This window comes from Lygodium microphyllum, chromosome 12, assembly GCF_053477565.2.
Source record: "Lygodium microphyllum isolate KBCC chromosome 12, Lygodium_microphyllum_v1.1.10, whole genome shotgun sequence".
In the NCBI taxonomy this organism is placed as follows: Eukaryota; Viridiplantae; Streptophyta; class Polypodiopsida; order Schizaeales; family Lygodiaceae; genus Lygodium; species Lygodium microphyllum.
Genome location: NC_141146.1, coordinates 94,324,705 through 94,396,793, shown reverse-complemented (window position 1 = coordinate 94,396,793; position 72,089 = coordinate 94,324,705). Strand labels below are relative to the sequence as shown.

The 72,089-nt window shown below is 39.5% G+C and overlaps 1 protein-coding gene across 4 annotated transcripts; it reads right to left on the bottom strand.

Annotated features, from left to right (window-relative positions):
* Positions 1 to 24,996: 24,996 nt before the first annotated feature.
* On the bottom strand, positions 24,997 to 55,387 carry LOC148028050 (uncharacterized). Of its 4 annotated transcripts, XR_015692678.1 has the most exons (13): positions 54,751 to 55,387; positions 53,911 to 54,465; positions 53,154 to 53,838; positions 49,795 to 51,968; positions 49,531 to 49,648; positions 49,327 to 49,400; positions 33,071 to 33,306; positions 31,755 to 31,841; positions 29,755 to 29,854; positions 28,563 to 29,623; positions 27,678 to 27,742; positions 26,834 to 27,592; positions 24,997 to 26,743 (listed from the first exon to the last, which is right to left on the bottom strand). XR_015692678.1 is itself a non-coding variant. In XM_087689746.1 (11 exons), exons 1-11 carry the CDS (start codon positions 54,799 to 54,801, stop codon positions 27,709 to 27,711), a joined length of 5,175 nt encoding a protein of 1,724 aa, XP_087545872.1. In that variant the 5' UTR covers positions 54,802 to 55,387; the 3' UTR covers positions 26,806 to 27,708. The 4 variants fall into 4 exon arrangements, 1 of the variants encoding a protein (XP_087545872.1); XR_015692677.1 differs by having other exon boundaries at positions 25,350 to 26,743; positions 26,834 to 27,742; XR_015692679.1 differs by having other exon boundaries at positions 25,352 to 26,743; positions 26,834 to 27,742; positions 53,911 to 54,500; positions 54,751 to 55,386.
* Between the last annotated feature and the right edge of the window lie 16,702 nt (positions 55,388 to 72,089).

The following is a 72,089-nucleotide window of genomic DNA, read 5'->3' as shown; positions in this document are numbered from 1 at the left end:
GACAAAAGATGCCATAGAGGGCATGATTCCTGATAGTTGCAGAAAGTTAGTGGATGAGGCTTCCAGGTCAAAGGTCTATGAAGAGACTATTGAGGTAGCAAGTATGGACATAAGGACAATCAAGGGTATATTTGATAGCCTAGATGGTGATATTGGAGGAGTTGCTAAGGCAGATGCTGATCCGAAGATAGTTGGTGTGGTGGAAAAATCTCTAGGCGATTGCATCTTGTTGGAGCTATTTTCTAAGGTAGGGAGGAGGCATCCTCATGGTTGTTGTAACAACCCCGTGCTTGCAAATTGTTAACTAGGGTAACAACATTGTCATTGATATAATAACACCATGTTAGAGAATTTGGGAATCTCCCAAGTCCCACTTTCAAATAAGGGGTAAAGATTTGGCCATGTGGCTAAATCTTAACCCATGGTTCAAAGTGGGGAAAGGCAACCTATATAGTAATTAGGGTAGACTCCACTTTCAAGTAAGGGGACAAGAATTGATCATGTGGCCAAATATTAACTATATTGTGAATTTTTAAACTATATGAGAATTCCCTAATTCCCTAATATAGTGTTTAATGCACATGGGCTTTTTTTGTATCCATCCATCACCTTCTGTTTTACAACCAAGACATTAAACCCTATTTTCCTTGTGCATTCTTTTTTCGAATAGACATTTGGTTTTAGAATATAGTACCAAAGTTATGTTGGGTTCTATAAAAGAGGGCTATTATCTAATACTAGGATGGAAAATTGTTATAACCACACTTGGCATTGTGTGGTTCTCACACTAGCCACCCACCATGAGGGTCACCACCAAGCTACCATAGTCAATGTTGACATTTTTAAAAGCCCAGATATCACCACCTATCATCACCCATAACATAGTATCACACTTGGCACTTGTGACACTCACCCTAACCACCCATGAGAGTCACCACCAAGCAATGGGAGGGAACTCCACTACTATGATGGAGCTCCCTTGCTTACTGGTGATCCATGGGGGGCTCATAGCACACAAAGGTTACCACCAAGAGATAATGGGCCATATCAACAAGATGGTTACCTCCTCAACATAGCTCCCTAAGATACTATAGTCAACATTGACATTTTTAAAAGCCCAAAGATAGTTACCTCCTCAACAAGATGGTTACCTCCTCAACATAGCTCCCTAAGATACTATAGTCAACATTGACATTTTTAAAAGCCCAAAGATAAACACCTATTGCCACCTGTAACATTGAGGGACCACATAATCACAATGTAATCATACAATCTAGTGCCTACACGAAGAATGAGGCTTTTTGGTTCTCTAATTATCTTGTCTTGTGTGATAGTTCTTGTAGTGCATATTACAATATCATAATCAACATTGACATTTATAAAAGCCCAAAGATCACCATGTATCACCACCCACAACATTGCATCACCACATAGTCATCACCACAAGCTACAAGAAGTTGAGGCCATGAGAAAAAGGAACAAAATTAACCATGCTCAAATCATAGATCATATGTTTTAGCTAGATAAGGAAAAGGTAAAGATGTCAGCTCATCAGACTCAAGCATAGATGAAGGTAGCCTTCACAGGATTACAATACAATTGGAACAAGTTTGAATACTACAGTCCATTGAATGGAGGAATGGGGCCCTACTCAATTGCTTCAAGTTCGACTCTAATATTTCTTCATAGTTCTTTAAATGCATAGATAGGCATATTGGTTGATGCTTGAGGTTTGTAGCCCACTCAAATCTTAGATGCATTGTCAAAATCCCATTTTAGAGGTCGTTTTACTATGGGTCCCTTTTCCACCAAAACAACTTCAACCCCTCCACAAGTGGTGGGGGCATACCAATATGTATCTTCATTCTCAATCATGCTAATGGCTTGAATTCGTTTTTTTCTATAGAAATATGCTTCTCTTTTATTAGAGTTCATCAACTATTGTATCAACATTAGCTTCCATGTTCATTCATTATTACTTAAGAATTGTTAACCGTCAGACGAATAAGGTGGAAGATCTGGAAAAGCTAAAGCAAAAGACAAAGGCCAAGGCAAAGTGAAATGGAAGATGAAGGCGCGCCAAGAAAAATCTAGAAACACGAGAAGCACAGAAAAGTCCTAAATAAGGGAAAATGCGCACAAGGAAAAGCACAAGTCAATACTTTTGTAAAAGAGCACAAGCGCATCGTGATTTAATTTAAGGAGCGTCGGGCTCTCACCTGTGCAATTTGTAAATATAAATGGGTGGTGGAAAGGAAGCTAGGAAGATAGAATGACAATGGGAAAAAGGGCCTAGGCCACGGTCGGCAATGTAAAAAAGGAGATAAGGGGATGATCGCCCAAAAGGGATTTAGGGTTTTGTATATAAAGTTGAAAAGTGAATGAGAAGCTCATTTTTGTGTGTGGCCAAAAGTGGGTTTCCTCTTCTTCTTCTTGCTTGCTTGAGCTTGTGCTTGAGAGAGGGAGTGTGAGAGTGTGAGGGAGTGAGTGTGTGAGGGTGAGGGACCGGGGAGGAGAAGCTCTCCATCTTCTCCTCTCTTCTTTTCTTCTCTTCTCTTCTCTTGTCTTGCTCGCGGCTATGGAGCTTGAGGATGGAGCTCGCTTGAAGCTTGCACTTGGATCGTGGAGCTACCGGAGTGCGCGGGAGAGAAGGTAACTCGATCGGCATGGAGGTAAGCTCACTACACTCGTGGATATGGATGGCGTGTCGGCTATGTGTAAGAGGTAGCCATTAGTGCTCAGCTTGGAACACTTGAAACAATAACCAGTCCGTGGGTCTTGGCAGTTGAGCAAAAGCTCCCAAATTTTGGTTCCATTGCCGGGACCAACGGATTCAAGCCTTGAGCACTTGCGCGCTTCAAATCGAGCATCGGAGTAGGGTTTTCCCCGAACCGGTGCTTGAGGTAGATAGGTAGAAAGCGAGGGAGTTTGAAGAGGTATTTGATCTCCTTAGAAAGTAGGTTTACTTGGGAAAGTATGATGGAGTAGTGTAGGTATTTTCCTTATGATTTTTTCTTGCATTTAGGAAGGATAGGAGCAAAACATTGGAGCAAACAATAGGGTTTTCTGTTACTGTATAACAGCCTGAAACAGGGAAAAGAAGGGCTAAAAATGAAATTTTGGGTTAAATGTTAGTAAGGGAGGCAAAACTAAGGTGAGTACATGCTTGGGCAGGGTGATAAGGGGCCAGGAGTGGCAAGAAAGGCCACACTATGCATTGCAGGGTTTCACGAGAGCAGAAGAGAGGGAGAAAGCTTCGTCGCATAGATCCACTTTGATCTGGCCATTCAAGAGTTATTTACCCAACCTAGGTAATTCTACACCTTTCCCTATATGAGTAGGTTAGATCTGGAGCTGCTCGACCAGGGGAAAGGCCTCCAATGCTCGGTGCGGCAAATTTCGTGAAGTTCAACGAAAAAACACGCCGCGCTCGGCGTGTTCAAGTGACGGCGATTCTGGGCCGAGTCCCAAAATCGGCACTCGGACCGCTCGGCCATTCGGCCCTCGGCCCACTACCACTCGGACCACTTGACTCGGCCCACTCAACTCAGACACCCACTGCTCGGCCCGTCCGAATTGATCATTCGGACCAACTTCGAAATTTGGCCTCAACCCACTCAGTCCGCGGACAACCAAACTCGGACTGGCCGAATTTGACATTCGGACCAGTTACATTTAGCCCTTTCTACTCGGCTCTCAGACGGTCCGAATCGGACACTCGGCTCCTGCAATTTGGACCTGTTGGGCCGAATTTAGATTTTTTTCAAATTTTAACCTATAGACCCTGAAACTGACCGAGAGACCATATAGAGCCGAAACCATATCATAGATTGATCACTGGGCTGAAACTTAGAGCAAGTAGTTCAAAATTTGGCTATAAACGGTCCTCCAAATTGAGCATCTCCCCCGAGTAGGTTGGAGAGAAAACGTGCGACGTGACAGGTCCTCCAAAACAGACCCTAGTGTAGTAATGGCTCTACACGAGCATGGATTCTCACTTGCAAAAGAGCAATCAAAAGCCCGTACCCAAACAGAGACAAACAGAGACCCTAGAACCTCAATGGTCCCATCTAGCCAACAAGGGCAAAAAGGCCACACTACAAAAACACATATGTGTTGCATTCGGACTGCATCTAGTCAAAGCGAAAAGCAACAACATCAAGCTACAATAGTGAGAACGACTAGATATGACAGTCCTGACGATAGATGCTCCTTGAATAGCACTGCACTGATGATCCAAGACACCAGTGGAGAATCCACATTTGGTCGTGCAGTTGGGGACTCAAGGGCATTTGTTAGAAGGCTTAAATTTACAAGCCAAGACACGGAAGATGAAGACATAATACCACCTCCTTATCTTAGGGTCAAACTCACCGCGAAAAGAGAGCATACTATCGATGCTCTGATTGATGAAGGAGTAGATTTTAATATCTTGACTTATGAATCATGGACCCTACTAGGCCAACCAGAGCTCACATAGACTAATGCAACTCTTAGCCCTTGCAGGGGACACCCACAAGCACTCATAGGGAAGTGCAAAATCCTTGCAACAATTGAAACTAAAATCTTGCCTATCATATTTCATGTTCCTTCAAATAGTGCTAATTGCGAGAAGGGAACCCTCCTTGGAAGACCCTTCAAAAGGGCGACCAAGTGTGAGGCCAACTATGTAGCATAGAGGATACACTTGACACTACCGCGTGTAAGGATAGTCACGACCTTTAGCAAGGGTGACCTCATCGAACCTCGAGGGAAAGGCAAGGAAGGTGCTGATATAACAGTCAAGCCTACTAACGAGAATAAGGACTTGTTGGGAGAGTTGATACAAGCACAGGTCGAACAACAAGAACCAGTGAGTGAGGCCATGCCTGAAACAAGAAGGTCAAGAGACAATGCCAAGGACGGGCTTTGGACTTACAAATATCATAGAAGACCCCAAAAGAAGCCCAAGCCTTATAGACGAAGGCATCAATGGAGAGCCAATACAACACCGAGATGGATATCCAAAGCATTGCTACGTGCTCAAGGGTATTATGCAGGTAACCGATGGATTTGGGTACCAAAACCCCTTGGAAACCACCTCTATCAGAGCTGAAGGCCAAATTGCATCAAAAGCAACGAAGCACAAGAGAAAATCTAAGAGAAACTCCAGGTCTCGAGGCAAGAAACCAAACATGAGTGAAAGAGCCTCAGCTTAGCATGCTTAATAAGTAGATGTCATATGTAACCATTGAGCATGCACAAAGACCACTAGTGCTCAAGGAGCTTTTGACTTCCCAAGAGGATAATGAGCATCAAAGGCACAACGGTACTCGTGAGAATGCTGATTGCTCAACAAAGAAAATGGCACAATCATCTAATAGCCTCGAGCAAATCATTCAGCAAGTGCCACGTCCACCTAAGAGTCCTAGATCTCCTACACCCTCTTTTTCCAAACAAACACAGGAAGGGCAATAACAGTCGTCAAGGGTGGCTGCTCAATCCCAATCTCTATCTCCATCTAAGCTTCCAAATGTCCAAGAGGTGGGACATGGCACCATCTGTAGCTCTCGGCCCAAGGATATGCTTGTGCAACCTAATGTGACTAGATCATCTCATGCTTGATCTACACAAGTGAATGATCAAAGGGAAACAAAAGACACGACCACTTCGGATCGCCCTATGGACTTGACACTACAATCTACTAGTAGTAGCTAGTCCACTAAAATAGCTGCTACTACTTCCAATCAGGGATCACAGCAGTCATAGTCCTTGGCCGTGACAATGCTCCTTGCGGAACGTGTCCTTAGTAGTTCACCTATGGAGGAGGTGTCACAACCAACTTCCTTCACAACTCTAGCACTTCCAAAGCGCCTAAAGCCTAGGCCGGAGGAGTTAAATAGAAGGGAATTGGATGAAGAGCTAGAATCTCCAAAAAGAGAGGCAGTTGTACCCTCACAACCTAGGAGGGCTATTCAGCAAGCTGCGGCTATGTCCCATGAGGACACACTAGAGAAAGAGAATCCTGAGGCCCAACTAAGCACATCAATGGTTGACCTAGTTTAGGGTCCTAAGTTGTTAAGTTATGCACCTTCTCTGACCAAGAAAAAGAGGAGAAAACAGTGAAAACAACAGCAGTTACAGGTGGTTGTGGACCCCAAGAACATTGAGACCAAGAGCGTTGGAGAGTTGACGAATAAAGCATCGAGCCCATCCACCAATGAACCCATTGATGTCTCTCCTAATAGCGGTGAAACCTTAGACACAACCGTGTGCTCTAAAAAATCAAAGCAGCTGTTACCATCAATGGTTGCTTTCAACACTCAATCCACCGACAACAAAACTCGCATTGACTAATCAAGAGTGGATACAACACTGTCACAACAGGGTGACAAATTTATACTAGTCACATCCAAGGAGAACCATGATGCAATAACAAAGCCTTAGGAGAAACATGGAAACCCTGAGAGCATAAGAAATCCTAGCGTTGACCAATCTTGCTCATTTAGGCCTGAGGCTCCAGCTATACTAAAGCCTAGGCAAACTCCTAGAACCTTGCATGAGATAGCAACCGAGCAAGCCCTCGTTGAACATAGAAGTGTCGTAGAATGCTTAACTGGGTTGGATGCTAAGCTCAAGGTGTTCACACGTGTCTACGTCCTTGCGGACATGGGCGCATTCCCTAAGGAGCAGCTTGGAGAATACTTGCCATTTTTCCTATCCTGGGAAGAGCAAGAACATCTTAACGAGCACTATGATAGGCTCCTGCATGAATGCATGCGAGTCACCTCTGACGAGGAAGCCGACGAACTACGCTTAACTGTAACATTCAATGATGTGCTCTACCAACCAAATCTCTTAGAGATAGAGCAACTAAAGCGACATTCGGAGGGTCAAAGTCAATTTGAGAAACGTTGGTTTGAAAACCGTGTTGCAATGGCCGAACTAGGAGCCCAAATCATGACAGTTTCAGAAGAGTGATTGGCCAAATGGTGGTCTCAAAGAGACCTAACCTATGTGGCACCAACTTCCTTTCGAGTACTAACTGCCATTCGGGGTGCGGACTTAGCTGAAACTAGCCAAGAGAACTCTTTGTCAAATAAGGTTCTCACTGAGGAGGAGTTACATGTTGCCAGTAGACTCGGACAAGGTTCGATGCTACTCGATGTTGCAAAATATCTATCGGTCTTGAGTAAGCTGCCACGAGTACTAGATGCGTGTGCCACACTTCAGTACAATCCCGAGTTCTACAATTGGCTTTTATCCTCGTGAAGTGACATGGATTCGTAAATATTTATATAAATAAATAATGATTTTTGTGTGACCCTGTATAGACAATATCAACACATACGAGCAATGATAGTCAAGCGCAGGGAAAAGAGTTGGGTTTGACAGGCTAAGCTCCTCAGGTCCTCCTCTCATCACACAGTTAGAAGTCGTGTGACCATTTCCACCTCCAAGTGAAGGGCATGCAACCCTCATTACCGCCATAGGAAGCCTTGACCAACAACTCTGATGGTGTAGATGGGGTACCGTCCCTTTCTATACACCTTTCCCCCTTTTCGGTCTATCCTTCCGAGGATGAGCCCTGCCCCACTCCATGACAACCAGTCCACACAACTTAGCATAAGCCAAGATCTGCTATGGCTGGAGGCAAAACGAACATCATCATGGGGGCCATCCCTCTACAACAAACACTGCATGCCTTACCTCTCCTCTCCTCATCATATGCACTTGATAATCCACTATATAATCCCTTCCATGCAAATAGTTTTATCTGCCTCAAGGCCTAATCCTTGGTTCGCATTCTGCAAGTCCCCCTATGGTAGCTGACATGGAGCACCTAGTGCAGTTGGCTTGCAAGGACGCTATCCGCCGTCGAAGGGAGCATGTAGCAAAAGCGCCTCCGCCTGAACGCTACGTATCTACCCTTAAAGGGTATGCAAAGAAACGAGGCCCCAAGTGACACCGGCCCGGACATAGGCCAAAATATCCCCAGGCCAGGGGAATAGAAGCTCAAGGGAGCACACAGGGCGTGGCAACACTGGTTTTGTGGGCCCCCACCATACGCTCGGGAACCAGGTGCTTGAAAGAGGAGAGGGTAGCTCAAGATAAGCAAGAATTTGATGCATTGTTCAAAAGCATTCTGGAAACCGTTGCGGCCAGGGACTACACCATCCGGGTCCCAACCGACATTTTCCCCATCTAGTCTCATAGGAGCCCCTCACCAGCACAGCCTCAGCCGCCCGACCACCCAGACTCGCCCCGCCTCGTACAAATAGAGTAGCCCCATGTTGTATAAAAGACTTATCAAATGCTGCATGGCCATGACTTTATGTCTTTAAATGGTTAAGTGTTGACATGTTCCCCCATTGTACAAACTTTTCATATTTGCGTTTAATATATTTCACGTCTTTAGCAAAAGAAAAAGCTAATCAAGCACAGGTGATAAGTATCTAAGCCAACACCATGGAATTCACATAAGTGATGTCTCCTTGCATTGCACTGGTTTATTATAGTTACGGCATATACCGTGCATGTACTCTCATGAAGTGACAAGTGGATGCAGGACGATACAGGTCTTTGTGGAAAAGTGTTCAATGCCCAAGTCACCGCAAGAACATCGATCCCACAAAGAGCCGCGACAAAGCCACGATGCCGAAAGCGAAAATCACCCTTGCCGATCGCCTACATCGCATGGCCCAAAGCATAGTCATGGGCTACTCTCTCTTTCTGGGTCAAGCTCTATAGTTGGCTCATGGCAATTGTTGTCTCAATTGTACTGACATCGCGTGTCGCAAAGAGGTTTGCAATATCTCAAGTGTATCTCCCCATCTCAACAACTGCTTCTCTAAAAAAGAGGCTAGGGCACAATCATCACTGTAATATCCATTTCCTGAGCCTTCGAAGCTTGACATTTCCCAACCCATTGAAAGGCTGATAGCCTCAACATATTGCAATGGTTGTACTCATGCAAGTCTTTTAAAATAAATGAGAAAAGAGAAGAGAAAGAAAGAAAGAAAGAAAAAAGCACAAGAAAAGGAAACAAAAAGGAAAACAGAAAAGGAAAAAAGAAAAGAAAAGAACGAAAAGATAAGAAGCACCCACGATCACAGCACAGCACCTAGGGGTCCTCAAATTAGGTACATCCAGTGACCTTGGTTGACTGGCTCCGCCGTCCCTAGTCCACTAGCACTTTAGCATCACCCACAATTGTTTAGGGCACATCAAGGGCAGGACATACCTAGGGAGCTTGTCTCGCCTATGGTTAGACCTGTCACCCTGACCCATTCGCACGATTCCCTCTTGCACTCTGCCTTAATACCATTGCAATCAATTGTGATAAGCACTGCATGAATGGCCATGAAAAGTACACCGTCCTCACATCAAGCAAGTTCAATAGCTCCCAACTATCGAACGTGCGGTGTCCTTGTGTTCAATTATGCTACGTCGTGCAATCACAACGCAAAGGATGTCTCATACACCTTCACATGTACTTCTTCTCAACATGGACAACTTTGATTCATCCACACATTGTTACAAGAAACCAACCCGCGATCTTCTAACTACGTAATATCTAAGTATGCACGAGCACTCACGTAATATCTGCACCGAAATATATACACAGTCTGGGTTCTCAAGTGCAGAACAATACTCTCAGCTTGCTTTGCTTAGAGTTCGACCTGTCTCCCAAACTAATTGAACTATGTCTTGTGCACGATAGAGAAGACTAGCACTACCCCTAGGGAGAGACCACTTATGAGAGGTTTTTAAATTTTAGGTATTGAAGACTCCAACGAAAGTGTTGTTCGCTCTTTATAGACACCCAACTCTGAATTCTTATCCTTTATCATCCTACAAGCCCGCAAAGAATTGTCATGTGCAGAATCCCCAACAAACCAACACTTGTGCTTGCCATCAGTTCAATCCCCAACAAAGAACAGCCCTACCACCAACTCCAATCACCCTTCCACCAGCCACCTAGGCCACCAACGTGCCCCCAAGGACCTTCCTCCACACCACCACCAACACTCCTCCATGGCAACCACAGGCGTCCTTGCCACCCACGTCTTCAGTGCATGCTAAAGCCTGCTACCTACGACGGTGAGTGCCATGGGACTAGCACTCGTCTAGGAGGGGGGTAATGTTAATCGTCAACACGGGAGAGGAGGTAACTTGATCGGCATGGAGGTAAGCTCACTACACCCGTGGATATGGATGGCGCATCGGCTATGTGAGAGGTAGCCATTAGTGCTCGACTTGGAACGCTTGAAACAATAAGCTCTCCGTGGGTCTTGGCGATTGAGCGAAAGCTCCCACAAGAATTTCAAACAAGATAGCTCAATTTAGAAAAGATTACCACATAAGAATTCAGGCACATCAATGTCATGCAAACTCAACAAATACTTTTTTGTGCATATCAAATAACAATGAGATCAAACTAAACCCTTACTGCACTACCCTAACCAAAACAAGAAGTTTCCAAACGTTTGACAATAAGACAACTTTAAACAAACATATTATTGTATGTAATTTCAAATCCAATCAAGTAAAGTCAATGTGATTTCTATCAAGTTAGTAAAAATAGAATGTTCTTTCCACTAAGAAAATTCTTCTAACTTGAATATATATACAAGCATATACTAAGACAAATTGTCAATAGCTCCATGGAAATCCAACAAGAATATATAGTCCATCCCTTTTAATGATGGAGAAATGTTGCATCTCTCCATTATGGCCCAGAGCACATTGTTTAAAGTTTTCCCCTTATAAAATTTCCACACTAAATATAAGCCTAACATGCATCACTTTTAATAACATGGAACTCTATACAAATTGGGAAGAAGTTTCAACTCCAAGTTTTGAAAAGTTAAGAAGACATGTTTCTGACAAGCTCATGCTATAATTAGCATTTAAGGAGCATTTTCAATACTATGAAGAGAGAATAACCATGTGTATATAGGAACTAAAGACCTAGTTGGGATTGGCAACTAGTACCTTGGCTAATTTTGACCAAGGAAGAGATCTCACACTAATGACGACTAAGCCTCATATAACGAAGCTTGAGTCCTTGTGCTCCTTGCTCCTTGTGCTCCTACTATGCACAGAGTTGTCATACTAGTTTAGAGGGAAACAACATTAGGATGTGGATTCAAAGCTATGAGAATTGTTCAAGAGGATGAGATAGAGAGGAAGCATGCGAGATAGTTTTTGGTGGGTACCATGATACCCTTACTCTTCATTATCTTGACTTGTACAATGTGTACTTATATTTGAGTGCTCGCCCAAGCTTTACACCAATAGTTATCCATGATTGTGATGATGATCCAATGTAAGCCTTTGGTCCCACATAATTTGTCAAAGGTGATTTAGTGACTACATCAATTGTAATATATACTCTTACTAGATTAGTATCACTCATATATAGCTTGTGGGATCTACCTAGACATAGATATGAACAAATGGATTTTGAGTCCACATTATAGCTTATCAATGAATGCAACACTTCATGTTGGTATATCCAAATGTAATATTGATTTTAGTTCCATGGCTTTAGCATGGATAGACTATTATGCTTTCAATATTCCCTTAATGAATTGTTTCTCACATTGAGCCACTAAAAGATTGGCATGATCCTTAGACAATACCTTATCCATTTGGATACCAAAAAGACATGGGTAACAATATTACATGAGTTATGACAAAGATGTCCTTTTATTAAAAGCATCTCCTCCACATTATAGATGATGTTTTACGATCCCCTAAGATATATAAATTCCCATGTTTCTCATGGAATGTATTATTGGGTGGTTGCTCAATTCTTTGCACCAACAAAAGATTTAGACTAGCAGATATAAATCAATACTACTTGAGGATTGCATGTGCTAGATTTTTCAACTAGAGCCATAGATAGAGTATTGCATCTACTATTATTTCACCTATTATGAGACCTGGGTGCATTTTCATTATCACTTCATACACCAGTTTGGGCCACTATTGTGAGTCATGGACTAAACCAACTAGCAATGTCTACCCCTTTCTCCTTCGTAGTATGTGGCACCTTAATAAAGAGACTCTCTTCAAGAGTAAAGCACCATTACATCAAGGCCCTATCCGAAGGTGGCTCATAAATTTCTCCATGATGAGTACCAAGCTTCCCTAAGTGAGTGGTTCAATTTGCACCTAGTAGTATTGACAAGGCCCAATAATACCCTAATCTACATCCTCAAGGGATATTGATTAGTTGAGTAGTCCAACTTGGTTGGTCTAAACATCCTCAATCTTGACCCATGCATCGGTGACATATGTGTACAAAAATGCATAAGATTATTACTTGAGCTAGAGCCATGCCCCCTAAATTCTCCTCCACATGGAATGAGATTGAGGTTGTACAAGAGCAACAGACAATGAATTTCTTAAAATGATATGTATCTTCATGGTATCCCTAGGCCCAACCCATGTAGTTTTTACTTAGCCTCTTATCATTTCAATATCTTTTCTAGTTTTGATAGTTAGTGTCATACATAATTTTGGCCTTCTACATATGTTACTACACATCACCATCCTCTCTCTCTCTCTCTCTCTCTCTCTCTCTCTCTCTCTCTCTCTCTCTCTCTCTCTCTCTCTCTCTCTCTCTCTCTCTCTCTCTCTCTCTCTCTCTCTCTCTCTCTCTCTCTCTCTCTCTCTCTCTCTCTCTCTCTCTCTCTCTCTCTCTCTCTCTCTCTCTCTCTCGTGTGTGCGTGCGTGCGTGCGTGCGTGCGTGTGTGTGTGTGTGTGAAATTCAATATGATTTTCTTCCCCCCAACCATGAGATGCCCTCAACGATACCCCAACTACCATTTTACCAAGGAGATGGCAAGTGTTTAGATATGAAACCATACATATCCTTACATGTGTTCATGACACAACTCTCTCCCACACTCCATGCATTGGTAGCTACCATGTAGTTTCCTCACACCCAATGCCTTACAAGATACAAACCCATACATATCCTTGCAAGAGTTCATGACACAACTCGCTTTTACACTCCATACCTTCCCTACTATGTATTTCCCTCAAGCCCGACCTCCTCTCATCTCCCCATTGCAACCGAGAATGTTCCACTAAATTGTTGGTATAATGAGGAATGTCAAGGAACCCGTGCTTGCCTCTAACATGGAAATAATGGGGGAATCATCCACATGGGCAAGAAAGAATGTATGATGTTTCATTGCCCTAGAGTGGTTGTAGCACTACAGATAAATGCATTACATGTCTTTAGCCAAAGATATAGACCCCACAATGAACCTTGATAAGACCAAGGTTATGGTGTTTGATGCCTTCACCTAGTGGATCACACGATTAATACCTATATTTATGTATGGTGGGGACACAATCATTAGGGGAGTTTTGAGGTCTCGAAGATGCCTTTTAGGACATAGAAAGAGACCGCTCTAGACCAATAGGAGAAAAGCATTTGTAACGGAACTCCTATTTTAAAAAATGTAAAATTTTATTTTACAAAAAGATATATATATATATATATAATAATATTACGAACTTGTATTATCAACATCTATTTTTAGTCTCTTATATTCGCGATTATGACATTCGTTGTATTAATGATATACAGTCCCGACCACTTTTATTTAATGATATGTCTGGTTTAATGATAATGATAGGTTTACTCTAAATTCAAATTGGTAAAAGCTTGGCACATATTTTTTTCCCTTCTTTCTTTTGTCCATCTCGTGTTTTTTCCTCCTTTGTGGTAGCCTAGTCTTCTCTCTCTCTCTCTCTCTCTCTCTCTCTCTCTCTCTCTCTCTCTCTCTCTCTCTCTCTCTCTCTCTCTCTCTCTCTCTTTGCCATGGATACAAAAATTCGACCTTCAACAAGGCGTCCAAGCTCCAAAATCACATCCATATCACTATTTGACTCATTCCAAAAAGATGGAAGATGGATTCCTACAATCATTCGCAAAGGCAGTTGGATCACCATGCAATAGCCAAAACGTGGGAAAAGGTGAAGATATGAGAGCTCGTTCATCTCTGCTTGGAAGAGTAGAATCTGATATTTCAAGCTTGGACTAAATAAGAATAGCATAAAAGAGGTTCTTGTGCAATATGTGTTTATGTATAGAGAGCTATATTTGGAACTTGGAAGTTCAAATCTTCCAATGCATAAACCAAATTCTAAGGATTTGATTCTGAAGGTCTTTCTTTTATTGGACTTGGTTTAAGGTTTTCCATTATATCATTTGTTCATTTGTCTTGTAGATGTCTATCCCTCTAATCTTGAGGAATGGCAACCAGTCAAATCTATTGTTGATGTGCTTGATGTGATGCATGGCTGGATTGGAGAAGAGATGTACAAAGGTAGAAAGAAGACAGAGCTTGCAGAAAATGGAATATTCTTCTATGACCATTCTTATATTGTCGCCATGCAGCGTAGCCAATGGGGATCAATTTTCCACCTTCCTTCACCTCGCCTGATTTTTCAAGCTTTGAGTGGCCTTTGTCAAGTCCAACTACTAGTGAGAGCTATAGATGTAAAATATTTTCTGAGATACAGAGAGCATTACAACCTAGTATCTCAAGTAGGTTAAGAAATTTTACTTTCTTCATGCCTATTAATATATTTGTTTACTTCTTTTCTAATGCTGAGATAAGAAGATCAAAGGACATGCTTTCAGTGAAAAGACTAACATATGATCATGTTATACAATTTGTTGATGAGGGATGGGACACTAGGATAGAATGAAAATTTATATGTAAGATAGATCAAGACTCTATAACTTGTAAATATATGATTGCTACTCAAATTTTCATCCTTAGTTTTTATTATAGTAGATGGCATTATGTTGGTGGTAGTCTGGTTGCTTTAGACCAAAATCTTGATAATTTTAACAAAGATTTTATAGTGGATCTTGATGTTTCGTACAATGAGGACATTATTGCAATCCTAAAGGTTAGATCATCATGTACGCTAACATCAAGTGAGGATGGGTTTACAGAACGAAGATATTGAACTACCATACTCATTTGTGTTCCAACTTAATAACAAACGAGTAAGTTTTTATATCATATTATATCCACTTAGGTGTATATCTTATTTCACTTCCTAATTAATAAACATTTGTAACATATATTTTTTTACAAATATCACAAGGAGAGAGAAGAATATAGAATGCAAGGATATTGAAGAAAATATCTATTTACTATCAATATAAAATACATATACAAATTTTGTGGCAAATTTTTGTCAGCCATCTCCATGACTTATACACAAGGGCTTACAATCAATGAGGCAAAGCTACTTTTTTTGAGAACTTTTCTTAGGAGAAAGGACATCCTTTTTAGGAGTTCTTTTGCCTATCTTTGATGCTTTGGTTGCCTTGGGTGTTAAAGGCATAGATTCACCTACTACTGTAGTTACATGTACCTCCTCTCCAATGTCCAACTCCCCCACTATTGTCCATTCTTGTCGGTTGTATACAATTGACCATTATGTACTTCATAAGCTTTACTCTTATATACCAAACATGCTCACTTATATAGCAATCCCTTGTAAACTATCATATATTTGTAAGAAAAGATTTTTAGTTCATTGTTATTTTTTCACAATGGACTATTTTGCAATAAAGCTCTATCTTAAAGTTTAGTATGTTTCACATTACCTCATCATTGAGATAAATAAACTGAACCAATCTTCTAGCATTTACAATTACTCTCCAACCACAAGAGTAACTATCATCCTGATGAGGACACTGCAATCAACAATATAAAGTAAAACTATGAAACTTGTTTATGGTAGTTTTTAGAATAAATTTTTATATTATATTCCAACCATATTAATCAAGAACTTATTGCAACTTGTCTATATTGCATTGTTGCGAGTAGGTCAGAATGCATGGGAGGCTTTTTCTCTAGCACTTCAATCAATCTTTTTGTAGCTCTATACCAAAAAGGCAATAAAATTTAGAGTAATTACAAAAGAAATATCAAAATATTTAGAGTATCTACAAAAAAAATATATCAAAATAATCAAGGATACCCTAGATTACACAACTTACAACTTTGCATTTCCATGACTTCCTTTTATAGAATTGATGAGGAAACATTGCCTCTCCATATTTCAATCATCTAGCAAAACAAGATCTCATAAAATCTAACAAAATATCAAATTACTTAGTTTTCATTGTATGGAATTAAAAAAAGCTCCAAAGATTCAAAGTCAATTGAATTGAACCAATGGTCAAATGCACTTGAATCAAGCTCACTCCTCATATAGTATGAGATAGATGGATCAAAAACCTCAATCTTTTGTTGTATATCAAAGGGGGGCTCATGCATTACACACCTAGCAAAGGAATGGAGATAGTAATCATCAACATGAAAGTCTATTGCTAGGTACCTCATCCCAGCAAGAAGAATTGAGTCATTTGCTTCTCTCACTTTATTCTTGAGAATTTGAACACAATCAGAGTCCAAAAATACCATATCAGATCTTTTGTTAATACCACTAGGTAAAAAGAAATAAACATTGAAGCCCTTAGGGTCAACCCTTTCAAGAAGGGTAGATAACTCGTCTTCAAAATATGGGGGTTGTTATGCTTCCTTTTCTTCTTCCTTTTTTCTTTTATACTCCCTCCATTTATATGTCTACTCTTCTATAGCCTTTTCCTATTTCTCACGTTGTCTTGTGTCATTTTCATGCGTAACATCTTCAAACTTCAGACATGGATCATTTTTCTTCTTTCTATATGGAGGCACATTTAAAATATTGAAAGTCTTCATATGAGAAAGAGGGACTGGCTCAAGGACCTTTGAAAATCTATATCTCAATCTCCTAATAATTTCATGTCTTTATCTATAAGTGTAAGCCTATGTGCATGAGCAACACAGATATAAGAATCTTGGGAAACCTCAATCAAAAATTCTTTTGTAGCCTCCTGAATACAGTTGAGAGCTACCCTAGTCTATGTAAAACTATCAAAACTATGCTTGTCACAAATTTCTCTAATAAGCCTCTAAAAAGACAACTTTGGAATTGCATTATTCAGAGCCTTCACTGCACTTCTAATCTCCTTTAGGCACTTATCATGCTATGAGAACCTTCTTCTTGGCTTTGATTTCCTTATAAGTTTGGAAGGCTTCGAGGATTGATGGATCTTTGAAGCAAGATCTCTAGGATCAACTTTCTGCTTCCTTGCAATGGCCTTAGTTCTAGCCATCTGAAACATTCAAAAAAACAAATAATGCAACCAAATTAGGAAAGATCCCCAAATCTCTCATATCACACAATCACTAAGTAGTAGCAAGCAAACACTAATCACATAGCCTAAATCCAATTTCAATAAAACAATGCACAAGACGTATGAAATGTGAGGAGGTCTTTTGGACCAAAGAAAATAACACCCTCTCGCGTTTCATATGTCACAAGAGAAACAATGCATGCCTAAGTCATATGAAACGCAAGGAGGACTCACATGGACAAGCGAACCTAACACCCAGCGCATTTCATACGTCACAAGAGAAACAATGCAAACCTAAGTCGTATAAAACGCAAGGAGGCCTCACATGGACAAGATAAAACAACACAGTCTCGTGTTTAATACATATTCAATGAAAGAGAAACTTGTCCTCCAAGCGACGTATGAAACGCAAAATAGCTCTTGTCGAGCCATGGCTAATCGTGTTTCATACGTTCGACATTTTTGGGGATGCTTTGGTAGGAATTGTCAAGCAATTCAGAGCTAACTCATATTTTGGCAAGAAACTTACATTCTTGAGGATTTGGTACATATGTTGGGCGATGAAGCCTTCTTTAGTAGCCTTGTGCTGGTCTGGTTGAGTATAGAGAGAGCTTTGTCTTCGAAAAAACTCTTTTGCTGTTCAAAAATCGGGTTTATAAGGATGTTAGTTTACAAGTGTGGCTGTTATAATGTGTAGTTAATTTCACATGTGCGACTGCAAACCGTTTTTGCATGGGAAATTGTGCCACGTGTTACTTACTTTTTCTGCATGATAGCGCTTTTATGGCTTCGATTTTTAAGTTTCTACCATTTTCTTTTTCATTTTAAGCACACCTCCTCCGAATTAATGCAATGTACTTTTTGAACAAACATGCAGTAACAGTTGGCATATATATATATATATATATATATATATATATATATATATATATATATATATATATATATATATATATATATATATATATATATATATATATATATATATATATAGAGAGAGAGAGAGAGAGTCTTCAACTAGCTATTTATCTTGTAAGCATCACAAGCCAAATCCAAGCATATTCTTACAAAAAACCATTTATTCTTAGAGCAAGGCCTGAAAATATTAGGTATCACACTTTTTCTTAATATTTTTCACTGCAATCCTAAATTTCGAGGCATTGAAGATATTAGTTGGCTTAAGAGGAGAAAGATACATCAAGAACTTAGAAATTCTATAAGGGTTTTACTTTGTTTTTCTATCAATATTAGTCTCATAAACATGTTAAACGATGGCATTTTTATGTTCTTGATACATTATTTTGCTCAAATTTGTCAGATGTATAAAACACCAATTCGTCAATTTTTTTGTCAAAGTGACATGTAAAACACAATTTTGTGAACTGTGAGGCGCTTTGAATCATTGTTTTCGCATTTCATGAGTCATGAATTTTAAACAAAGTTTAATCGATGAGACTTGGAATTTCATGATTTATCTGTTGCATAAAGTGTGAATTCATTTCATTCATCTTGTATTTCTAATTATCTTACATAACAAACACGTTAAATTTGTCAAAATACAAAAGTAGTGCCTTATAGGTTTTGACTTAAAAAAATTAGCAATCTTTCTTTAATCTACTGGATATTAGAAAATGTGGATTTGTATATTATGCCCCTAGTCTTAATTTTTTGTTTTCTAGATTTGGTTTTGTGAGTAATCAAGATGACTAAAAGGAAGTTGTCTTTAGAGGGAATGGAGAAGGAGGATCTGGAGGATACTTGTGATAAAAAGTTGTTTGATTTTCTTCATGCAATTGGAAATTCATCTAGATTTATTTACATCAGAGATATGTTTAATGTTCCCTTTGATTTGCAAGAGCTTTTGAAGAATCTTGAAGATAAACTGAAGGATTTTAGGGACTTTTATGATAGATATGTGGTGGAAGGCCCAGAGATTGAGGGATTTGTCCATTATAGCGATGTAATGGAAGCTTCCAATACTGCTAGAATAACTTTGCAAATAAGGTTTAGCCTTATCAATGAAGAATTCAAGAAGTGACAAGCGAATTTTCATTTTCATCAGAATCAGAATCAATGTCTTTTTGTATAGAAGGATGTTGGATTTCTTGTATATCTTCAATATATGGATAGTTGTTCTTCACATACATTACAAGAGAAGAAGATGGAGGATATTGCATACAAAGACAAAGAAGATGAAGAGAAAATGTTTCAAGAGAATATTGAGAACCAGTTAGTGTAGGGATTTAATGTTGCTTTGTTTAAAAGTGAGAATATTATAAAAGTGGAAGAAAATGAGATAGAGTTGAGTGCAAAGATTGAAACAAGTCCTCTTGAATGTGTCCCAACATTTCCCAATTATCTCTTCAACAAAAAGAGATATGTATTGCTAAATGATATTCAACACCTTTTTTATCTTAGAGAAGATTACTGCTTAGCTATACTTGCTACATGGGGTCAAAATGATAAGAATTTTATAAATTATTAAGAGGAATTTCTAGCAACTCTTGATGTTGAGAGAGAGAATTTTCAAGACAGCTTTGTAGACTTGCATTTTTGTATTAATGAGATTGTGGAATATGAAAAAGGGGGGATACCTACAAAGGAAGAGTACTTACAAATTCAATAGAGACTTGGTATTGATAACATGGGGTATGAAGAGAAACTGAAGTCTCCATTAGAGGAGAAACCAAAAAGTCCAATAAATCTATATGATGATAGTCTTCTTGAAGACTATAAAAACCCTAAGGTATGCAAGATAATTCTAAGATATCCATTGTGATTTATATTAGAGTATGTTATGCATTATAGACAAATATTATTGGATATTTATCTACTGACATATTATACTATTGTGGTTTATTGCCCAGATAGAAATTGAAGATGCAAACAACTTTCTTGGAAGAGCCAAGGGCTTAAGGCCATTGAAGCTTGGCAAAAGTCAAGGCCTTGGTCATTATATTGGAAGCTTAAATAATCAAACAGTTGCACTTTATCATAGCAGGTTGTCAAGCTCTCCAAGTTTACCAATAATGGCTTTGAAAGCTATCTCCAAGGTTATTGGATCCCAAGCTTTCAATAGAGGTTCAAACAATATAATTTTGGTGGAGAAGAAAGAATATGTAAGAGTTTTTGGCTTCATGCCTGGATACAGTGGATCTAGGGTAGGATACTTTGGAGTTCTTGCCTCTTATTTGCTCTCCCATGTAGAAGATGCCAAGAATTTGAAACTCCTTCCAAGCTATAGAAAACAAGAGTTCTTGAAATGTAAAGGTCTCATCAAGTGGGATGAAACAAATATTCCTTTAGAGGACTGTGAATTCCCTGAAACTAAAGACTCTTCTACAATAGAGTCAGACTAAAAGATGTTAAGAGTTTCTTAAAACCCATCTTTTTCCATCTCTTTGTCTAGTGTATAACCATTTTGAAAATCTTTGCGTTGCACAAGAGTTTAAATATCCCTCTTTTCTTCTTTGGGTAACAGTGGATATAGTCCTTGCCAAAGATGATATATTACATGATGCGGTTGTATCTTTGAGCTTGAATTTGTGCCAAATTTGTCTATAGAACCACTGAAAGACCTCTAATAAACTATTTGCTTTGTATCTTCCACCTCCATATCTGGTGTGTCTAAAGTATTTTTTTTCTTGCTTGATAATGTGATTTTTCCATATCTTGGGTTGACCAAATAGATAAAGATCCATATTTCTTGATAAAATATAGAGCATGGTTGTATAAAATATGTTGCATAGTTAACAAATAAAGAAAGTTAATTAAAAAAACCTTATATGAGTCTGACAATAAAGAGACATACATATGCAAATTTCTTACCATATAGTGTGTGAAGTGTTGATTACCCCAAGGTTCTGTCATTGCCTTTTTAAAAAGGTTCAATTGGTTTTTGAAGTCTTTGAGATCATCATCATTCCACTTAGTTTTATCACAATAAAAGAATACTTTGTCTAGTGTTTCCCAAACATTGGATTTTCTATTCCAAGCTTGTCCATTATCAACATGATCCTTAACTATATTATGTAGGGACTTCCACTGATTGCATCTAATAGTTGAGCCACAATTCCTAGAGTTTATCTTACCAAGTCTTCCATGAAAGTATAGGAACCTTTTAGCCTTCACTCCACCAATAGATAGCTTTTTGGAGACACAATTGCCATCCTTAGACTTTTGAAGATCCAGTTCAATAACAATATTACCACCATGCAAACCAATTGCAAATAAGACTTTTTCAATCTTTATTATAGCATTTGTTGTAGATGATAATGGCTTCAACTTCCATACAAATCCTATATAAAGATAAACAAGCTTTTCAATTATCCTGCAAAGCATATGAAGTGTATAGATATTGGCATTCGCTAAAGGAATATCTAGGACTGGCTTAAACTATGGATCATTGTTGTGCCTAGAGGGTGCTCTATTCCAATTGCTTGAGTTCAACTCTATGGCTGGGGACATGCAATATAGGCACGGAGATCTAGAGTACTGTCCTTGCTTCACATTTGACTACAAAAGCTGAAAAAGTTGTATACAAGCATCTCAACTAATATCAATATTATCTAATGTCTTCTATACTAACTTAGTATCCAAAGAGAGTTCATTTATAAATGACTCCAAGTATTATTTCTTTGCCTTTTTAAATTTCTTCTTCTCCAAAATATCTTTTGAAACTATTGAAGGAAGAAAATGATATTAAAACTGAGATGCTTTCAAAGAATCTCTTTCACTTGTATACGGTTGAAAAAGAGATCTAAACAAAATCAACATCACAAATCAATACAATTAATTATAAACAAAATCATATTTTATCATTTTAAAGAGAAAAAAAATGTACCTTGCTGCTTGGATTCTTTTACTACAACCACATTCTCCTCATCTAAGACTCTCAATATTTTAAGAGCCCTTTGTTGATTTCGGTCCTAAAATAGTTTGCCTTTGTTGATAAGATTTGATGTGTTTCTCCAATAAATGAATCCTTTGCTGATAGCCTTCTAGCTTCTACAATAACTTGTTATGTTTTGATAAAATATAGTTCTCCAATTTGAGAACATCCTTTTCTGCAACCAAGTTAAGTGCATAGCCTAGAAACCCATTATAACCATTACCAATGAACCTCAACAATGAAGAGCTATTATGAAAAGGCGGAGTGCTATTTTTGCTAGGATCCTTGGGATATAGCCTGCCATCTAACCAAAGATCAAGGTTCTTCTTTCCTTCAAACCTGAGTATATGTTTCGTAGACTATGTAATAGTAATGGTTTTTGTTCTCTTCCTTATTGTTTCATACTCACTATCCAACTCAATATGAAGATGATAGAGAGGCCTTTTACTAGAGCTACAAAGATCATTGGATGACTGATCCATAGCTAAGGATGTGATTAGAAGATTGGATTAAAAAAGTATGTGAATTAGAAACAAGAAGGAAAACAAAGAAAAAACTAGTAAGGATGGAAAAGAAAGAAAAGAGTGAGAATGGAGGGAAGTAATCAAATGTCGAACAAAATTTAAATTGAATATTAGTTTTCACTTTAATGAGGATAAGTAAGATCTTCATTATGACAATCTTTGTCATCTTTATGGCGACCTAGATTTCTAGGTTTTATGTGACCACAAAAATATCACAACAATGACTTATTAACAATTTTTGATATATTTACTTACCAAAATATAAACGTTTTAAAAAAATCTAAATATTTCCTAAAATATTAACTATCTAGGATCACTTACAATGCATTTTTGAGACCTCAAAACTCCCCTAAAGGGAGCAAGCTTGGAGATATGTCTATCTGGGTATTACTTTTACAGGGCCGAGACAAAATAGTAGGACACTATGCGGCATTAAGAGCAATGCAAAACTAGTGCACGCACAAAGTACTACGAACTCCAAAAAAAGCCTTGACCCATTTTTGACACATTAGTTACATCAACACACTTAGATGGAGCCACTTTGCATTATAGAGGTGAAAGGTGATCCATATGTAGCCCATGTAGCTACAACCATTTATTTGTTGTATGAGCATATTAAGATTTAGTGTCACCTTGCAATGCTAGCTACCTAGATGACTCAAGCTAGACTAGAGCATCTCTATCTTAGAAGGATCCAAAGCCTATGCATAAAAATTGGTGTATAAGAAAGGGATTAGCCATGGTAAGTGGTCTTTTCATTTTTGCTTTGACTATCTCAAGTAGCATTGACTTACTCTTAATCTCTCTTAATCATGAGGGAGAACATCATCACTGGGGGCCTCAATTTGCTCCTATCCATCATAATAATAATGATTGCCGATTGTGGATCTTCTCCTATGGTGGAGCTCCTATTTGTAGTAGAGGCATTAGTCCTAATGAGAGATATATTGATGATTTTAAGGTTGATTAAAATCTAACTCTTGGCATGTCCCATTTGGGCGATAAAATGATGGGTATTACTCCAAATAGGTAGGGATATATAAAGAGACACATCAAGAAACTCAATAAAAGATTCAATGATCCATGGTGCTTCAAAATAGTAGGGATGTGCAAAGAGACGTTACTAAGCAAGTTAAAGAACCATACTTAAACAAAAGCAAGTGATAAAACATATCATATGTCACCATTACATTTCTTCCTCGAATTTTCTCACCTTTCAAAAGGACTAAGAAAGCTCACATCTCTCACTTACCTTAATTTTCTCCACAATTGTTAGGAGCCTCTCCCATCTTGAAGAATATGTGCTAACAAGCAATGCTAATAAAAATGCAACTTTAGAGGAAAATGGTAGAAGTGAATTGTAAGCATGAAAATGTACTATTCCATGATTTCATGGGGAAAAGGCATGCAACACAAACTAGCAACTTGAATGCAAGAAATCTGCAATACACCTAGGATCATTCACAACCAATAAGTATCAAAACAATAATGCAACCTAAAACGAAAATAGGTCCAAAGCAAGGTGAAGATATATAATAGTTCTTTTCTCAAAGGAAGGGGGTTGAGCAAGGACAAATTAAAAAGTGACTCCACATCTAATAATTAACACAAAGCCTACTGTCAAGCGAAAGGAAATTTGTTGTTTACGTTCAAGAGTGGCAAACACTAAAAGGGTCCTCAAATTTAGGGCAACCTAGTAATGACATTGGAATTTGGAGTACTTAGATTGTTGGACAAAAGATATAAGAACAATGCACCAATGTGACCATTCCATTTTTCTCAATGCCCTTCAAAGAGCTACTATCTCAATTTCTATGAAATACACATGATTAATATTTGATCATCCTTCCAAAACGAGCATGTCAAAATGTGCATTCCTGGACTTCAATGGAGAGAATTGGAACGTCTAACACATTGGTTGCAAATTCTTTGAGAGCCTCAAAAAATCCATTACCTACAAAGAAACCCCCTTTGTCAAGATTTATTGTGAAGAAGCTATCGATCAAAGCCAATTTAGTCTACCAAAGGCATCCTACAGTGTAGCAAAGTGTGACTAAATACATTATTCACATGATCCCGCATATATCTCACACAAAATCAAACAAATACTTTACACAAGCATGGTCAAATAGGACCCAATATTTGCAAGTGCATAAGGAAACTTCATCAAAAGTGCAAAAAATGTTATAATGTGGCCAAATAGGACCCAATATTTGCAAGTGCATAAGTAAACTTCATCGAAAGCGTGAAAAATGTTATTATGTTGTCAAATAGGACCCAATGTTTGCAAGTGCATAAGTAAACTTCATTGAAAGCGCGAAAAATGTTATTATGTGGCCAAAAGACCGAGATGTGTTTGTTCATTGCCTTTCTACTTTCAAACTATTGTACAAATTCTATATTATTTAAAAAACCCTGTTCTCTACCATGGACTCCCACTACCTGAGCATGAATTTACTGCAACAGAATTTCGTATGGGAATTTTGACTGTTACCAGTCTGAAATACCTGAACTATCTTGAAAAAGACACTTCGTATATATGAACCCTGGAGATATGAGAAATATACTAGCATGCCTTGTCTTTCCTAACTGGTGTGGATGATAACCATCAATGGAGCAGCCACCTCTCCAAGGATCACACCGGCAAAACCATGGAAATAATTTCCCATAATAACAATCCTTGAACATGGGCGACATGACCACGGATCTCTCTCTCTCTCTCTCTCTCTCTCTCTCTCTCTCTCTCTCTCTCTCTGCTGTGTCACAAAAGCCATTGCAAATACGCATAAGCAATTCTTATTAATCTGCAAATGGAGCTAACAATAAAAGTAGTCGAATAATTCAAGCTTTTTCTGTTGCATCCAGTTCACACAAATCTTGCAAACTAAAGATGACAATTTCAGCTTACCAACACCAATCAGCTCAAATCCAGTGTAACTCCCAACCACCAGGTTGTGGCTCTATAAACAATTGAGCAAATATTAGATGGTTTGATATAAGCCTCAATTCTAAGCAAAACCAAATCAATTCAGCAATAAAAATGTGGCCCTATGCAAGGGCATTATACTCCAGTTCCACACACCAACTACAGATGTCTTGCCAAACAAGAGCTTGTGACAACAAAACTCACAGGAATGATTTCTAGTAGCACTGAAACAAGGTAATTTTCAATAAAAACCCTTCAAAAGTGTACAAGCAGCCCTATATAAATGCATGCCAATCAATATTAAATCGATTACATAACTATGCTCACTTGACAAGGTTGCTTGCTGGGCAATCCATGCTAATTGATGTGCATCTAAAGACCTTGCTGGCTAGCAAGCTGTAGATATCACCATCTTGAATCTTCCATACTTTTCATTGCTAATGTCTGTTATCCAACTTCTTGGTCACTCTTTAATCCAAATGCAATGATTGACAGTTCACAAGAAATGTAGAGTTGATTCATCCTGCATATGAAGGCTCCTTCAGCCTCACAGAATGTCCAGCATGATTATCATCAATGAGCAGATCCCTCTGACACTGGATTGCTTATCAAACTGTTCTACGAACACAATACATGATTTTCCATCAAGAAGCAATTTACCTCTTAACACAAAACACGGATTCCCTGACACCCACCAAAACACTCGGATCTCCCATCTAATCAGGCTGAAAACATTCATGTGATTTATCATTAATACAGAATGACCTCCACACCTAAAACAGTTGGATTCCCTATCTAATCGATCTAAAATATATCTATGATTTTACTGTGAATGAGCAATTACCTCTGACGCCTAAAACAGTTGATTTTCCCATATCTAAACAGTTCTGAAGACGCGTCAAAATCATTTGGATGTTCCCGGCTTCAGAAAGACAATGCTCAATTTGATCATGATAATGGATCGTAGCTGCAGAGAGATTATCATGCTAAAAGACTTAAAATAATTTCTAAATTTCCCTGCTTCAGAAAGACAGCCATGCTAAACCTTGTGATAATAAAAGAACAGAGTGTCATTGCCAAGGGAGACATTCATTGCATGTACAACTTCTGATGTAACTTGATTGAACAACTGCCAGATATAAGACTAGGAACCCATTGGTCCACTCCTTCACATTAGAGTTAACCTAAACCTGAAAAAAAGCATTCAAAAGCATCATTTAGTTGCCACATGGTGAATGCTGAAATTTCTCATCACACGATAACATCATGTTCAGTCTCACCCTAAAAGTAATACTCCATTGTGATTCATATATTCCAAAGTACATTGAAGCACAGAAAACTGCCACATTTCATTTTAAGACCTCCCAAGGTTGCATGTACTCCAGAGTAGGATGTAATCTGAGAATGAAAGCACAAGAACTGCTAGGGCACCAAAAAGCAAACATTTTACATTTGAAAAAGCCTCTCGGCAACATATACAGAACTCATATTTATAAGAGAATGAATGAATGGGTATCCCCCCTAAACTGGCTTGAACTGCAGAGCCCCGCTCAAATATCCACATAAGTAGACACAACTGTAAACACAATGGTTCATTGGTGTGGATTGTGATTGATTCAACATGGCTGTCTTTCTCGCCTCACTAAAACCCTTCGTGGACCAAAACTGAGAAGCCCTGTGCATTGCCCAAACATTCACACTTCAAAAAAACTCTACCCAGAGGCTTCAGTTTGTTGTTTGGATGCTAAGATGATCTTCAGGCTTATGCATGTAGAAAAATCATGAAGTCAACCAATGATTGGTTCCCTTTCGGAGAACTTTGGGCTGATCTTTCCAATCCATGTTATGAACAAAATATCACTTTGACGTGAGGTCTTCCATGCCAACAAATGCTGCCAGTCTGTTTGCGTTGTTCCAGATGGCCTTTTGTCAAGAACAGTATCACAAACACCTTTGTACGTCACTTGCATTGGAATCTTGCACAGGAAAGCATGATGCCTGCAATGGCTTCTGTGCACCCCAGTTCTGGTTTAACATATCTGATCTTACAAAAGAGTGGCCCACATCAAAAATCTGCTTTCGAACTCTTCCACTTGAAATCTGAAAGGGCACATTCTAAAATACCTTCTTCATAGGTATGGTAGCTTGTGAAACCCTAAACCGAGACTTCTGTAGCTTGCAAATCTTGGCTGCATACAAATTGCAGGTTCAACATAATCAGAACACATCAGCAATAATCACTAGATTCAATACAGTCAAATCTCTCTAACTAATGTGATCAATAGATTAATTTTGTTAGTATGCTACAGCATAACTTTCACGCCATTAGTTACCAACACGCCCTTGAATACTTCTGGCCCAGCTCCAATAAAACAGCTATTCAACATCAGCATCAAGCCATGCCCAATCCAGATAGAACCAAACTTTCCCTTCAGATACTTGACATCACAGATATATACATCCACTAAAACAACTTAATACATGTACGCATATGATCATCCAAACAACAATTTACTTCTCGATGACAATATAGTGCTCCAGGAAAGTGCAAGGAAAACAGTGATCAATAAAGTACTAGTTGTGTCCCAAGCACGTGCATAATACCTGGACAACCAGAATATATCTGCAACAACTTAGTCCTGATCTTTTAGGCTCAGTGCAAAGTCAATACTAAATGCTGATATTTTGCCTCAGCTTAAAGTGTATATGTTTAATAGAAATAACTTCTAAGTACAGCCGATTTGCTTCAGATTTTGCATATGCACATCCTGCTTTTTCAGAAAATGGAGAACAATAGGGAAGACTATGACAACTACAATTAGAAACCTTAGGCTGCCAAAACACATATCAAGTCATTGAGAGTACTAGAATAATAGAAATTCCTAGACAAAAGAGAAACACTGCAGTAAAAAACCTTTCAGTCTTTCTTGTCAGAACTATGAGTTTGTGCAGCTTAAGTGAATCACAAGAAAAATGACCTATTAAAGGCTTTCTGAAGACAACACTTACTTTTCTGGTGATGGAAGAGGGGAAATATGACTCTCCATGCCAAAACTGATTGTAGAATCAGTGAGGTTAGTCAACAAACTTGGGGCAACTTTGTCACCCGTAAAGAGCAGCTGATCTACAGGTATAACATTTACATCTTCAGCAGTTTCCAGACAGTCTCGTGTTCTATCTGACAATAAAACTGGTTTAAGCCCTTCAACTCTCAAGCCAGGAGATATTGGATCAGAGTGAACTTCCTGACATGGAGATACATCTTTAAGGTATTTATTGTCTGTCTCACAGTATCCTGAGCATACAACTCCTTGAGTTAATTGTGACCTCAAGTCAGCATTTATAGGATCTGACAATGAAGAGGCTACTGCAACTTGTGGATGGTTTTCCTCAGTTTCTGAAGACCAAATTGATTGAGGTACTTGAGAACTCAAATCATCATTTATTTGAGAATTCAAATTAGCATTTCTAGGATCGTGAGGTAAAGAAGCCACTGCCTCTGATGGACAGTTTTCAACAGCTCCTGAAGACAAGATTGGTTGAGTTATTTGAGAACTCAAATCAGCATTTATAGGATCTTGAGATGTGGAGGCCACTGCTTCTGGGATACAGTTTTTCTGAGCTTCTGAACACCAAACTGGTTGAGCTATTTCATCTCTGAGTACAGCAGAGCTAGGAAGAGTACTCAATGGTTCTGGAACTTCTACTTTAACAGTTCCTGCAGCCATGGAGTGAACCACATGATCCTGTTCTTCTGAGCCACGCCTTACTTTTTCTGTGTTTGCAAAAAGAACATTTTCAGGATTCCGTATGCTGAGGCCTTCTGTCTCTTTTCGATCAGTGCCACCAGCACCCACATCATTTGACTCTGTCCTTGGTACAGCCCTAGAAAACTCTAACCAGGGTTTATGCAGCAACTGGGTTCCTGGGAACATCATCATACTTATGTCTCTGTATTCCAACTTTTGTGAAGAATCCAAAGGCTTGAAACCAAAAGCATGTGTCCAAGTTTCCAAAAGTTCAGGTATTGCAGGTAGAACAAAAGTTGCTATCTCCAGGGAAAACAATAGCTGCAAGACAAAATTTTCAAAATCGAAACATATTAAAGGGTGGTCCCCAACATCTTCCTTTAAAGAAACGACAGAGGCAGTACATACACGCAACCCTAGGATCTGTGTGTGTCCCAAATGAGTCAACAGACCTTTTCGATAACACCAACTAGTAATCTGCACATGCCTTGGCGACGATACTGCTCACGTGTTCCTATAAGTGGCATTTCAGCTAGTCGAGCACCATGGACTCTACACATAAACCAGATCAGAATCAACCTCACTTGCCTTCCTACACCAAACAACAACATTAACAAACATTGAATGTCCAAGCTCGTCCAAAAATGGCAACTAACCCTCTAACTCTAATTGATAGCCATAGTAAACTTCAATTGTGAGATTCAACAAGGCAAATAGAGCCTTTAGTCTTGCTTTTTTGTCTTTAACATAGCTATATTATTTAGAGTCCAAGCAGGTTAATAGAAAGCCATATGATAGAAGCAAGGAGCCCCTCATACCAGATACAGAAAAAGCATAGCCACTGGATTATTTAAGCATCCCTTCTTTGCTCAAACTCAAAACTCCATCCATTTTTCATGGAGTTACTTGGGGAAAGGCCATGCAGATTACTAAACTCTTTGCAGTTAGGGGATTGAAATTCCTCATAATCTAAAAGTTATGGATGTAAACACCAGCAGCGAAATGAAGGAAACTCTAAAAAGTGTAAATAATGAAGCGAGGGTAACCCTAGACCTTATCGATGTAATTATTTGCAATAGCACCAACAATCAAAACTGCACATAGCAGGCTTAAAAAAAGAGAAATAATCTTGGAAGTATGATAAATAAAACAAGAAGAATCAAGATAAAATGTCCAAAGGGCACTGTGAAGGAGAGGACTCTTATAATAAAACTAGGACACAAATATAGCAGACACACAGAGAACTCTAGCACTGAGACCTGTTCAAGAACAAGCACAATCACCAAACCATAAATTTAGCACCAAAAACAGAACCCTGAGGTTATGCTTGTGAAAAGTACACCATGCAAGCATAAAACAAGAAGCAAAAAAACTCTCAACATGTAATATGGGTGACTTCTAAAAACCAGATAAACCATAATAATGACACTATAGCTGAAAATGAACTAAATGCACAGAAGATACTCATGACTCGCTGTGGTACTTGCACGCAATCTTGATCACAGATGACAATGACTGCCAAAATGCCAAAAAGCTGATAGATTACCAGCATAGAGGTAACACATGAATGCACAACATCGAATAAAGGGTAACAGCACAACCTAAACTACAGGTGTGGCAGAAGGACAAAGAACTGGAAAATTGACCAAAAATGTAAAAGGTACGAACAAAGAAAGAAAGCTAACAGGTTGAAATGGGAACCACTAAAAACTAACAAGGACCTTGAAAGTTTGCAGGGGCAAAAAACGGATATAACAATAATCAAACACAAACTAATATAGAAAGGCAAAATCCTTGCCACTGGGAAAGTCCTACACACCCTCAGAGACATGAAACATTCACATCCTTCTCAACTCCAAAATGTGGCTCCCATCAGACTAAGTCTCCCCACATAAAATTCTGGACAGTTGACAAGCACAATATATTGTATACTTCACACTAACAAAGTACTTCTAACACAAGGACAACTTGCTTTAAGACATGCAGAGAATATCTTTTAAAACTTTAAAGTACTAAATCAACATGAAATTGGTAATGGTTAAAAAGTCTTCTATCCAGAGCTGACATGATAAGCTTTAAATGTCTTAAACAAAACTAAAAAGGCAATCACCTTTCCTGACGCAGTAGTATATTTCTATCCAGCACAGGTATGATAGCCAACAACTATGTGTCCAATTTTGACATGAGATTTAACATTCCAAGCTGACTTCACTGATAGCTAACAGTTGAAACAGGGACCCTTGGCTCACGTGTCAAGCAGAGAAGTAAAGATGAGCAGTAATACCTGCACTACTTCATTTTCTACCCTCATAAAACTTTATATAACCCTTGATGTCTAAGATAAATCACAGCAATACCTGCATTACTTCATTTTCCTCCCTCATAAAACGTCACCTAATCCTTGATGTCTAAAGTACAGCACCTTACTGAAGTTAAATTGGAATATGACTACCTTATTGAAGCCACTGATATTATTTCACCTCCTCTCTCTAAAACCACTGTGTAAAATCCCTTGTAGTTAAGCCGATCAAACTCTGACCTGCATGCACATGTATATCATCAACAAAGCATACAAACCAAAAAAGTACAGCCAATAATAGCATTAAAACCTGCTCCCTCCCATCAAAGAAGCAAACATGTCAAATGAAAGCAACCAACACAGAACAAAAGCCATTCAGCAACTCCCACAATCATATAAGCACAAAGTTTAATTCTCCTGAGACTTAAACATATGGAGCCGACCCTCAACCTTTTCGCTTCACTGTGCACTGTCCAGCAAAGGCAAAGTTGGTAAAGGTGTAATATGTTCGAAAAAACTTCACAAAAGCTGTGCATGAGCAAATTGAGGGACTACCAAAACCAGATAATGAGGACAGGGGACAGGACAGCATATAAAAATGATTTTCATCCATCATATAAGAATTATCTACAAGAAAGTACATGAATAAAATCATTTGATTCACGTTTTCAAAAAAAAAAAAACCATTTACTGAAAAGTGCTAAAGAAGTGCACCAGCAACGAGTCAGGACTAAAATGAATCTTGATTCTGGAATGTGTGCCTAAGCATAGAAGAGCTGGGTTTATGTACAGCACAAACTTTTCACTTCACTGTGCACTGTCCAGCAAACGCAAAGTTGGCAAAGATGAAATATGTTCAAAAAACTCCACAAAACCTGTGCATGAGCAAATTGGGGGACTACCAAAACCAGACAATGAGGACAGGGGGGAGGACAGCATATAAAAACGTGATTTTTATCTATTAACCTCATCATATAAGAATTATCTACAAGTACATGAATAAAATCCTTTGATTCATGTTTTCAACCTAAAAGAAAAAACCAAAAAAAAAAAAAACAGTTTACTGACAAGTGCTAAATAAGTGCACCAACAAAGAGTCAAGACTCTAAAGGCATCTTGATTCTGGAATGTGAGCATAACCATAGAAGAGCAAGGGTTATGTGCAGCATCTGTTTAGGTCACTAAGCAAATAATTGGTGCCTGCATTACCTCAGTAAAAACACACAGCTGCAGTCAGAAAACATGTTTACTTTCAATCTACGACGCTCTGTAGGCAATGTATAGTCCACATATGCCAAAAATATCAATCCAGATAACATCAAGAATCCAAACAATCTGTGCACTGACCGTGTTTCTGAGCAACCCCTGAAGTCAACTAGTGCTAAAACTCCTAAAAACTAGATAAAACCAACACTGATGTATGGACAGCATTTGAGACACACTGAAATACTACTGCTATCATAACTTACCAGCGATTGTACAAAGTATGTGCGATCATGTTGATGTTTGTCCGAGGATCATCCATGGGTACAAAACACTCTTCCATTACACGAAGTGCGACAGCAAGTTTGCAGTGGTAATCAGCTAGAAAATCCACATCCTCAGAGGAAGACCAGTCTCTCTCCTCACATCTCAATAGAGACCAAGAGAGGCCATTCTCCAAGGTATGTGTCATCCCGATAAGCTTTGTCAAATCCGAATATATCTGTTGAGACACACACAAAGTAATTGTATCAAAACGTGTTAATGTAACTCAATGCTATTTTCTAAGGCTTGAAATTCATACTTGCGAAGGAAGCTCCACAAAACAACTGTCAGAGCTTTGCAACAAAAGACTACTCCTACACCTAGAGGTATAGAATATCTGTTCTAAAGTCTTTCATCATATGCCAAACCAGATTTGAACAAGACATACCTAACCAATCATTGAGCTAAAGGTAAGTTACTTCAGTCACAAACAACCCACTATATTGTTCCTCTTCCCATCCTACCTGGTTACTGTCTCTTCTCCTGCAGCAACACTAAAACTAGTTCAGAGTCTTTTGAAGGTGATTGAGAAACGTTTTACTTCCCCCATAGTAACACTGGATGGATTTTGGGGACAAGGAGGAGAACAGGGACAGGGACAGGAATTGCTATCTCATGTCACCATGAGAGTGCACTCTAACATGTAGACTGGGATGGGAAGCTAGCAAATGAGCATCTCATGTCGCTATGACTTTCCCCCGTGGAGTTCCAGTTAAAGTTTTAAGCAACAATCCACCAAAGTTACTCAACAATTAGCAGATCATATTAGCAACGGTCACTTATGCAGCCATCCAATAGCTTCCAGTGATACTTCTCAGGAAGAGTGCTGTGGAGATGATCTACAGTCCCAATTGGAAAGAGTATATTGCATCTTGATATGGCTACATTTTGTGAGTTTGTCTATTAATTTTTTAACATCTACTTATTTCCGATTTCTATCAAATTACGTCAGAAATTCCAGTATAGTCCTATCTTATTGCCCGATTCATTATCCAAGTAAGTCACCCAAGTCCAGTTCAGTCCTATTTATCCCACTCTAATTGACAATGTGGGGCACAATTAGTTCAATCAATAGTCAGCCTTCACACTTGTATTCAGTTCAGATTCAGCTCAGCAGAGGAAGCATCAATCTATTTGTCATTGTTGTGTGTCCTTTCTTCCCTTGGTGTTTCGTGTTCCTCTATGTAAATTACATTCACCTATGACCTATGATTTGTCTAGTAGTCTGGCTGCTGGCAAGCTGCCAGTTGGCTAGCGCTGGCCCGAAGCCCATTTTAACTTTGAAATCCCTTGCCTGCCCAACACGTGGGAGATTCATGCTATAGAGGAGAAGCGACATTCAAGTCTCAGCTTAAGAGTTGGAGTGATGGCCTGCCTTATCTTGATTACCATCAAGGTCCTTGAGTGCTTGTCCAAACCACCTACACTAATTTGGCCTGCTACATAGCAGCTGCTGCAACTAGCATGTCAGCTGACAGTAGCCTAGCTCCTCCTGTTCTTGAAGATTGCTCCTTATTCCAATTTTTTTCAGCTCTATTTATACCTACTACAAACATGGATACTCCTTGTCCTAGGCTTTTGCACACACCTAGTGATCTTTACCTCATGTCATTACAGCATTTGCAAAATTAGGCAGTCACAAAACCTAGCTTCAGAAAGAAGGAACATCGTGACAAATTTTTAGTATGTACTTACTCCAAATGAAATGGCTGAGCATGCCAAATACAGCAATATTTCATTTGTGGGAACAGTAAACATTATGTCTCAAGTGGACATCAACCTTAGATGTTTGAGAGAAGAAATTGGAAATGAAGAGTTGAGATTTGTTAGTAGTTTACATTTTCATGGGTGTTAGGCAGATTTGTTAAGACTGTTCTTTGGGCGCCTATATGGGTAGTTGGGTAGCACATTTAGGGCTACCCAATTTTGCTCAAGATCTCATCTTGTATTCTATATATACTCCACTCTTCACTCTTATCCTTTCAGGCCACATCCACTTGAAGAGAGGGAGATTGAAGGCACTGTTGCTCATCACACATGCCATCACCTATGTGGCTTGTGCAATTCATCTCCATGTTCTTGAGTTATGGATTCTATTACACATCCACTCACTCTTTCAGTTCTTGTGTTCTCTCTTTCACTATTCATTCTTCGGAATGTTCAATAGTTATGTTCCTCTACTTCCTTGCTCATTCTCGTATGGTATGAATAATGAGATAGACCAGTGTTGCTGGTTTCAGTCCTTTGTGCTGCTGTTATTCTCTGTTTAAGGTCCTAAAGTGATGTGTTTTGCTGATCATGGACCTACTGCATATTAGGCGACCTGTTTCTAGGCTAGGCAATGTGATCTGCTATTGCCTGGGCCCTGGGCTACTGAACCTCTGTGTTTTCACTGTTTGTTTCACCTCTCAAGATCTAATGCAGAAGGGCACCACACGTGTACATGTGTTCATACACTAGCCAAGCAATGGGATACATGGGGATGGATGGCACAGCAACAGAGCCAAGTAAAAAATTGCATGTGAAGGAAAGGTGATCAGATGAGAAGCAATCATATGCAAGGTCAGTAGCAGCTGATATCACGAGGACGTGAAATTTAAGTAAGGCCAAAGAAAACATAATTTTATAGCTTCAAATATGATCGGGTCGACTATAAGTAATGGTGGATTACATTTAATTGCAAATTGAGCTATTGGTTTACCTTTTATTAGTTCTTTACAAGTATTTAATTATTGTAAAATAGTTTCAGCTACATTTTATGGTGCAAAATGCCTAATTAATCAATTTTTAATGTTTGATCCATTTGATTTAGTAATTTCAGATCAGTTTGCAATCATGTGGCAATCATTTCTCCTATATTGTACAACTTTTATGAGATTTTCAGATATCTGCCTATCTGAGATAAGCGACTTTATTTTAACGATTTAGCCACATTAGAACGCCATCAAAAAAAGCCTTCGGCTGTATTCAGTGAACAATTCGGTTTAATCAAAGCTTGGTTTTGTTGATTTACTAGTAAAGATAATAAAGCTTGGTTAGTATTGCTCACTTGAATCTTTAATATATTCAAATACTCCATTGTTTGTTTAGTAGCAGATATTGAGTATGTACAAATTACATGGTGAGATTAGGATGAAGTGAGAGTAAGAGATAGAACAATTTGCGTAATGACATTTAATTTTGGTGGCGGTCAAGCTGTCGCAATTGTAGTGGTGACACTTGAGTTTACCTGCCTTCATTGGTGAAATCAAAATCTTAATCGAGTTAATGAAAGCAAAGAAAACTTATATATCTGAGCTTATCAACTGACAAGGAGGTTATTTTAATGTGTCTTGAGTCACACATTAGTACAAAGGCATATCGCTCCCTTGTCAAATACTCTAAAGCAAATATGATTTTTTAGGTGCAAAGGTGCATGGCAGCCTTGTTAGCTAGTTTGGAGTGGGTAGGATTTTCTAGGATAACTACATAGCAAATTGGCTAGCTAGTTGTTGACGTTGATGAATCCAATTGCAACATGACCACTTGTTGAATGGTTGGTTGCTAGGGTTTTGGTGCCTTCTCTTTGGCTTTGCGCCGATGAACTTGGTAGACAAACAAAGGGATTATGGCGATTAAAATTGTGGCTTCATCTAGGCAATGTGTTGAGCCACTATTATGAGGGTTTGCACTCAATCTCAGGGCCCAAGCAATTTATGCAAAATCATTAAAAGAAATGGCTTACTTCCGATAAAGGACAAATGCATTCTTAATCCTCTATCAATAGGATTCTTGTGTTTATGACTTCTTAATCCCTCCATTGCAGCCAGTTATGGTCAGCACACTCAACATCCACTGCTCTCTACATCTTATTCAGAGGATATCTGAATTCATGGCCCAATGCTGCCACTATTGTCATCCAAGTCTAGAAAGTCGTGCACCTTGTTTAGGAAAGCTCTCTCACGTTGAGCAACAACATTTACACCTTTTATAGTCTCCTATAGTCTTGTTGCATTCTACCAACCTACTTTGAGCAGCATTTCCTACTGTATTCGCACTCCTAGCAAGCCACATTGTTGGTTAAGTCTATTTTTATGAGTTTTTGCTTGTGTTTTGTACTATAGAGGCAGCCCAGCCTTAGAAACATCACTTACAGCTATTGTTTGATTCTCTAGATCTAGAATTGCTCAGTTGTGGTCGTCTATGAGCCAATTTACTTGCGTTTTCAGTCAGCTGAGACTGCCCTACTAGTCATTTTCCTTTTGGAAAATTTCCACCTTCATTTAACATTATCTAGACTTTGTCTTGACTGCTACCACATTATTCAATGTGTCATTCTGTACATCAAACTTCTACTGTTGTTTTTTGAGAACTATTCTAGTATGACACATTGCAACACCCACTCTAGACATGTGTGATTGTATTATCTTCATCACATTCATTCATTAGCATTCACGATTTTGTAGATTGTGTTCTCTATGCTTGTTGTATTCTTTGCATTTTTTGTGTTTACAAAATTTGAAAGTAGTAACTTCAACTATTCTTATTGCTCCAACCTTTTGGACCATTCATTGGAGTCTTTGGCAAAGAGGTACTTGGCCGCCTTGTTGGTAATTTTGGAGTAGACATGATTTTGGTACAAAAGTATGTGGCCAACTTGTTAGTTGTTTTAGAGCACTGATGATTTTGATGCAAAGGCACGTGGCCAACTTGTTAGTTGTTTTGGAGCAAACACAATTTTTTAGAGCAATTGCTATGCATCCACTCCAAACTCCTTTGCCCTATTTCTAGAGAGAGAGGTTTGAGGTCTTGTGATTGTATCATCTTTATTCTCATCCATGCATTAGCATTGACCATTCTATAGGTTGTGTTCTTTGGGGAGTTATACATTCTGCATTTTTGTTGTTTGCAAATCTTTAAAGTTTTAACTTCAACTACTCTTATTGGTCTAGTCTTTAGGGATTGTTACATGATTTTTTAGAGTGACTACATAGCAAATTGATTGGTCAGGACAAGTACAAAGCCGCGTGCTATCTTGTTAGCTATTGAAACCAACCTTCCTCCTCGGATAGAGTGATAAATAACCTGATTAAGCACTAACTACAACAAGCATAAAACTCACATAAACTAAAAATGTACACTTTACTAGTTTAATCTTGAACATTGGATATCCTATTGACCCCAAAATTGGCGCCCCTTGCAGTATTTCCTTATCTTATATTGCAAATGGAAGGAGTACAACTGAGATCCTCGAGGATCTCCTCTGCTAATCCAAGTGCCTCTTACTATCAAAACTAAGCGGCAAGCCTCCGAACAAATTTGCCCCTTGGTTTGCTTGGGGATTGGCCTTCACCTTGCACCTTGAAAGACAAATTCAACCCCAAATCTAATATGGCTAGGTGGCCTCTTGAACTCCCTGAAATTCCTCGATTTTAGTTGCTAGAATTCAAGTCCTAGATCCTCAATTTTGAGCATGCATCCCAAGGCATCTATTAAAACCCTAATTTTTGTTGTAAACTAGGATTTACAACAGAGATTGACCGAAATCTCTTCTTTTGATGGCTCAAACTCTTGGATAATGCTGAGATGATTTTGAGAGATGGCTGGGGGATAAAAGAGAATGCTATAGAGAGAGAAATTTCAAAGTTTCATCGCCAAAAATACTGAAAAACTGCTGCGGCCCTGCTCATACAGCCATGGAAGCTATCACCTATAGCTTAGGACCATCAAAAAGACTATTGCCCCCTGCTATATATTATCATCTGCACCAGAAGGTGCTTTGGGCCGCTGTCACCTACCCCTAGAAGGCTCCAAATTGCTTCCACATGCTGTAGAATTGTTTCTTGGTGACTACAAATCACATCAACAGCCTCTCCTTGCTCTTTAACAGTCTCCTTCTCTCTCACAATGGCTAGAATAGACTTCCACCAGCCCCTAAAAACGTTTTTTCCACTTGCATGGGCAAGTTTGCCGAGTGGTAGCCTTCTAATCTCATTTTTTAGCATTATCTAACTTATTTAATTAAGTTTTAAAATATTAATTTTAAAAATTAATTTAATAATTATTCTAGTGCTGCAATTTTTAAATTTTACCAGACAATAGACTTTAAACCGGGTTTTCAAGCCAACTCCTAAGAGGAGTTGCACTAAATAGGTGGTATTTATCGTTATTCTCTATGACTTTGACTAACATTCCAAGTATTTATGAAACTTTCTTTTATGGTAGTCCCGTTGATATTGCACAATATCTAGAATCTAAGTAAGCCTACTTAGTTCATTTACATCATTTTGTACAATGTCTCACGGCTAGGTCGTTAAGTTAGGTACTAGAATTCTAATCCTAAGATAGCTAAGGCTTTCCTCCTATCACGAGGACGTGAAAATTTGATGCTTTGCTTATATTTAATTGACATTTGATTAAAGGATTAATCAAATGTGCAATTAAAAGATGCACATGTGTTGCACATATGAGGTGCAAGCTACTTTTTTTACAGTTAAAAGCCCAAGGACCCTATGAAAAAAATAGGTATCAAAGGCAAAAGTTGTAACAAGTTACACTTGTTAGATTCTAGGTGAATTTTGGGGTCAGTTTGCCCCTAGGACCATTAATTGGCCGTTAGGTGTCAGTGGTGACACTAGGGACTAGGCATTAATTAATGGATTAATGCTTGTCCAAGGGTCAATTAATGCATGGGACCACTTTGGGTTGCAAATGGCCTAGCCAATTAATTTTTGGATAGGCAAGGTCAATTTTCTAGGCATGGATTAAGGGTTGAATTAATTTTCAAAATTAATTAAATGGCTGAAAATTGCTGAAAATTGATTAAGAAAGCTGCCACTTGGTAAAACTTTCCCATGCAAGTGGGGGAAAGGCTTAATAGGGCTGAAGGGAGAGGGAAATCTCGTTTTTTCATTTTGGAGCTATTGGGAAGAGGTGTTGGACTGTTGCTGCCAGCTTTTGGGGCCATTTCCCAACCATTGGAGACCATTTTGGTGATGGAGATTGCATATTCTTGACCTTGGGAAGCTGGAAATTGCTGTTAATGCAGTTTCTCTTGAAGATCACAGTCTCTGATGCTCCTATTGTTGTTGGTGCATCCGTTTGGGACTGGTACAGCAGGGCAGCAACTATTTTTTATCAGTTTTTCGCGACAAATCTCTGAATTTTCTCTCTCTACAACATTCTCTCAACTCCTTCAGCCTATGCTCAGCCATTCGGAGGAGATCTCAACCATTTTTGGTGGGCTGATCTATAATTTCTGCAGCAAACCCTAATTTACAGTAGAAATTAGGGTTTAGCAACCACCTTGGGATCCGTGCCAAAGATTGAAGGCTCAAGGGACTGAAATCAGCAGCTGATAATTGAAGATTATCAAGGGATTTCAGAAGCCAACCCATCCCGAATTGATTTGGGGCAGCATTTGGCCAGCCAAGGGTCAAATTGGAGAAGAAGTCCTGGGTGAATCAAGGGGCAAATGACCCAGAAGGCTTGCTGGTCATTTATGACAGCAAGAGCAATTGGTTAGCAGGAGGAGATTGAAGAATCTCAAGTTGTACTCTTTCCAATTGAATGAAGCTAAAGAAATACCGCAAGGGGCGCCAATTTTGGGGCCAACAGGAAGTCTACTATCCAAGAATGTTATGGTAAAGTGTGTATTTCATTTTATGTGCATTTATTTATTGCTGTAATTAACTCTTAAATCAGGTTATCACCATCCATTCCAAGAAGGAAGGCTGGTTTCACCCCCTAACTTGCAAGCAGCTCCTCATAATTTATTCCTTGCCATACTTGTGGCAGTTTATCTAGGATTTTATAGACTACCATAGTAATAATTGCCTCATAGAATTGGAATCATTGATGCCACCTCCATGATCAGTTTCCTTTTGAAAAGCACAACGAGCTTGCCAATGAGATCGTTTCATGCCTTAAGTTGACCATACTACTAAACCTCCTTGATCTGCAAAGTATGGACCATGTGCTTCAAGTATATGCTGCACAAGAAGAGAGATTAGAAACACAAACTAATTCAACATCATGATATTTTTTTGTAATGGTGGCAATACTGACCGTGTAGTGTGTTATGTTGTTTGTAGTCCATGCTTCCACCATGGACTTATGAAATTTAGCAACTCTCTTTAAATGTATTGGCATCACCATCCCTGTTGTTTGTAGTCCATGCTTCCACCATGGACTTATGAAATTTAGCAACTCTCTTTAAATGTATTGGCATCACCATCCCTGAATCAAATGCTAAGCAAAGCAATAAATTTTCACATCCTCGTGAGACTATCCCCTTGAAATCTCTGCAATCGTCCTTGATTGCACTACATTGTGCCAAAGAAAAACCATACTGCACTAGAATCTCCACAAAGCACCACAGTCACAACATTAGCCACTGCTGTCCAACCATGCCATATGCCCCAAACCTGCTGAAAATTTCCAACTAGCATATACATAGCATAAAACTGAAACTCAATCTAAAACTATTGCTAGAAACCCATTGGATGCATCCATAACCCATGTTTCTCAATTGTTCTAACTTCAAAACCATACTAAAGCATATTCTCAGCATAAACCATGGATAAAATTGTCAATGGTATTTACTAACATGTTGCTATCCATGTAACCAACTGTATTGAAAACTAAGCATAATCTAATCATAAACTGATCATTTGCAAATTTGAGAACTGATCACAAACTCATTGCAAAAATTGATCAGTCATTGATGTAAAACTGATCCCAAAAGTGACCATAAACGGTTCTCAAACTCATTAAAAATTGAGCTGAAACTGATCAAAAATTTTGTCTCAAAACTGAGGGAAAGACTCATGTCAAACCGATCATAAACTAATGCAAAAGCATTGTTTTATTGCCCGAGTAAAACTCATAGTCATTTGCATACATCTCACAGTGACTAGTACATTGAGCAATAACCTCATGGCAAACATACTATTAGCACAGTACCTTGGTTGCATGCTGGATACATCCAAGATCTACTACATACGAGAGCTGTCCACAACTGGCAGAGTGGAAGTGCTACCTCTCCCTTGAGCATTAGACAATACTCCGGACCCTTGCTCTGTTGAACCTGACTAAGCCCAAATCAAATTCGGTTGTAACTGAAAGACATCTAGATAAAGCTGCAACAACTAAGAATGATCTAACAAGTCATCGTCTTCCATCCACTTTACATCTGCTAGTGAAACAATATTGAAACTTCACCAAGAAGCATATGGAAACTTTAACTCTAATTCTACATAACTCAAACCTCCACTAGGTTGTAGGCCTTTCTTCTCCTTAAGCATTGTGATGCTTTATACTTTCACATTGTTGCAATTCCAACTTAACTAATATGCAACATTACATCCAATTGATTAGCCCCTCATGTGTACCTAACACACTAGGAGTACTAGATGCATTAGAAAACATTCTTGTTTGCATACTTTGGACCATTGCAATGTGACTGTGCATGGGAATTTTTAATACTACAAGCCATACCAAGATAAATTTTCCCATATGTTGCATACATTATTAGCTGCATTTTTCCTAAAGACAAACACTATACGGAGCATTACGAGCATTAATACAATAAGCCCCAAACATAGTGGATTGCATATATGCATTGTCAAACTTGTCACTTTGTGCCCCAACATCATGCCAACATTATTATACATGGGGTTATGCATATTACCAGCCATACTAGGATACATTAGGCCTTGCACACCATGCAATGGTTGCTACATATGATAAGGAGTTGTGTCATACATCCCCGTATGCGGTCCTTGACCCACCCTAGCATGAAAACTAGTGCCACCACCAAAGCACCCTTACTGCCCCATCATTGTATGCATTCCTTGCTGTCCAAAAGGTATTGGATTGACACTTCCAAGTTGGCCTTGCATATACATCCATTGCCCCACTAGCATCATTTGCTTATGCTCACTACCCATGTTTGGAACATCATTCTGCTATATTGGCTCTTCCTTCGATGCATCTTACTATCTCGAAGCTCCTGAAGACAATTTCATCTTCTTGCCTTTGATACCCTCCTTTAATAGGTTCAAAAAGTGCATAAACTGAGAATCATTTGCCAATTGCATTAACATTTTAGTTGTTCTCATCAACTAATCTTTAAAATCGTCATCAAATTCCTCTTACTTGCATTGGTCATCAACTTTTGAAGGCCTAGAAGGACCCACATTTTGGTCTAAACCAACATTATTAACTTGCTATCCATCTTGCACGTCTTGTCCAAGATCAAGCATTGCATTTTTCCCAACACCTTGTGAATTTTCAGATTGAGAGACATCATCCTTGCTTGATCCCATCTCATTATCTGAAGGCATTCTTACTGTAATGCTCAACTAAATACAATTTCAACACTAGAGCAAAGTTTTTAACCTTCAATCACGTACCTCGGGCCCACCAATTCAAGGGAATTGATGATATCCCAACAATGGAACCATGAAACTAGTCTTCCTTCTTGGATAGGGTGGTAAATAACCTAATTAAGCACTAATTACAGCAAGCATAAAATTCACGTAAACTAAAAATGAACACTTTACCACTTTCGTATTGGACATTGGACACGTTACTGGCCCCAAAATTGGCACCCCTTGCGGTATTTCTAAAGCAAGCGATACAAAAGTGAGATGCAATGGTTGGCGATGGCAATAGCAATAGCAAATAGAGATAAAAACGTTTTTTGTGGGTGATTTTTTTAGACTTCTCCCAAGGACTTCCCCTTTTGTCACATACACATACAAAATCAACATAGTCTTATGAAGTCATATCAAATCAGCCCACATTACACGTGCAGTTTTTCTACAATGGAAAATACATATATACATGCATACACATGCATATGTTCTTTTGTAGTGTATAACATCACATGCATACATTTTAAATGCTATTTATGTGTGCCGTTCCACCCCCTTGTCCCCATTCCCTACTTTTCGTTGTCCCCCATCCCTCACTGCATGTTACTATGTCACTTGCACATCACATGCACATTAGATTGATTCCTATGCCAAATGAGCATTAAAAACACACGTCCTCATGACAGCCTTCCTTCTCAACCTTAAAGGATGCTTGGATTTTGAGCTTTGCAAATCCATTCTGCATCTATGGTACTCCTAGAGGCATCCTCAGGATGGAGATTTCTAGTGTGCTTCACCAAGTTTTCCTAGTGGTTGCTTTGCAAAAGGCCTTGGTGGTCCCTATCTCTATGCATAAATGAGCTTCTACATGGTGATCACTTTAATCGATTGACTATGGTAGCCAATGAAGAGAGGGTCACATAGTTCTTTGGTGGGATGTCTGGCTCTATTCAATAGATGGATAGATGGCTCTACTAGATCAAACCATTGACCCCTCCAACTAACTCAAATGATACTTCTGTGTAAGGAGTCAACTTCTCCTACTGATCAGACGGGTTTATCTATGCATGTTTTCACATTCTCTAATATCCTCTACAACAATGCTATTCTTATCCCATGAATGTCTTGGCAAGGAGAGGAGATACCCTATCCTATAGTACTAAAGCGGCACTCCTCATGTATCCTCAAGCTAAAGAGGGATGATTGTGAGAAAATGGAGATAGGGCACGACACCTACTGTAAATCTAAAATGTAATGCACCCTAAGGAAGAGTTTCTATATAAATTAAATGAGTCTGGTAGTTTAAATCCTAAAGGTGGTTTTGACTTTCAAGCCATGATGGGATAGCTCCAACAACCAGAGTATTTTCTCCTAATCTATTCCCACATTGTGGTTTTGTTTTTTTTTCTTTTCCTTGGGGCGGGCGGGAGGGGGGGGGGAGCAACACGTGAGGGGGAGGGATGTAAGGGTATGGGCTCTATAGCTATACCATGCTGTTGGAGCCACAAACACCTATATAGGGAGTAGTAGTGACTCTGAGCTTTACTTGGTTTCCACTCTACGTGCAATTCCCTATACTCAATGGTGAACCCTCACATGTGCGGCGTCACGAGGATGTAGTCTTGAGATGTGCCTCAATGTGTAAGGGTATGGGCTTTGTAGCCATATCATGGCATTGGAGCCAAAAACACCTATATAGGGAGTAGTAGTGACTCTAAGCTCTGCTTGGTTTCCACTCTACTTACTCAATGGTGAACCCTCACATATGCGACGCCACAAGGGTGTAGTCCTGAGATATGCCTCAATGTTGTATCTTCAGATATCATGAATACAAAGATTCCTTATTGATATATCTTGTGTGCCATTCCGCTATGCCTTTTTGTGCCTCATGAGAGGTTATGACTTGAAGTCCCATAAAGGTCCGTAACACTTGGTATCAGAGCAACTCTAGAGCGGAGCATACTAGCTTGAGAGGGGAGCAAGCTCACGAATGTGGAGGAGATTCTACCATAACAGGTCGCGCAACACGACGCAATGACCCCCACATGACGTGACAGCCACGTTGTGAAACCCTCCCGAGTGTGTTACCTACTAAAAATTAGAAGAGAACTTGAAAGGTTATGGAAAGACACTTTCTTTGAAGAGGAAGACGAACTATGTCACTGGCTCAAAATCACATACAAAAAGAAAATGCTACGGCTCAAACTAATCGAGCAGACACAGAAGACCATCAAGATGCTAAGGAAGACCCAACAAGGAACAGATGTGCTACGCAATCTCGAAGAGAAGGCTAAAGAGCTGGATGAAGACCTAGAGAAGGTTGACTACCAGTTGATCATGGTGCGAGAGAAAGCCAAGTTGTGGCAAGTGAAGATGACCTGAGACCTCAGCACGGAGTTGCAAGAGAAGATCATGCTGAGGTGGGATTGGGAGACTACCTTTGGATCTGAACATACCAAAGAGAGGGACGAACCATACTTGAAGCAGATGCAAGCTAAAAGAGTCCAAGAGCTAAAGAATGGAGTGAAGCCAACCAAAGAAGGACCAAGGAGCCAAGAAAAGCAGAAACATGTGAAAGAAGACGAACAATTATGGTCAAATGAAGATAAAGATGAAGACCAAGGAGAGGATGAGCTCAACCCAGATCTTGGAATATCTCATCCCCAACAAGGAGCCAATGGCTACTACCCCAACTACTACCCGAAAGACTACTACCAAAAAGGCTACCCTAAAGACCAATATCTCTACAATGAATTTCCTCCTAAAGGAGATGGATACTACTACCCTGAAGATGTTCCGATCGACTACCACCTAGAAGAAGAATACCTCTACACCGACTACCCCTATCCCAAAGAATGCCAACCTGAAGGAGTTCAAGTAGAAGAAGAAATTGTGGAATATTATGTGAAGGGAGAAGGATGGAAAGTGAATGTGAGTTCAAAGGTAGAAAATATTATGATGGAGTTAGGATACAGAAAAGAAGATAAAGCAAGGTGGACATGTCAGAAGGATGAGCCACTGCACCCACGGGTTGCAGCCCAGTTGAAAAAAAAACCAATGCTAGAAAAAGAGAAGGGAAAGAATGAGCTCAATCATGATCTTGAAAACCTCCACCCATTGAGATTAAGGGTGAGGGAGGTTGAAACCCTCTTGTGAGGCACGAGATGCCTTTGATGAAGACGAAGATAAAGAAGTAGATGAAGAGATAAGAGTTAGAAAATGAGAATGGAAGGGTAAAAGAACCTAGGGTAGGGCATCCGCTACATGGAGCCAACACTCTACTTTAGATGATGCTATAGGTGAAGAAAAAGAAAGAATAGAGGAATTAGAAGAGATGAAATAAGAAAAAGGGGGAGAATGAGCTCAACCCAAATCTTGGAACACCTCTACCCCAACAACCCAAAGAAGAAGCGAAGGGCCAGGAGGAGCTCAACCTAGATCTTGGAACACCTCGACCCCAACAACCCCAACCCCAACAACCAACCAAACCCTCACAGTTCAATGATGATAGTCTAGGAAAAGAGTTGAAGGAGAGAATCATACAAATATGGGATGAGATAGAAGAAGATGATAGAAAAGAAGAAGAAAATGACTTATTAGATGGAGCCATAGAGAAGATCAAGGAAAAGATGAGACAAAAAAATATAAGAAAAGAGATAGAAGAGCAAGGAGAGTTAGCTAGAAAGAAAGTAGAAGAGAAAGAAAGGCTAGAGCAAGATATAAGGAAACAAGTAGAAGAAAACAAGAATAAAAAAGTCAGAAAAAATAGTGAGCAAGAAGAAAAAGGCAAAGAAAGCAAGTTAGAAGAACAAGTATGGAGAGCTAGGAAGCCAAAGAAAGAAGATAGGCTAGAACAAGGAGAGCAAGAAAAGATAGACCTAGGTGAAGTAGACCAAAAAGAAGAAGAAAATATAGAGAAGGAAGAGAATGAGAATGAGACGAAGCAAAAGACGAAACCAAAAGCCAAGAAACAGAGGCAAGCCGCAAGAGCCAAGATGCGAGATGAGAATGAAGATGCCTCCAAAACCCCCCAAACTCAACTCGTGGCTAAGGACAAAGCAAACCAATCTTTTGATCCAACGCCACATCCCATCCTGGCCAACTCAGATGATCAAAGTAGAAACCAAGTGCACTTCAGCAATGGGGTCATTGGCTACGCCTTTGAGCCCGAAGAGGCAAACCCTTCTGAGCTTGGATAGAATGAGTCAAGGGACAAAGCCTCAAAGAAGAGAGAGAGCATGAGGAAGTGCTCGCAATATGGTCCAATCATGATAACTTAGTGCCATGGAAGGGAACCTTGCTAGTTGAGCCTTGGAGAACTCTTCGACTCACTCTTAAGGTGATTGTCTTTGGACTATGGAACCCGTTGGGACCATACTCAATGCTGGTAAATATTGAGATCTCAGCATTCAAGCCACAAGCAGTGTAAGGAGTTGTTATCCCAATCCTATGGATCCGTGACACACCACGCACCACACATATGGGCGTCAACAAGAACTTCAAGGATACCTCCACTTCCGCAAAACAAAATCCGATCTAAGTGTGACGACTTAGTCCATTCCCCTCCAAGAACTTCAACTCCAAATGAGACTAAGAATAGCCAAAGAGGTGCCATGCACCAACACTGCACCTTCTATGCGAGAAGGCAAGCTAAACCAACTAGCTTGTCTAACTTCAAAGCAAGCAAGAAAGATCCGGCAAGGAGGCCAAGGAAAATAGCCCAAGTTCTTGACTTGGCGATGAGGGCAAAGCACCTTGGCAAACAAGCCAAGAGACCCAAGTCCCCAAGACCCAAGGCAACAGTACAAAAAAAGAGAGGAATGGCGCAAGGAGCAATGCAATGGAGTGCCTCTCTTAAGGTGTGGCACAACATGGCTACAACCGCACCATCATGCCTTGCCCTCAATAGAGCGACAACTTGGAATTGCGCCTACAAAGCTTGGCATGCAAAGCCATAAGCACCAAGCCACATCAAGTTAGGATTATAAAGCCTCCACTCCTCAAATGTAATTGAGTCAAGGGTGGACTAGAATGCAAAAGAATAAAATAACTAAGTCTAGATGGGTAGACCCTGGCCAGCTTGATAGAATAAGCCGTGTTAAGACCCCTAGGTCATAGTGCGGCAGACACTAACCAGCTTGATAGAAAAGGCTGCGTTAAGACCCTACTTCACGGTCCGTAACAGGGGGGAGGGGGACACACGGCAACAAGAGAGGCACTTCAACAATCTGGCTAGAGGAGGGGAACCCATGGTCATGATGTACTACTAAAAGGCTAATCATGACACACATAGAGATCCAACTATTTCCACTTTCTATGATCTAGGTTTGAGTATGATCAACATTGACTTCGTGCTTCTTTTTTGGATGTTTTGAACATGGGAGCCATGACCCAAAGCTAAAGTCTTGGAGTGTTCCCAATGGTGCATTCACATACTTTGAGCATCTTTTTCAAGCATCGCTAATCATTGTTGTAGGTACTATGATGTAACAAATTTCTAGCAAATAATTGTTGTGGTATGGGACATGGGCGGTGATTCCTAAGGCTTGTATGATACCATCATTGTATGTTTTATAGTACTAGTCACCCATGACCAGAGATAGGGCAACCTGAAACTTGTTTCTGAATTTTCTATTTTACTTGCCACAAAGAATCAAGATGAGATACCTTCAGCACATAATGGTAGAGTATTCTCCATCCCCACCTCCTTCTTTCCCCCTATCTCCCTCTCCTTTCTCTTATGGATAATTCCAAGAGTACACTAGTCAAATGCTTCAACCAAAATACAGCCACAGCAGTAGTAAAGAATAAGTGCAGCTGCATTGATTTCTAGATTGTACCTTTTTACAATGTTCTCCGCAAAACATAGTACTCTGTATGGAAAGTTGTTTACTGTGCAAGCAAGATACATGATCTGATGAAGACAAAACACACAAAAAGGTTTCTGTCACCAAGCAGACGTAAAAACATCAAGGTCACCATTTCAGAGGCTAGAGTATTTGTATATTCCAAGGACACAGTTACAAAAGCAGTTCAATACTCACATCGATGCTCACATTGAGCACACAACAACATGCTATTTGTAGAGCTTGTTTTATCCTGGCTGCTACCACAGACAGAACATTGACACTTTGGACAAAACCAGTCTCCTTCCGGGATATCCTGGACATCACACATTTAAGATCTGATTTAGCAGCAGTACAAGTATTCATCACATTGTATGTCAACAATCATCACTCTGGTTTGCTTAAAAGACAAAACAAAGGCAACCATGCAAGACATGTTAGACCCAGAAGCAAAGTAATTACTTGTATCTGTAAGCAGGATGTGTGATAGGTAGAAGGACAGTGGTCACAGCACAGCAAGTCTCCACCATCTCCACAAAGAATGCAAGTGTCGTCATTCCTATCCTGAGAAGACACACCAACATAGTTGTGTATCTTCCTCGCTTGTTTCTCAAGCCGCCAAGCTTCTATTTGACAGTCCAGAAGAGACTTTCCTGAGGTAAAAATTATTCTCCTTGCAATCCCTTTCACATGGCCTCCAGCATGCGTGTCAAACAGCATACTTGTGAACATCTTCTTGCAGCACCTACAAAGTATCCCTTCACGGGTCACAATTCCTTCCTTCAGCACTTGGTTGTTAGTTTGATCAACATGACAGAGCTTTTCTTTTTCTATGATTACACCCCTATCTATCATCCATGAAAAGATGGTCTGCTTGATATCACACAAAGGCTCTTCTGTACCACTTTTCCTTGAAGTTCCAGCCCGAACCTCCAACCTAAAACCAGATCGTGGCTGGTAATCCTTTCGCTTTTTCTTGTGCAGGCCTGCTTGCTCAGGATTGGACAATTTACCTTTTTTAGTTTTGGAGAATTCAAGTCTGTCATCTTCAGAAGAAGCTTTTTGTTTTTTGCTTGTGGTTTTCATGATGGAAGACCTTTCTCTTGAAGTTGTTCGACTCCTTTTAGCCAAAAAATCCTCAAAATCCTCTTGAACGCTGTCACGTTTCCCTTTCTTCCCATATTTATCTGGCTTGTGTAAATGGTTGGTATCATCCAGATGCCCAGATGGTGTGGTGTTTTGATTCACGACAAAATTGCCAGAAGTGGTACTCTTTCCTCTTCTCAGCATTGGGCCCCTCTTTGGATGCTCATTTCTTCCATTGGCAGATAAAAGTTCTGGCTGCTCCCTGTTACGAGTAGACCTGTGACAAGCAATTGATTTTTCTTCCAAGGTCATTCCATCCTGTTTTTGTCTTTTTCCCCTCTCTGCCTTGCTTTCCAGAAGTTGCCCATCCCCCTTTCGCTTCTTATCTTGGCGTTTAGATCCCTCAGTGACAAAGGAAGACTTTGATGCCTTTGAAGAAACACCACTATCATTCAACACACCTCTATGATTAATCCTTTTTGCAGACGACTGCTCTTTTTTGTGCCTTTTTCCTGCTCTTTTATCCTTCCCAGTGACCCTTTTCAGGACGCGCAAGTCTTCTAGCAAAAAATCTACTAACTGGACATTTGTCAACTGTAGTTTCTGATCATCACGTAACAGGTCTAGCTGTTCTAGGGAAATTCCTCCAGCCTTCTCTGCAGCTGATGCAAGCAATGTATCAAGATCAACCCTAGTAAATTTGGCTCTACCACCAGAAACTTCTTGCCTCCTATCTGTCACTCTTATCTTCCAATGAGATGGATTTCCTTTTCCTCCATTTAAAGATGGAGTGATTTTCTGTTTGCCAACTGCCAATGGTGTTGCTTTCGAGAATAAGCCACTAGATGTTGCAGCTCCTGCAAGACTCGACTGTGGCTTCAATTGATTTTGTTTCAAGGCTCGCCAGGCATTTGGAACAGACCAGTATGTATGACCTTGCGGTGATACATACACAGAATCTTTATAGTCTTTATTCCTCCTCTGCCTCAACTCAATCTTGAAGCCAGCCTCCAAAAGAGCCTTCTTTGAAATTTCACGAACAAGATCTTTTAGTACTGCAGCTTTTAGAGTCTTCTTTTTATAACTAGCATCCTTTTCTGATGAATTCGATGTACCTTCTCCCTTCACAGGTCTATGACTGCTTTTTGGCGTATGTAAATCATCATCCTTCTTATCTTTACTACCATTTAATGCAGCCTTCTGCCTTAAGGCCTGCATTCTTTTTTTCTGTACAAGGCGCTCTTTAAAACAGCTCAATGTTCCAGGCTTTTTCCGAGGTTCCATTTTGTGATCTAGCCCTTTATGGGCATCACGTGTTCTCAAAGTATTCATCCGCAGAATACGTGTTGGAATTCCATCTGCCGCTGCAGAGTTTCTACCTGAACCTGTCTTGCTATTCACAGTAGGAGTTTCTGTACTCTTCATATCTTGCCCCACCTGATCTTTGTCAGCAGCACCCTGACTACCATTTAGATCATTTGTTGCTCCTTCTATGTTTTTCACTTCTTTATCAGACCCTTTAGAGCTCTTCAAATGTGTTGTTTCGTAGACTGGAAAACACAATGAACATAAGCATACTAGGACAAAAGAACCCCCACCAGGATGAGAACCAAGGACAGAAAAAGTGAACATCAAAAAGAACTATGATCATGCAAAATTGAACTTGTCTTACAATGCATAATGCAAAAGCACTGCTCAAATCAGCCACATGACTATTGAGCGGCACACAACTCTTCAATCACATAGGTCAACATGATACTACATGCGGTATTACTACCACTAACTGCAAAATTAACTTGAGAATGACACAAAGACTTTATTCATCCTTTCTAGGTCCAGCAGAAACTCTGCAAATATTTTCAATCCTCTGAGGACTAGCTATCTCCACACATTCTCCCAACTCCTATCATCAACCTCCAAGTCTCAAGACGATTGAGCAGACTATTACTCCCACCTTTACAGCACCACAAAACTCAGATCGATAGTCAAAAGAAATGCTGTCCTAACTCCTGCCAAAGCTGAGCCTTGAATAATATGGACACTGAAATAAGAGCCAAATGGTGTTACTTTTGTGTATGTGCAGTGCGCATGTGTGTGTTGGTTGGGTTTTCTTCTTTGTGGGGGGAGGGGGGTATGCATGTGCACATGCACGCGCACGCACGTGTGTGTGTGTGTGTGTGTGTGTGTGTGTGTGTGTGTGTGTGAAACCAGAACTACGAATCACCCAGCATGTGATAATGACAGTTAGCCTCACCTTCAATTCAATTGACTATTTCGATATTTTACCTCTTTGACATACTACCTGTCATCCTAACATGTTGGGTGACGGAATGAAACATACTATATGCAAGGGCATCAAAGAAATGATAATAATTACAGTAGCCTATTGACTGCGTGGCAAAAAGCCACTTATGGAGATGTAAGACTAAGACTAATCTTAACAGGTCCACTAAAAGCATCCCAGTAACGCCTACAGTCCTTCCTTTGGCAGAACCAAATATTAAGCACGTATGATCTATAAAGTATCCAAGTCCTATCAATAGTAACATGTCTGCAAGCCTGAAAACTGATAATGAAAAATTCTTAACCACAACATAAAGAATAGTTTTTCACCATTACAGCATCTCAAAAATAACCACACCCATTCTGAATAGCAAGATGGACTGCAAGCAGCACCAGCTGAAAAATAACCAGCTTTGTTTCAGGGAGGGAAGTAAGTGATGGAACAAACATACCGTTATCATTTGATGAAGGCAATTTTGCATTAATTATATAATTGGAGCACACTCCAGTATCCTCAATACCCACTGGACCAGCATTTTCTGACATAAATATATTGGTTGGAATAGCTGCTACATCTGATGCAGAGACAACATTGGAATCTGGACATGGAAAACTCATTTGAGCTACAGTCACCCCATTGCCACATACTTTCTCTTTGTCATCTGGAAAAACTGCTCCCACCAAACCATGTGATGGTGATCCTGCAGCACCACACTCTGCTTTTGCCAAGGGCAATACCCCCTCAGAAAACAACTTAGCACTATCCAGCGGCTTTGAAGTTCCATGGCTTAAAGCATGTAATGGTGATCCTGCAACATCATGCTCTGCTTTTGCTGACTTCGAACTGTCCGTCTTTGTTGAAGTCCCATGGCTTGTAGCTCTAGCCACTTTTACATCGCAAGCATACAGTGGCACATGGCCATTGGGCAGGCATCTTGAGCCTTTGCAGTCTAGGTTCTCTCTCAAGCCTCTCTCTGATTCATCACCAAAAATATCAGTCTCCTGTGTGATTTCAGGTGTGACACTCGATGATGAGCAGCTCATGTGTACTCCTGCTTCTTGATCTCTTGTCTTCAAACAAAAAGGAAGATTTCCAGAAACTCCATGCTCACACTTACCATCAAGAGTCAAGCCTTCCTGCATTACAATCAAAATCAAGCTCAAAACATCTCAACTAAGCTACTAATCTATTTAAAACAAAAGGGATACCTTTTTCCTTCCAAGGCCTGTCCTTTTCAAAAGCTGTGAAATATTACACTTTCCCTTTATCCTCCATTCTCCTGTAACTTCATCCCACTCTTGTGATATCCTAACATCTTTTGCACAAACCTTCTCTTGACCTCCCTCTCCTGGATACATTACACTGATCAATGTGTCTTCACTGACAGAAGTCGTGTCGTCAAGAAGAACAGCCTCCCACCATGCATCTTGAAAGAAGACATCAACCCAAAAACCCCTTTGCCAGGTGTGTGGGGAAGATTCCATGCATGGAGGGGGAACAGGCCTCAGACGGCTTTGCTGTCTCGGCTCTGGAGACATAGAGCATTTCAATTTGTCAATTTTCCTGGCAGAAGAGAATGTAGAGCGAGAAGCTGACGCTCTCATTCTGTCAGTGCCTTTCGTTAACTGCACACATTCTCTCAGCTTGTGAAGTCCGTCATCTGTAAGCAATTCATCATACTCAACCAGTCTGCGGCCTGGCTTGAGACCGATGACAGTGGCTGGGTGCCATGAACCACGCAAACCTTTCTCTCTTTGCCTTACCTGCAAAGCAAGAGGAGGATTATCCTTCCTAATGCCTGGATAGAGGGAAAGAAGAATAAAAACAACGAAGCTAGAGGGGGATCTGTGCTGCAATTTGTGTGTGGTGGATAAGCAGGTGCGTTATGGAAGCTTCGGGCAATGTATGGTCAAGCATCGATAGCATGACCTAAGCGTAATGCAAGCAGCAGCAAAGAGACGCCATCGAGAAGGAAAAAGAACCTCGATGAAACTACCTAAGCGTAATCCAAGCAGCGACAAAGAAACGCCAATGGAGAAGCAACATACCTCAACGCGCTCGCCTTGAGGGAGCGTTGGAACATCGTGCGAGTCATTCATGTCCGGGGCATGGCAGGAAGGAGGAAGCGGCGCGGGGGAGAGAGTCACGAGGGGATGCAGGAGGACTGCGAGGGAGGGAAGGCGAGCGCATCGGGGGGCCTAGGGCTGCAGCTTCTTCTTCTTCTTCTTCTTCTTCTTCTTCCGCCGCAGGCAGGAGCGATGGCGGTCGATCGAGGAATAATGGACGGAACGCAAGCACAGAGAGAGAGAGAGAGAGAGAGAGAGAATTATAATTGCTACCACCTAATAAGCGAAATCTCTCGGCACGAGAAGCAGCACCTGCAGTTCATCTTTCCCTGCGTCTCTCGCTGTTTCTCTGATTTTTCGTTTCTTTGTTTGGTTTTCAAAATAGGCTTATCGCAGGAAAAACACCCCCTTGTCCGCTCCTTTCAAACAACGTTTCTTGGCCCTTGGAGGAGAAGGAGAAGGAGGAGGAGAGGAGAATTAAGTTCCTTCCAAGTTCCCCCCTTCGAGAGTAGGAAGGGAAGCAGCCGCAGAAGAAGAGGATATCAGATTTGCCTTTGTACCGTAGCATTGCTTATATGTCATACGTACTCTTAAGAGCCAATGCCACCATCTCCTTCTCCTCGTAGCATCACAATTTGTACCTCTATTTTGTTCATCAACACATATGATAGTTGTACTGTCGTTTGATCCCTGTGTAAAAAAAAATCAATGCCTCTAGTTTTTTAAAGTTAAGTCCACGTATGAGTATTACCTTTAGAAACGTGTTGAGATTGAGGCATTAAACCATCTCTCTTCAAGATAAGTCGTGCAAGTTCTTTTACTTAGATGTTTCAACTTCTTCTGTTTGGATGCTTCAACACACAAGACTTTTTTAACTTTTGGATGTTTACTCGATGGTTTCTGTAGGATGACTTGCACCTTGGCCAGGGGCTTCTAGTTTTTTAGCCTTTAAATTGTTTTTGGTCCTTTCTTACTTATTATGTCTTATTACATAACAATATATTGTATATTGTATTCTCTCTCTCTCTCTCTCTCTCTCTCTCTCTCTCTCTCTCTCTCTCTCTCTCTCTCTCTCTCTCTCTCTCTCTCTCTCTCTCTCTCTCACACACACACACACACACGCCCAAACTTAGAAGAGAGGGAGAGAGATCATACATGTGAACCTACACCTATGGTAGTTGAGGCTCTCTTCCAAGCAATCACACATATTCGTCAATGACAAAAGGTGAGCACAAACAAGCACTCCCCCTTGGTTTAGCAATCCTTGTAGTGGTTGAGATATGGATACACCGTAGAGAAGCACAAAAGGACAAAATAAGGCAAATATACAAAATGGCCTCTATATGGATGCCTCACAACCACCATGGTCGTCACACTCCATACACACCTACCATGTGGCTTAGTAATCCCAATATCCACTGGGTCACACTGAATTATTGACATGGACATCATTGTGTTAGCCATTGAGGATATTTATTAGACCAAAAGCACCACTTGGCACAAATATGGTCTTCTACAAAATCAACTTCTCTAGCTTTCTCCACATGGCTTCATCGTTAGACTAAGGTACATGGATGTGTAGGCTACACAAAAACGCCATATAAGAACTCAAAGTTGAGACCCAATTAAGATAAGGAGATACTCTAGAGAGGCACTCAAATATAGAATATTTTAAAGGTGGTAGTTGAGGTGGAGATAAAGGAGCACTTGCAAACTTTAAGGATAGCATTGCCACCAACATAGGCTTCACTACTAATACAAGCTCTACCATGTAAGGTGCCCATAGACAAGCACAACTCTCGACGAGAGCTACATCCTACTAGTATTTCCAAATTACGAGTCAAGGATTCACACTATCATCTCTAGTTACTAGCAAATATTATCTTAAGGGTATTTACTTCAGCCTATATTATCACCTATGTGTTGAGATCCCTCCTTTAGGATAATGAGAGAGTGAGACACCCTTATGCATCTTGATGGCCCTACCCAAGTTGAATGGATCTCATATACTTAACCTAGAGTTGGAATCCAAGCAAAAAGCTATGGTAAGAGAAAATGGACTAGCAAATTAAACATATAAATAATAGTTATGATGAGGTTAGACTAAAGTAGAGAGAGAAGTTGGTAACACAAGGATGATTGTTTCCATTTAAATGAGGCACTTTATCTAGTTGAATTACATGTTACAATGGATGTACATCTATCAACCTCTCCACTATAGTGGGCTAACTCCTGTTGAGAAATAGACAAATGATGTATGCTCCAAGAGGAGCTGTCCTGAATCCCATATGCACAGTGAGGAGAGTGGAACAACTCAAAGCCTATAAAGCATTGTACTTGACTATGAAATGAACACAATATCATGATGCTTTGTACTTTCAGTTAAGTGCCTGTCATTGTCAATTCTACACAAGATTGTGTTTATGAGTCCAAGCTAATCTATCTTGGAACCTAATTCACTTGTGTAATAGTTTATCTCTACTTGTCCATGTCATTATGAACTTGGTTTACATCTTTGATCCACCATAGCTTGTGTCATGTCCTAGATCCACATCGTTTAACAACTCCTACATGCTATCTAGCTTTCTTGACCTTGTTTGCATATACCATGACTCTAATTGTCAATACAATAATCTTGCCCCTCTTTCACTAATTCAAACTTATACTTAAAGAAGTTGACTTTGATCTAACACATTAACCCTCAAAAGTGGTGAACTCTTAACACCATAGTTTCCAACGTCTAACAAGAGACTAATTGATTCATTAACCTTCGATGGAACTAGAGTACCCTTAAGACAAAGCTATGCAAACCAAGGATCCATCCTCATCCCATGGATCAATAACTTTCTTCATCATCAAATCATTTTCAATTCTTGCATCTAGGTCTCCCTTTGCTCCAATATACTCAATCATCATGACTAGTTCTATAATAGATGCTACAATCAATTTTGTTATTCACTCGAGTGAAGAGGTATTATGTTGGAGAGAAAAGAGACTCCTTGATGCAACTTCAATGACATCAAGCTCCTTATCTTAGACGTTCGTTATGAGTGTCTATAACTTTATTGTAGCCTTTAACTATTTAGTATAATAGGCATAACTTCATCCTACTTTATATCTTAGCTAATATTAGCAAGTTGGATTTTTCAGCCGTTGAACCTATTGATAATGAATCCAAGTATCAAACTTGTTATAATATGTAAATTTGCCATAGAGCATTAATGCTTATGGTTTAGGATGAGAACCAGAGCTTGCTTAGCCCTTTGCAATCCATTTGGGCTTCTTTAATACAAGATACTTGACACAATACATCATCTAATAGATCTAATGCAATCATTTCAAGTTCTTTGTTGATGTTATTGTTTGCAATCTTCATAGTTAAAAAGGTTTGGGTCCACAAATAAATCCCAATGATTTTTCCTCGTTAGGCAATGCATTGTCTCCATTTTCCATCTATTGAAAAATCACAATTAAACGATTGGTTTGTCTACGATGGTTCATAACTTATTGACAACAAGTTATTACCAAACATTGATTTGAAGATCAAATGTTAGTATCTAATTTTCGTGTCATTTACAATCGAAGGTGCGCACCATATTTCAATTTACAAGGTGTCTATTATTCTCTCAAAAGAAGTATTCATTCTCAAAATATGGTAAGAACCATAACATTTGAACTAGACTTACCACATCTTGACTAATTCTAAACATGTTTGATCCTTCACTACAACAACTAAAAGATCAAAAGGACAAGAAACACTCAATCATGAAAGGGCCTCTACCAACATAGCACCGGATTATACTTTTGAAACTCTCGGCCTTCATTGCATAGAGTTGTAAGTCTTTAATTCAAACCTAATGACATCTACAATGTGTTGTGGCTAACAATCCCATATCACTCGATTGGCACTTAAGTGTTGTATCCACATCATGCCTATCTAAGTACTCTAGCTCCATCCATTTAATATGCTTGAAGTACATCTTAAAACAACAAAATGCATAAATGATTGTCTTTCAACTATAAACAAATAATGAATATTGAATCATAGAACATCTTTCTAACATGCCCTAATCTCAATGCCTCTTGGATTTGTGTGACTAAGTTAGTGCCACAACCATTAATAAATTGGCACTACTACACCGGTTCTACATAATATAGCCAATTTCACTAAGTTCAACAAATCCATGGCGAGTTGTTGGACTCAAACAATCAATGGGTCCATAAAACTCTCCTTTCTTAGGGTGCAACTACTAGAATGAAATGTGAGAGTTGATATGGCCTTAGAAAATGTCACTAAATTGATTACTTATTACACATTCTCTATTTAGTAAATTTATGTCAATAAATTAATGACTCACTTATCTTTAAGTGTTGATGATCATCTAGCATGGCCATGAGACCAGTATTCATAGTGCATCACTTAATGGGGGGGTGATTAGAGCACTGTGACGGGGATATCTGGTATAGGCAGTACAAGTTATGAAGGGGGAAGGAAGTGACTGCCAAGTGTAAGAGTGTACACAAGAACCAAGGAGTTACACATAAATGAAGATAGATTGAGTTCTAAGAAGAGGAAGTGCATTAGCATTGTATATGTATATTTATGTGTACATCCAAGGATGCCTAGAAATGTTGACGTGTGTAATGAGCATTGCATTCATTTGGGGTCATCCTCTCCCTCACAAGTCAAGGTTTAAGGTATTTTCTCTCTTAATAAATAAAGGAGAGAAGTAATTCTTTCACTAAGAAAGATGAGAGACGTGATCCTCTGGAAGTGAGGAGAGAAGTGATTTTCTCTTTCTAAGGTCTAAGATGACACAAGGTTTTGTGTGGAAGTCAATCTTAAGGTTGAGGCCCAAGGCAATCTAATGAACTCTCCTTATTTATGGCTCAAGTTGGTTGCATGGACCATAAGTTAAGAATAGAGTTCAAAAAGCTGATTTTCTTAAAATAGACATGGTGAATCCATTATTTAAAATAACTCACGCTAGAAAACCCATCTCTAAAAATGGTCCGCTCTGAGGTTATAAGAAATGGCAAGATCTACAACTTTTGTGTTGGACATTTTTCCATCCGAGCAACACACAAATAGATATTCCAAAATTGGTGTTGCAGAGTAGGTCCTAGAACAGCCACGTCTTGTATGAAGATCAAACTTTCCAATCTTGGCACTAGAGTCTCTCTCCAAGAAGAGAAGCTCTTGGAGCCTATAAAAGTTAGGCTCTCCTTGGGTGTGGAAGAGGTGAAGGAAGCATCACTTTGCTTGCATGCAAGAGGAGGAGAGAAGGCGGTTTGAGTCTCACAAAGTGATGCGGAAGCTCTGCTGAAATCAAGCACCAGGAAGAGAGCCCTACACATATTGTGTAGGAGAGAAGAAGAGAAATCAAGAAGATCAAAGGAGCCAACTTCCGAGTTGTGCAAGTACTCGCTGGTTGTATACTGTGCAAGGATCTATGTAAGTTCAAGCTCGCTAACCCTCGAGTAGTGCAAGTGTTGCGGAAGCTTTGCTGAAAAAAAGCTCCAAGAGGAGATCCCTACACAGGAGAGAAGGAGAGACTCAAGAAGGATCAAAAGGTGCCAACTTCCAAGTTGTGCAAGTGTTAGCCAGTTGTATACCGTGCAAGGAACCGTGATCTTATTCCCAAGATCTACAAGTTAAGAACTGGTTTATGTGTAACAGAGGAGCTTGCTCCTTATCAATAATATAACTCCACAAGAGGGGGGGGGGGGGGGCAGGGGAACTGGCCCATCTTCCAATCCCTAGTCTATTGTCAATCTCTCTATCTCTTTACATCTTTCTTTTCTCTCATCTGTTCACTCTTTGCGCTAGCATAATATTCACCATATATCTTTTAAGTATATAAGAAGGTCGAGCATGTATCTCGGATCTTATAATAGTGGTATCAAAGCAGGTCTCTTTGCTTTTCTCAAAGAAAAAGCGATCCTTGCAAGAAGAAGGTAAAGATGGCAATTGATGAAGTGCCTGCAAGTGAGTAATTACAGGTTCAATTGATAGAGAATCATAGCTTGCTGGAGATTCTTAAAGTACGTCAATTGATTGATAGCTTAAGGGCAAGGGAAGAAGCTACTTATGAAGGATTGGATCCTCCAAAAGATAGTGATACTTATTAAGAATCATGGACCTGAAACTAGATCTGCTATGGTGGACTCAAGTCAAACACATGATACATTATCCGAATAAGGAATTGTAACTCAAGTGAATTAGGATCCAAGATAGATTAGCTTGGACTCATAAACACAATCTTGAGTGACTAAAAATGATTTGTACCATTACATTGAAATGAGTGTCAAGTACGTGCTTATATAACTTTTGGGTAGTACCACCTTCTCACTGTGCATATGGGATTTTGAACATCTCTTCCTAGGGCATACATCATTTGTCTATCTTCTAGCCTCTTCAAGGAATATATCTAGCCTCTATGGGCAAGCATCATTTGCTTTTCTCAACAATACTGGAGGAAACACCATTGTACCAATTGATGGTGAAGGTTCAAAGCATCCAATTATTGAGAAGCTTCCTAGAAGGAAGAAGGACTTTTGGGTCAAGAAAAGTAAAAATACCTCACCTTGAGTGAGGCAGATAAGGAGGAAGTCATCTCCCTTAGCAACCAGCTACTCCCTTGATTACTCAAGTTCCTCCTCCTCCTCCTCATCTTCTAGTTCCTACTCTCTTGGTTCTAAGTCTCGTGAAATCCGCAAATGGACAAAGAGGGACTATAAGAGGAGCAAGCTTAAGAAGACTAAGACTTTCAAGTCTAGGGATAAGGACATAAAGTTTGACTCTTACTCTTGTAAGAGAGATCCTGCTAAGGTGTTAGCCTTTGTCAGACAATTTGAAGTTGCTTTTTCTAATGGTAATTTCTCAGAAAGGTCCAAGCTTAGGCATGTAGGCATGCACTTGAAAGACATTGCTAGCAATTGGTGGTTGACTCTCATTCTGGAGGGAAGGAAACCTGTGACTTGGAAAAAGTTCAAAAAGAAGTTTTATGGTCAGTTCTTGCCTCCTGATTTTGAGAATGATGTCAAGAAATAGTGGGATTGGCTAGGCTAGAAAGAGCATGAGAAGGTCACTAGTTATGTGGACAAGTTTTGGTCTACTCTTCTCATTCTTTGCTTAGGTATGATGGCCTTTGTAGGCTTTAGGCTTGGTCCATATTCTATTTTGGCCCTTGGTTGTTTCACACAAATAATAGGCCTTTGATGATTCAACCCTTGGCCGTTTGATTGGCCTTGATAATTTGGCCCATATCATCAGCCATTGGCCTATTGATAACAATTGGCCTTTATTCTAGAATTCAAGCTTATTTTATAAATAGGAAATCTAGTATGCCCACCATAATTAGCCCAATGCTTATGATCAAAGATTGGAGTCCGAATATGCAATGGGGGCCTATAGCCTATTGGCCAATTCATCCAATTAGCTTAATTGCTAATGGTCATGGTTAAGACTTAATTGCCATTTTGGCCATCAAAACGAGTCGAGGGGCCCAATGGCCAATTGCCTTTTGCATTGCTTTGCAAATGGCTTGTTCAGCCATTAATTTTTTAGGCTTATAAAGCCTAATGTAAGGCCATTTTGGTTTGACTAAGGGCATTTGATCTATGGACATTTCATTGAAGGCAAAGGCTTATGAGGTATTTGATCCTTGTTAACCATTATAGTGAAGACAAGGCCTATAGCTATATTGCAAAGTCTCTCTCAACAATTGATCACAAGGTCCAAATGCCTAAAAGGCTCTCAAAAGGCCTCTAAGCCTAAATTGGTTGCAGTCGATCATGATTGCCAAAATTAGGCATTTTAGGGGCTATTCATACTCTTGGCCCTTCATCACAATCTTTTGAGTGCCCTTTTGAAATCAGATCACATGGGCACAAGCCATTGATGGATCGAGGGATTTTGTGTGTTAAGGTAGAGAGCAAAGGGGAAGAAAGAGTTAGAGAGAGCACCCAAAACTCACAAAACCAAGTAACACAACAAGCTATAGAGAGCTTTAGGACAACTTGTCCCTTGCTTCCACAAGCCTCCTGCTTCGGACTTGCAAAAGCAGACCCTTCAAAAATCCCACATGATGCAAAACAAATACCAAAAACTTAGATTTTTTTTGAATGGTTTTTACTTGAGATTAAGGTCATTCCCCTATCCTATTCTACTTCACATTTTCAACTAAGAATCAACATCCTAATCTATCTCACACACATTTCAAAACCACTCCTAATCCACTTTGGAGTACAAGCTCCTATTCTGTTTTGAAGTAATGCTTCTCTTCTAATACATGATGAAGAGAATGTATGTCATCATGGATGAATTGTCGTGTCCCAATAACTCAACCAAAATATTGGTGCTTTCACAAGCTCAACCGTTCAATCGACTAGGCCTTATCACACTTCTGCCAATTGCTAGGTCCTAGGCCATGTCTTGCCAATAGTTGCCAAGTGCAACCACAACTAGCTTGCCCCACCTTTCCACACCCATTCAGTTGCTACACACAATACACATGGTTGATTAAGGTAACTTTATTATTATTATCATATTTTTTTTTCACATTTATTTGCTTCATATAGGGTTCATATCTTGTAGACCAAAAAAAGGTGTTGTATAACTATGCATTACTAGTTTGTAAGCAAGGTCTAGTCTCATGAATCACAATGGTCACAATTGGCATTTGACCCTCCAATGACCATCGCAACTCAACTCACTTGTTGTGTCTGTCGAGTGTCTATCACAATTGCGCAAGCAAGTTACTGGTCAAACTTAGAGGGGTTCTAGGCTCACACCCCCTCTAGCAACTGGATTCACATATGTAGCCTATTGACTTCACTTGCCCTCTAATGGCTTGAATTTGACCATGTCCGTTTCATGCTTCAATGTTGCAATAGTGATTGCTACCAATAAAAAACTCAAAACCCGACCTAATCTAGATGATCCATTGTTGTTAGATGACCATGAGGCCATTCCCATAGGCATTTAGGTTTCAAATGCTCAACACCTTGGCACATTCACTCATATAAGAACACTAGTCAAGACATAGCTCATGTGGGTTTCAAAGGGTACATATTTGCATTATGCCATGTTACCCTCTAGCTTGAGCATACCCACCTTGCAAGGAGGTTGCATGTAGTGTGGAAAGGATTCTAGTTTTTCCCATAGTGCAACTAAAGATGCACATTGACTAGTGACCATCACCTTAAGAGAGAAAACACTTGGGTGCACTCATAGATGTCTTAGCAATTGTCCACAAGCTAACTACATCTAGAAGGAGAAAACAAGCTATGAAGACAAGTGCACAGCTAAGGAAAATGCACATAGAACTACATTGTCATAGGGGTTAGGCTCAAACTCCTTTATCCTATCTATCATTTACTTGTACCCCTTAACCTTTACTAGAACCTCGATACACACATGCAACATTAGCCACCATCCCATTGTTTATAAGTCCCTAGGACATGGGTAGTAGATCTACCATATTGTTATGTTGCGTAAGGCATTTAGGTATCTGACGTGCATACGCGTCATCATCCACCCTCTCGAATTAAATATATCATTACTAGAGGGCTGAGGGAACTCTCGATACAATGTATCGATTATGTACTCCTTACTGGCATTTGGGATCTCCTTCCACTTGTCTGTAATGTTGTGTCGAAATACTTGCTGGCACAACTCATGCATCCTAGAGATGACAGCTTTCCCATCATCATTCATGTATAAATGGCAAGAGGCCTTATCTATGAGATACGAGTAACCTGCAAGATTTTGCAAACGGGTACTTTTAGGACATTAATACAAATGTGTCAAACACAATTTGAATTTAAGTGTTACTGCGAAAATCTTCATGTGAAAATACGTACCTAGAGGAGTGGGTTTCGTGTACTTCTTGTCAGCCCTGGGAGTGATCGGTGGGGTGCGTGAAGGAGTGGGAGCAGTAGATGTCTTCCCGCCATTAGTTGCATGCCACACACACACTAGTTAGTCACACACATGTGAACACAAGCAAATTATGCCATGTCATACACTCACACACTAGTTAGTCACACACATGTTACACACTAGTGACAACAGTTGCATGCTGCACACATGCACACACAAGCAAAGTAGGTCATGTGAGTGATACACTCACACAATCATTTACACCACTATACACATTAATAACTCAACCAATGAGGTCTCTTATGCCTTGAGCTCATTGCACTATAACATTCAACATTCTCTTAACATACATTCTCTCGAGCTTGGGTTAGAGGAGAAGAAACCATTGTGTGAACTCAAGCATCTGAATTAAAATCCAAGCATCAGAAAGGACCCATTGAGGTATCAATTGGAAGGAACCTTGTTGGGAGTCACATATAGGAGAGACTCATTATGCATGCTTAGGCAACTGAGGAGAGGAGCTGTAAGGGGATGTCCACTTGGCTCTACACCTCACCATTTGGGTGTTACACTAGAACTACATTAACCCCTAGCATCCCTCATTGTAGCATTCACAACATTTAATAAGAGCAGCTAACACACATTCCAATACATGAATGTGCAGCTACTTTGGGCATGGCAATTACACAAACAATAGGCTCTCACTACCCTTGATGCACTAAAATGATCAATTCTAGGCCTCAATTCTAGAGCAATCCAATCTCAATGAAAAAGTAATGAGAAGGACTTCCAACTAGTGGTTTTGAGAACATCTAAGTGACAAGAAAACAATCACTCGATAATGATGGTGGAAATCAATAGAGAATTGACCAGAGCATCGATGGTGAGCTTACTTATACCATTTTGAGAGTATCCAACAAGTAAGAGCTGCAACCAATGCTTTGAATAAAAACAATTACGACTAAGTGGTTTTGAGAACATCTAGTGGTTTTGAGAACATCTAAGTGACGATCAAACAATTACGATAATGATGGTAGTATCTTCATCCCAGTGATTCAAGATCACATGTAGCACATTTATACTTAAGTGCATAAACTCATGCATGTATTGCAGGAACAAGAACTTGCTAGCTATTGAAATTATGAAGAAGAACTTGCATGCCTAGTGAAAATCTCTTAGCCTTGTTGGAGAGCCTCACTCGAAATACCAATGCCTTGGAGACAACCACTAGAAGCCATCTCACTTTACACATAGTTACACATTGTAGTTCAAAGCCAACATACAACCATAAGACCCTAGGTCACACTCATATTTGTGACATTGACCTAAGAAAAGCATACTCAAACAAGAAAAAGTTAGAGTGCCTAGAAATTACAACAACACAATTACAGAAGTAGGGTAGCAAAAATCATAAGGATAAGTCCTCATTATTAGAGGGAGACATGAATGGGTGCTACTAGAGCTCAAGAAGGAGAATTACCTCTATGAACCATCAAGGTTCCTTAATGCAACATCATCACATCAACAACAATCTACACCTTGCAGTCAAGATTCTTTTGGGGTCCCATGCACTAATGGAACATCTTGTTGCTTCACATGAATAGGCTAGATAGAGCCAAGGTCATCAAACTTTGTACTACACCATTTGGAATCTCATCCTCACCTTAGATAGACTTGCATAAAGAGTACCTTGTGGAAGTAAAAAGCATTGCATTAGGAGAGGCCATGTACCCTTTAATTAGTATGCTCAAGGCATTATCATTCCAAGAACCCTTGCCAAGGAAAAGTGTTTTGATGAAAGGCACTAACTGTAGCTTGTGTTGCTCCCACAAATCACAATATCAACTGAATCAGTTATTCAAATTGAAGCCCTAAGCTACCTAGCTATTTAAGTGAGTGATGCATGATCTTAGCTTGAGAAACCTTCCCTATCTGATGCCAAGTAAAGAATCATTGGTGTAGGGGTTTTGATTGTGGTAACATGGCATTTCAAACTCACCTAGAACACAAACTCTGTAAGTAATCATAATCCCTCCAAACTCACTGCAAACCAAGGTGCACTGGAACGAGTGTATGACACTAGAAGCATCAATAACCTGGGGGTAATTGAATTAGACTAGTGCTTAGAAAGGACCTTGGAGAAACGAAACTCATTGGATTTGCATTATTAACAAAGAGGGAATTTCCATAGTCATAGGGACTCCTTTGTAATTGAAATTCATGCCCATGACTTGTTGGAGAGCTAGACTCAAAGCTAGATTTCTTGGGAAAAATTCAATAGATCTCAATAAGGAATCATAAGGATGAAATAAGGGAAACCCATACTTGAGCAAGGGAAAAATGGAGACAATAGAACTTCAACATGCCATGCTAGCCATCAAGGGCAACTAGTGCATTCAAATTGCACTTAGTTTTGCAACACCATTAAAAGACTAATGCAAATATGAATCAACTCAACAAGTCTAATATTGAATGCAATAATAATAACATTGCATGAAAAAGCCATAATTCTAACTTACAATCTGCATCTGATAACGTAGTTGGGAGTCAAAGGATCTACATTTGAAAGGTCTAAGTTGTAGACTTGGACTTAGAAGATGATGAGATAATACATCTTACCTATCTTAGGTTCAAACTTACAATAAAAAGAGAGTGCATGTTGATATCCTCATTGACGAAGGAGTAGAATTCCTTAGAAAAATGCAAAATCCCCACAACTATTGAGATTGAGAGCTTGCCCATCTTATTCCATGTGCTCCCAAATCGTGAGGACATGGGAAAGGAAATACTTCTTACTAGAGCTGTCAAGCGATCAACAAAATGTGAGGGCAATTATATAGTGTAATGAATACATCTAATAGTCCCAAATGCAACCATAATTAAATATTCTAGTAGCAAGGATAATCTTGCTAGTCCTCAAGGGAAAGACATGAAGTAAATCTTGACTCAAAAGAAATATAAGCTAGTGAAAGAACTAGAGAAACAAGTGAGGAGTTGCTTCGTGCGCATAGCGAAGAAAGAGAACCTATCAGCATGGTCATTCTACAAACAAAAAATGTAGAGAGAGTGATACTAAGGATAGAAGATGGGATTACAAAACTCATAGGAAACCATGAAAAAGGCCAAAGCCTGATTTGCAGCGACATAGATATGCAATGATGGGTTCCACGATCCCTCCTACTCACCCAAGGGGTACTATGTAAGAAATCATTAGTTGTGGTTACCCGAAGCACTTGCAAGGCCACCTGTGTTACACGTGCCTCCTCAATAGAAGAGAAACAAATCTAAATAGAAAATTGAGCGTAAGATGAAACATTTAAGGAAGGAAATGTTGACTATCATCCCTAAAGACAAGCCGTCTACAATTGGACAAGATATAGCCCCAGAGATGGCAACTAAGCAAGAAGTAGTGCTAGCACCCATGATTAATATGCCTAGTGAAGAAGAGACAATTGAAAGAATCTTCTTCAGAACAAAGGTCAATTGACCCCTTGCAACCTAGCAATATCAATCTACACCCCTTAGGGAAGTTCCACAAAGGAGACATAAGGAAAAGAGATCCCTAATAGCAATCCAATGATACAATTGCTAAACCAATTGAGGATATAGAATCTCGTAAGTCTGCGCCTTCATTATCCAAGAGAAAGAAAAGGAAGCCTAAAAAACAACAATTGTAGCAATCAACTACAAAGGCTAGAAAAAGGAGTCTAGAAAGCTAATTGAGAAGCCAATAGCCTTGACACAAAACCAATCCATATCTCAATGGCCACTTCTTACAAAAGTGCTAAGGTAGTGAATGCTTCCAAAGGTTCCATTGATTCCAAGGAACAAGTGCTTTTGACTGCCGTAATACAACTCAATCCATAGACAATGAAGAGCATGATGTCCAATCAAGTGTGCAAATAGAATAGTCACAACCATTAATTGTGATTCCACTTGTCATATTTGATAAAAAACAAGACATGGTGGCCACACGACCTAGGATAAACAAAAGGATCCTAAAAGCACAAGAAATCCTACACTCCTTCAATCTTTCCCATCTTGTCTTGAATCTCTCGCCATGCTAAAGCCCAAAGCAACCATCAAAACTCTAGAAGAAACGGAGCAAAGAAAGCATACTTGGAACATAGGAATGCCATTGAGTGTCTCATAGTATTGGATGCTAAGTTGAAGTTGCTTGCACACATCTATGTCCATGCAACATGGGCACGTTGCCTAAAGAATATGAGGAATACCTAGAATATCTGCTAAGGGAAGAGCAAGAACATCTTGCTAAGCACTATAATAGACTTCTGGACTTCTAGACAATCTTCCATGGCAAATCTCAAACAAGGAAGTTGAAGAGCGATGCTTAACAATTACATTCAATGAAGGTATCGAGATTGAGAAGATCACACAACAAGCTAAGGAATGAAGCCAATTCGAGAAATATTGGTTTAATAATTGAGCTTCAATGGTTGAACTTGGAAGTTGGCTAATGACTATCTCAGAGGAGTGATAAGCCATATTGTGGTCTCTCAAAGAAACCCAGCCTATGTGCTCCCTACTACCTTTTGTATATTGTCAATAGTATGGCCTTAGTAGGACCAATCCTAGGCTATCCTCTCCTTGACAAAATTCTAACGGAAGAGGAATTCCATGTTGCTAGTAGAATGGAATAAGAAATGGTACTACTTGACATTGTATAATACTTGTCCTTCCTAGTAAAGTCTCGATGATTGGGCTACACTACAATATAATCTTGAGTTCTACAATTCGCTTTTAATCTCTTGGAGTGACACATATTCATAGATTGTAAACATGTACATAAATTAAACATGGTTTTAATCAAACTAAAAAAAAAAACCTTATATACCTTACAAGCAAGCAATGACTGTTAAAGCAAAGGTAACTAGAATCAAGGTCAAGACAACTAGACTCAAGTGAGTAGTATTTCTTCTAATAGAGCTTTACTAATGAAATTTAGACCATGTCAATTGCATGTACTCTCATATTTATATCAAGTGAATGTAGGATAATATAAGTGATTACGTGGGTTGGCAAATCAAATGTTTGAAGCCACCAAGGGCTATTGTGACCTAGAAGAATTACTAAATGCACCACCAAGCAATCAGGGCATATCCAAAACACATCACTTGAAGAGACTTTAAGGACCACATTTGCAAAGAACATGCTCCATCTACAAGTGTGCTTCCATATGCATTCTCTTAGTTGCTCTTTCTACCAAAAAGGAACAATGCCAGTGAGAAGATAAGCTTCTATCAATGGCAAAAGCTCCTTCATCAATCAAGCTATAATTTCAGTGACACTCCATCTTGAGCCCCATGAACCACTTCATCATTACTTCTTTAACATTGATCGTAGGTTATCCTTCGTTTAGAGCCTCCTTAAGTTTCTTGATCTTATCATCTTCTCATTGATGCTAAAAAGTCCTTCTATGTTGCATTGTATTTCAAAATAAAAAAAATAAAAAAATGCATGCACAAACATAGCACCATACCTAGGGGTTTCTAGGTGAGGTATACTTAGTAGCCTTGGTCAATTGGCTACCCCCTAGCCATGCTTCCATGCTTCCTATTCCCCAATGTAAACTCGAGCACATCAAGGGCAGGGCATACCTAGGGAACCTTGGGTCTTGATAGTTAAACTTATCTCTCTAAGTCACTTGTGCAATATTTTCCAAACTTTGAGGGTTGTGGCAACAATACATGAAGCATCATAATTAACAAGTCAATTGGGCATCTCTCAATGTTGTAGTCCTACTTAGTATTGTAGTCTCTATTAAAAGGAACTTCTAACATCATATTGATGAATGCAAACCCCATGGGCCACAAAATACTTTGAGGCTTTTCTCATGAGACCCCATTGACTCCTCTACCCCTGAGCTATGATAATACTTCCCATTACCTATCCATCAATTCGTACCCTACTTCAAGTTCAACTAATGAACACCATCATGTTGTCTTTAAATGTGTACTAATAGCCTATGTAAACATGTGCCCTCACATAGTGTAATCACACCACAGCCTATACACGAAGTGGGTCCTCAAGTGCGGGATAATACTCAAGATTTTACCTTGAGTTCGACCCATCTCCTAATTCATCCATATGACTTGTGCATGCAAAAAAAAACTAGCACTCCTCTAGGGAGAGGGAGCATGAGGTTTTCCCTTACAACTATAAGTGAATTTGGCACCTTGCAATTTCTACCTCAATAAACATCCTCTAAGGTGCCCAACTTCAACCAGTCCAATTGGTTCCAAATGGCATCCCACCAGAAGATTCTAATCTCATGAGCTACATGCCATCCCCAATACCACTTCTTGTTGACATCTAATGTGTAAACCAACTCCAATCCCCACCACAATGAACTACCAAAACTTCAACAGTTAAATCAAGATCTAATAACTAACACTACTTTCCCATTAAGATCCCACAATTGTCCCTAACATTCCTTATCTTTAGTGAAGCTGAAGCATGCATAAGAGTGCCATGGGATTGGGACTTAGTTAGGAGGGGCTAATATTAACCATAAAATGGAAAGGCCAAAAGGCAGTAGAATGGTAGAGCAAATCAGCAAAGGTGGACAAAGGCACCAAAAGCAAGGGAAGTGCAAATCGAGTGAAAGGTGAAAGTCACACAATAATTTTGATCAATGTTTGTAGTTAATTGTGATATTATTTTATGAGCTAGATGTAAGATCCATGCAAGTTATAAAATATTTTGTCAAGAATAAAAACCCATAGCTTAACAAGGGAGCATGTACTAGCTTTCATTCACTTTTATAACGGTCAATGTAATCTAAACATGTATGCATAAAACTCGAAAGACTGGTCCCCAAGAGCCAAATAGGAGAGATAGGCCCTCAACTTAACTAGAAGCCCAAACTCAAAACCCCATGTATAAAAACTAGAAAGTGAATGGATAAGCTTGTTCTTGCGATCTGCAAACTTGAGATCCTGCTTCTTTTTCTTGCTTCTAGTCTATCTATTTGTAATCCATCTTCAGAGGGAAGGTGAGTGAGAGTGTGAGAATGGGGGAGAGAGTGTGGGATTTGAGAGGTGAAGCTTCTTCCTTACACATGCTCTTCTCTTTTTCCCCTTCTTGGTTGAGAGGTGGATTGGAGGAGAGGTTGGATTTCCTTTCTTCTTCTTTGCATTTCCTCTTATAGATTGGGTGCTTGCAGATGGGATCGAGAGAAATGAAGTAGAGGAGCCAAATTGAGAGCCACTATCGAGCCTTTACTTCATTGCCTTGAGGAGAAGGTAAGACAGTGGTTCCACTACACCATGGTCAATTTGTTTATTCTTGCTTTCATTTGGTTTGGGAGAAGAATGGATAGATTGATGAGTATGGAGGATGTATAGGCTATGTGAGAGGTAGTCGTTGCCCAATCTGATGAAGCTTTTGAAACAATAAGCACTTTGCTAAGTGT

Bases quoted from the DNA above. Each gene is read 5' to 3' on its own strand.
- LOC148028050 (XM_087689746.1), bottom strand. From the start codon at position 54,801: ATGAATGACTCGCACGATGTTCCAACGCTCCCTCAAGGCGAGCGCGTT. The intron at 49,649-49,794 runs GTAATTACTTTG...TGTGATGTCCAG, and splicing joins CATCCTGCTTACAGATACAA to GATATCCCGGAAGGAGACTG. The intron at 49,401-49,530 runs GTGAGTATTGAA...TGTCTTCATCAG, and splicing joins TGCTCAATGTGAGCATCGAT to ATCATGTATCTTGCTTGCAC.